At 39.0% G+C, this 51,009-nt stretch overlaps 2 protein-coding genes across 3 annotated transcripts; one reads left to right on the top strand and one right to left on the bottom strand.

Moving 5' to 3' along the window:
* Window positions 1-1,780: 1,780 nt before the first annotated feature.
* Window positions 1,781-49,946, top strand: LOC139949028 (F-box/LRR-repeat protein 4-like). 2 transcript variants are annotated; one of them, XM_071947427.1, is made up of 17 exons: window positions 1,781-1,870; window positions 12,569-12,913; window positions 14,028-14,121; window positions 15,244-15,379; window positions 16,883-16,972; window positions 19,012-19,112; window positions 21,963-22,084; window positions 22,304-22,444; window positions 25,080-25,189; window positions 27,721-27,830; window positions 38,796-38,925; window positions 40,908-40,997; window positions 44,074-44,181; window positions 45,343-45,435; window positions 46,958-47,062; window positions 48,093-48,267; window positions 49,012-49,946. In XM_071947427.1, the coding sequence occupies exons 2-16, from the start codon at window positions 12,713-12,715 to the stop codon at window positions 48,223-48,225; spliced, it is 1,764 nt and encodes a 587-aa protein (XP_071803528.1). In that variant the 5' UTR covers window positions 1,781-1,870; window positions 12,569-12,712; the 3' UTR covers window positions 48,226-48,267; window positions 49,012-49,946. The 2 variants fall into 2 exon arrangements, with proteins under 2 accessions (XP_071803528.1, XP_071803527.1); XM_071947426.1 differs by lacking the exon at window positions 1,781-1,870 and adding an exon at window positions 9,903-10,173.
* Window positions 29,348-37,185, bottom strand: LOC139949027 (uncharacterized). Its single transcript, XM_071947425.1, has 5 exons — window positions 37,055-37,185; window positions 34,715-35,062; window positions 32,707-33,574; window positions 31,895-32,262; window positions 29,348-30,964 (listed from the first exon to the last, which is right to left on the bottom strand). Exons 2-5 carry the CDS (start codon window positions 35,045-35,047, stop codon window positions 30,671-30,673), a joined length of 1,863 nt encoding a protein of 620 aa, XP_071803526.1. The 5' UTR covers window positions 35,048-35,062; window positions 37,055-37,185; the 3' UTR covers window positions 29,348-30,670.
* Window positions 49,947-51,009: the final 1,063 nt, after the last annotated feature.

Genomic DNA, 51,009 nt, shown 5'->3' on the forward strand with positions numbered 1-51,009 from the left:
CAGAGTAACAAAACAAACCTGGGCAAAATCTAGCAAATAAACTTACCCCAACGTTATATCTTGATTAACCAAGCATGTGGCAGGAGCGAAGTAGGTCGAGATGGGTGCTCGATCTCAGCGCGGCGGTCCGGGCGTGAACCCCAAGGAAATTACAATTCCACTCAGTTTAGCCGACCAGAAATCCTTCAACCACTTGTTTCAAGTTCTCTTTATTTGCGGATAAAAAAACTGATGAAAACCGGCTTTTCTATCTAGTTGTTGTTGTATGTGGTGAACTGCCAATTGCTAGCGCAAACAGCTGAACGTTGATGACAAAAAAAAACCTTCAAATTGTTTCGAGTTCTAATTATATTTTGCGGATAAGAGGACTCATAAAAAAAGGAATTTCTCTCTCGGTGTGTGCATCGAGAAAGTTCTCTATTATGTGCTCAAACAGCTGAACGTTGATGACAACAAATCCTTCAAATTGTTTCAACTCCTCATTTGCTGATAAGGACCGTGAGATGTGAATTACGTTTTGTGTTGTGAGACTGGAATTACTTGTTGTAATGGCTCAAACAGCTGAACGATGCTGACCAAAAATCCTTCAAATTGCTTCAAGTTCTCATTTGCGGATGTAGGTTTGATAAAATCAGGCTTCGCTTTCTTGCTGTGTGTTGGGAATTACCAGCGGTGGTTCTAAAAGCTGAACATTGAATCACAACAACTTCTCAAATAAAAAGACGGCAGTTTTCATAAGCCACTCAGCCGCGTCCTCCAACCCCGTTTCGCTGAAGACGAGCTGCCAACTCCAATACTCCTATCCTCTATTTAGCTCATCCTCTCCTGCTTTTGATATAAATTAAATAGGAACAAATAGAATTCCCGGCCGTGTATATATTATAATACACGGTATAGCCTGATGTAATAATAACCTCATGGAGGCGTTTCGGTATATATTGCATTATGGTCTCCGATGTCGGTTTCTCCACTAATCAGTGCCCGTGGTCGGTGCACGACAGTCAACTTTCTATCATCCACTTCTGGGTCAATGTATTCGGCAACTCTTCCATGACCTTTGACCCAGTATGCACGCTGTATGTACTGTTCCATTTGACCGACTTTGGTTGTGAAGCCGATGCTTCATCACTCTGAAAAATTAAAAATTAAATCAGCCACAAAAATTGTTGGCCTATATATTGCGTTGTGGAAATGTAACGGTTTGAATGATTTCTGCGTGGCCTGATGCAGAGCAATAACCGCAATCTCAGACTTGAAATAAAGTCTAAAATAATACTTGTGATCGAGAATCCAGGGTGGGCAATTGCGATATTAGTTTTGGGAAGTTATAAAATAATGTGACAACACCCGTGATGTCAGTTTAAATATCCCAGTGTCTGGTGTTTCTTAATAACAACAAATTCTTATTATAGCGTATGCGCTTTACATTAGTGCCCTGGTCATTGGGTCAATAACACCCCTGTAATGTTTCTCAGCCCCTGGGCATGGTACAGTCCCGAGCTGCCTCAATCACAATATCAACCACTCTTACCCTCTCAGGTACCCATTTATACACCTGGGTGAAGAGAAGCAATTATAGTAAAGTATCTTGCTCACGGACACAAGTGTCACGACCGGAATTCGAACCCCAGAAAGACTGTATGGTCTTTATGTTTTGGAGTTAGTACAATTAGATTATACATTTACTGTAAACTTGAAGTCTGAATGGTCAACATCCAAAGTGCAGAGATTTCTGAAGTTATTGGCTGTTCATAAAAAAAATTATCCTTTTATTATTGCAGGAAATTCGATGTCTTCAAAAGTTGGTAGAAGCTGTTGGCAGAAACTGTGCTCATTTATTTTGATCAACATTGCAAGCAAGTCATTCCAGGTAAGCGTTTGTTTAAATTGTGATTTGTAAATAAGTGTTGGTTTATTGGATTGTTTAAAGACACTGGGTACGTTTGGTAAATGTCAAAGACCACTATTCTCACTTTGTGAATCCCAACATAATATATGCATAAAACAACAAACGTGTGAGCATTTTGGGCTCAATTGGTCATCAAATTTGCAAGACAATTAATGAAAGAAAAAATACCTTTGTTGTGTAGTACTTTGTGTGTTTTCAGATGCATATACAATGCTTCAGCTGAAGTCTTTTATTAAATTGAGTGAGAAATTACCCCTTTCTCAAAAATTGTTTTACTTCAGAGGGAGCCGTTTCTCACAATGTCTTACACTATCAACAGCTGCTCTCCATTGCTTGTTACCAAGTAATCTAACGCTAACAACTATTTGGAGTAAAATACCAATAGGGTCCAGGGCCTTAAAGCACTGGAAACGCTAGTTACTGTAAAAGACCAGTAGGCCTATATGCTCACTTGGTCTAGGCATATCCCAATACATAAAATAACAAGCCTGTGATCAAATTTTTGGGCTCAATAAAGGCCCGGTCACACAGGCCCCGATAACGAGAAAACGATAACGAGAAAACGATAACGAGAACGATAAAAATGCACGCCCTCGATTGGTTGAATGAGCGTGGGCGTATTCTGCGTGGAGCATTTCAACCAATCGAGGGCGTGCATTTTTATCGTTCTCGTTATCGTTCTCGTTATCGGGGCCTGTGTGACCGGGCCTTTATAGGTCATCGAGTTTGATGCACAAAAAACACTATTTTTTATTTCTTAAAGGATTTGGGTGCTTTTTCAAAAGGTCCATAGATTTACATTAAACTTACAGGGCTTATAGATGATGATCGTGGAAAGCTTCCCTTCAAATCTTACTTACTGAGGTGCTATGTAGTTTTTGAGAAATGAGTAAAACAATGTCATGAAAATACGTTTATTAATGATTAAAATAATTTTCGTCTCATGAGACGAAAATTATTTTCATGACATTGTTTTACTCATTTCCCAAAAACTACAGCACCTCAGCACGTAATATTTTCAGGGAAGCTTTCTGCTATATTATCTTCAAACTGTGTAAGTTTGGTGTAAATATGTGGACATTGTGTTTTTTGTCCTACAAACTTCTCAAAGAACTACGTTATTTCAATGTTTCGAACAGCTCTCCGTTGCTCTTGACTATAACTAAGCTTATGTTAAAGTCACCTGGAAATATAATTTTTTTTCTTTCAAACATAAGAGTATATGCTTACGAACAATAAAACAATTTTTTCAGTAATTGTTTGTCACGATTTATATGTTTAAAACGTGACGTCAATCGATGCAGACTTTGCCTGCAATGCGTATAGTAAACACACGTGCAAAGTGCATGTATGTCCAAGTCGTGCGTTGGTATGTACATTTCAAAAAGTGTTTTTCTGCATTCAGCAGCAGTACACCTGGTCGGCATTGCCAGAAAAAAAAAACAATTTTTTTTTTTTTGAAACGTACAAACTCACGATTTGGTCCGTATATGTACTTTGCAATTGTGTTTACTCTACGCATTACAGGCAAAGTCTGCCTCGATTGACGTCACGAACAGCGCCCTCTCGGGTCGGGGTCTACTCTTAAATTTGTAAATAACATAAGAACTGATTTTTTAAAACCTTAGTTAACTGTTTATTCACATTCCACTCATCAAAACACATATATTAGTGACAAAAGCTTTATTTTGAAAAAATACCACTTCCAGGTGACTTTAACAATTATTTGGAGTAATCCAATAGTGTCCAGATCCTAGTCCGTGTCCCCTGTATATAACTTCCTGATTACCCTGCAGACTTTGTGTCTTTCTGCAAAATGATTTACCACTTTTACTCATAACTATAGCACTAATGGTAGATAGTGGTGCTTTTTACGTTTTTGAAGCTGTTTCCATTTTAAAATCTCAACTGTCACATCAATCATCATCAAAAGATTCCAGATTTCAATTTTGATTGAAATTTGGGATCTGTCTTAATTTATATTGAAATGGCTCCGAAGCTGTAATTGAAAATATTTAAAAACATTGATATATTATTCGTGTGTTATTATTTTGTAACCAATATTTAAAAGCAGTGGACACTATTGGTGATTGTCAAAGACTAGCCTTCACAGTTGGTGTATCTCAACATATGCATAAAATAACTAACCTGTGAAAGTTGAGCTCAATCGGTCATCGAAGTTGCGAGATAACAATGAAAGAAAAAAACACCCCTGTCACACGAAGTTGTGTGCGTTTCGATGGTTGATTTCGAGATCTCAAGTTCTAAATCTGAGGTCTCGAAATCAAATTCGTAGAAAATTACTTCTTTCTCAAAAACTATGCAACTTCAGAGGGAGCCGTTTCTCACAATGTTTTATACCATCAACCTCTCCCCATTACTCGTCACCAAGAAAGGTTTTATGCTGATAATTATTTTGAGTAATTACCAATAGTGTCCACTGCCTTTAACGATGGCGTGATTTCAAGGCACTTGACACCTATAGGTAATAACTCGAAATAATTGTTAGAATACAAACTGCATTAGTAAAAAGCAATGGACAGCTTTTGATTGTGCGAAACGGCTCCCTCTGATGAGGTAACGTGGTTTTCGAAGCAATTTTCCACTAAAATATTTTTTATTTAAATTCGAGACCTCGTAATTATGTTTTGAGGTCTCGAAATCAAGCATCTGAAAGCACACAGCTTCGTGTGACAAGGGTGTTTTTTCTTTAATTATTATCTCGTAACTTCGACGACCAATTATAGGATTTGGGTACTTTTTCAAAATGTCCATAGATTTACATCAAACTTACAGGGTTTGAAGATAATGATAGTGGAAAGCTTCCCTTCAAATATTACTTACTATGGGGTGCTGTAGTTTTTGAGAAATTAGTAAAACAATGTCATGAAAATACGTTTGTAAATGATTAAAATAGTTTTGGTCTCATGAGACAACAATTAATTTCATGACATTGTTTTACTACTTATTTTCCAAAAAATACAGCACCTCAGCACGTAATATGTTCAGGGAAGCTTTCTACTATCATTATCTTCAAACTGTGTAAGTTTAGTGTAAATCTGTGGACATTGTGTTTTTGTCCTACAAAAAGTAAATATACACCCTTTAAGTTCAAATTTTCACAGTTATGTTATTTTGTATATACATGTTGAGATATACTATTAGCGAGAAGACTGGGTCTTTGGCAACTGCCAACAGTGTTCAGTGTCTTTAAAAACAATACAAACTTATCGTGGTGCATTTTATTTCATAGTCGTCATTGCCCCTTGTTCCATTAATTGTTCAAGTAACTGAATATTGTGTATGAAGTAAAGTAATACAAAATAAGTATATTACATTGTTAATATGGGTGAACATTCGATTATGAGCGATCCCCTCGGTATTGGAAGATGGCGAACTATATTATCATCGTCTTCGTCTCGGGAACTGGATTGTCAACTTCCAATACCTCGGGGGGCTAACATCGACTATAGTCACCTTCCAGTCTTGTTATATTAATTTGTATTTATGCCCCTTTTCAATTTGAAGTTTATGGGAAGGCCTACGTTCGGTAACGACTCATACAATAATGAATGGAAAGTAACACATAATTTTAATGGTTATGTAGGCCAACATCATCTTTCGATAAAAGCATTGTTAGAATAGGTTCATTCGAAGTATAGACCTTATGAGGTTATCGAAAAAATGTAGCTTTTATGTACAACTTCTCCGTATTTTCGGCTATATCTCAAAAACGTGACCACACTTCAAATGACAGGTTATTAGTTTATTGTATAATGGTTAAAGGGTCTATGTACTTTTTGTATGACAAAAAACACAATGCCCACAGAATTACATTAAACTTACACCGTTTGAAGATAATGATAGTAGAAAGCTTCCCTGAAAGTGTTACTTGCTGAGGTGCTGCAGTTTTTGAGAAATGAGTAAAACAATGTCATGAAAATCATTTTCGTCTTGGTGATCATCAGACAAAAACTATTTTAGCATGTAGAAACGTTTTTTTCATGCCATTGTTTTACTCATTTCTCAAAAACCACATCAGCACCTCAGCAACTTATATTTTAAGGTATGTTTTCTACTACCATTATCTTCAAACGGTGTAAGTTTAATGTAAATCTGTTGACATTGTGTTTTGTGTAACAAAAAGTACCAAAAACACACGCTTCCATAAACCGAAGGCAAATGGCCTACTTTCCCTAAAAGAGTTTTGTTTTTTATATAGACCGTCAATTTATATCCAAACTCTTAGCAAACAGTGGGCGTTAGCTGATGAAAGATGACATATCACTTTTCAAGATGTAGCCCAATCTTCTAAGTCATATCATCAGGATGACGTCATCTTACGTTTATGACGTCATCATCCTGCAATAAACTATCTCAGGATCCCTAAAAGTAACGTTAGTTTTTAAGAAAGAATTAATTCCTCACTAAAATAATATTTAAATTGAATTCGAAACATCAACTGCGGTCTCGAATTCAAGCATCTGATGAAAACACAGTTTGTGCAACATGGGTGTTTTTCTCAATATTATTATTCTCTCGCAACTTCGCAAGCAATATTGTGCTCAAATTTGCACGTTTTTGTAAATTATGCATTATGTTGAGATACACCAAGTGAGAAGACTGGTCTTTGACGATACCAAAAGGTGTCGGTGCCGTTAAGCTAAACTAATGCTAAAAGCACAGCAAATAATAATGCTCAGCAGAATGATGTTATCAGCCAAACTATACCACGTCACTAGATTTGTGTCATCTGTACTCGTGCCCTTGTCCGCTTAGCAGATTGATAAGCAATGTGTTCTGCTTAAGTATAGCTCTATGAAATTAGGAGTCAGTGGCCATGGCCCAGAGTCGGTGAATCATGAGGCCCATACACTCTAAGAAAAAAATACCCAATGTTGCGTAAAATTTTACTCTTTGTGGTGTTCAAAAGAGAACATGGTCGTTTGGAGGGTAAAACGGTACGCAACAGGGGTTGCGTCGTAATTTACTCAATTTCTGTGTAAAACGGCTACCCAACTATGCGTCAAATTTCTTACCCAACTTTGTTGTGTCAAAATGTACCCAACAACCGACTACCCATTTACTCAGTAGTTATTTTCACAGGTTAGTTATTTTATGCATAATGTTGTGATACACCAACTGTGAAGACTAGTCTTTGAAAATTACCAATAGTGTCCAGTGTCTTTAAAATGTCTTTAATTTGCGTTATTGTGATTTGTGCCAACTCAATTTATGCTAAGCAAAAGACATTTTCAGCCATTGTTCTGCTTTTACTAAGCAGCTGTAAGTGAAATTGTGCCCAGGGCCCAATTTCATATAGCTGCTAAGCACAATCATTTTCTGAGTATGCAATTTCTTCCTTGATAAAAACAGGATTACCAATCACGTTTCCATTTTGTTGCAAAATCAGCTGGTGTTTGCATATTTCAAAGTGGCAATTTGGTTGATAATTCTGTTTTTATATATCGAGGCAAAACTTGGGCCCAATTTCATAGAGCTGCTAAGCACAAAAATTTGCTTAGGGTCCAATTTCATAGAGCTGCTAAGCACAAAAATTAGCTTAGCATAAAAACAGAATTACCAACCAAATTTCAATTTGTTGCCTTTTGCTTGTTACTAGTATTCAGCTGTTGTTTGCTTATCCTGAAAATCACGTTGAAATTTGGTTTGTAATTCTGCTTTTATCAAGTAAGAAAGTTCATGCTTAGCAAATTTTTGTGCTTAGCAGCTCTATGAAATTGGGCCCCTGGTCGCGTTCCTACCTCACTTAATTCTGAGGTCTAGACCCATTTGATCAGTGTTAAGAACTCAATCATCAAGTTCATCGTTTTATCCGTGTTCTGTTTAACTTCGGCGTCCCCATTATGGATGAGAAAGCCACTGGTTTATTTTGAAAAGCAGTAAACAATGTTCTGGGTATAAACAAACACACACGGGGAATAATCCGTTTCTAGGTTTCCTATAGTTTGGTTGAGATGATCAGGTCTATAGAGATGTTAAAGGCAGTGGACACTATTTGTAATTACTCAAAATAATTATTATCATAAAACCTCACTTGGTAACGAGTAATGGGGAGAGGTTGGTAGTACAAAACATTGTGAGAAACGGCTCCCTCTGAAGTAATGTAGTTTTCGAGAAAGAAGTAATTTTCCACGAATTTGATTTCGAGACCTCAGGTTTAGAATTTTTAGGTCTCGAAATCAAGCATCTAAAAGCACACAACTTCGTGTGACAAGGGTTTTTTTTCTTTCATTATTATCTCGCAACTTCGACGACCAATTGTGCTCAAATTTGCACAGGTTTGTTATTTTGTGCATAATATGTTGAGCTACACCAAGTGAGAAGACTGTCTTTGACAATTATTACCAATAGTGTCCATTGTCTTTAAAGGCACTGGCTTTCACAGTGTATATTGGTTGATATTTTTTTGCAAAGATGTTGAGATACACCAAGTGAGAATACAGACCCTAATAGGCCCAATTTCATAAAGCTGCTTCAGCAGAAAATAATTGCTTGAAATATCTGTCTGCTAAGCAGAAATTAGCAGGGTATCAATTGTACGTGTGACATAGAATAATAATGGTTGTTTGTGATGGTTGGTAACTTTATTTTAGTAAGCAATAATAAAATTGTGCTTTGCAGTGTTGTGCTCTGATGAAATAGGGAACTAGTCGAGTCTTAACATCATATGCCTACCGAACGTTTACAGTTCCTTTAAGTCAATTTGTCACCATTCCATCCTCACGATACACGCAAGCAGTGAGTAAAACGGTTTAATCAATAAAGATAATACACAACCTGTTGGAAGATGAAAACAGTGCACAGTGTTTGAGTCGAGACTAGTTATTTTTATCTGAACAAAGTAAAAATAATTGTGGAAAAGGTCTGAAAGTTGTGAAGTTGGTGCCAATTTCAATCATCAGAAACTTTCAAGTGAAAACTGTTGTGTGCGTCACTTGAATCAATGTTGATTAAACTTCCAGTGGATGTTTTTAAAAGGCAGCATTCACTTTCGAAGAAATGTGTGTCACTTGTTGAATCAATGTTGATTAAACTTCCGGATCGGTGTTTTGAAAAGGCGCTAAACATTCACAAACACTCAATATAAACATTATTGTTAGTCGTCTTTTTTCTTGTTTTTCGCCGATTTGTTGGCTCTGTTTTTTATTTAGAAAATGTTTAAAGGCAGTGGACACTATTAGTAATAACTCAAAAATAATTATTACATAAAACTTTACTTGGTAATGAGTAATGGGGAGAGGTTGATGGTATAAAACATTGTGAGAAACGGCTCCCTCTGAAGTGACATAGTTTTCGAGAAAGAAGTATTTTTCCACGAATTTGATTTCGAGACCTCAAGTTTAGAATTTGAGGTCTCGAAATCAACCATCTAAAAGCACACAACTTCATGTGACAAGGGTGTGTTTTCTTTCTTATTTCGCAACTTCGACCACCGCTTGAGCTCAAATTTCACAGGTTTCGTGCTATTTTATGTATATGTTGAGATACACCAAGTGAGAAGACTGGTCTTTGACATTTACCAATAGTGTCCAGTGTCATTAACTGCGAAGTTGGGGCTTGTTTTCGGAATCGGTTCATTTAAAAAGGTGCCACGCTTTTGGTATTGCTGAAAATCTGGAGCAATTTTGCATAGGCCCTAAACTTAAAACTTAATTATCTGCAACTACTAATTATCCAAAACAAATTCCGCCATAGGGCCTATCCCCCGGACACATGTTTTTGTAAGAGGTGTAGGCCTAATTCCATCATAGTCGATAAATGAACATCAAAAACAAATTGTTGACTTATTAGCAACATAATGAAAACCCTTTTTTCTCAAGACTTTCGAACATGTGTGCTTGTCTTTCTTCATTACACACACACAGGTACAGCGTGAGATAAATTGTCCGTTAGAGAAATAAACAGCGCCCTCTTTTGTTTGACCTTGCTCTTTGGTTTGGCGTTCCGGGATTTGACCTAACATGAAAACAACACATGGACTCGACGACTTCCCGTCAAAACACAAAATCATCAAATTGCGTTCTCTGACCAAATTTGGTTATTTGGAGATCCACTTTGTGTGCGTCTTTGGTAATGAATGGACATGGAAAGTATGACCGATAAACGTCACATTTCAGGCATGAACGAGTGACAGAATTTGTGACTTTCAGACTAGGTTGAAGAGTAAGATTTTGTTGTTTGCTGCAGTTCAACTTTGTTTGCAAGTCAAGTGTCAAGTGAAGTTTCGATTTGTACACACAGTAAGTAGACTGTAGAGTAGTCAGTACCGCTGATCACAATTGCCATGTTGCCGGTTATCTTTAAAAATAAAAGTGTCTTTTTATTAAATGGTGGGATAGATAATTTGTATTGATCCATTAGTTTCAATGATTAACAGGGCTCTATTTCATAATTTAAAGCCATTGGACCCTTTCGGTAAACAGTGTTGCCCAAGGCCCACACTTTGTGTACCACAACTTCTATATCAAATAACAAACCTGTGAAAATTTAGGTTCAATCGGAAAACAACGGAAAAACCCACCCTTGTTTTTGCGCGTTTCGCCGTGTCATGACATGTGTTTAAAATAAATCCGTAATTCTCGTTAACGAGAATTTATATTCTTTTGCTGTTTTCTCAAAAAGTAAAGCATTTCATGGAATAATATTTCAATCAAGAGAAGTCTTTCACCATTGCCTTCTGTAAACCCTGTAAGTTATTTGTAAATCTGTGAACTTTTTTTTTTTTCTTAACCGAAAGGGTCCAATGGCTTTAAGCAGGCAATTTAGGCTGAGCAAATTTCTTTGCAAAGTAAGACGTCGTCAACAAAAAGCAGGACTTCTGCTCTACATACACAGTTGACTTTGCTACTTCCATTGCGTTCAGTACTTTTATTTACAGTAAGTTTTTGTGTGAATATTGATGTGTTTATAAGGCTTTATTATGCAGAGCCTGAATCTACGTGTACAGATTCAGGTATGGTATTTTTTGCAAGACAAAACTGTTTGTGCTTGCCAAGTTTTTGTGCTTGCTATTTATTAATAAGTATAATTATTTATATATAAGCTTTATGAAATGTGGCCCTGATCATACTTCAACAAGTCCTAGAAATAGAATGGGGTGAAAGGTTGCTTCCGCAATCGTGTGGATAACTTTCCGGGCGCCACCACTTGTTCACTCTTTTCTTACAAAAAGGGATATCTCATTGAGGTAAATTAGATACTATATTATTTCATATCGAATGAAAAAGTGTGTGGCGCCATACAGACACTATTCCAATTGTTTTATGAAGGAACAAGAACAAACCTTAGTTCTAGCTTTAAAATAGGCCTACTAGAACTGAGGTTTGTTCTGATAAAAACTCAGTTAGGCCACATAAAAAAAATGTGTTGATCGTCCTCGCCCGACCGTTCAAAACCCCATGTCTCCCCATGTCTGGATATCTCTTTAAACTTTTACTGCACAGATTTTTCAGCAGATATTTTTTTCAAAAGGTACAGGTTTGGAAAGATGTTTAAAGAAGGTTTTTATTCATGTTGGCAAAGCAAGAATCCCCAATTCTTCAAATATTTACTTGGGCTACACTGTGCTTACAGTCATGACAGTACTTGTTTGAATAAGTTTACAGAAAATGTCATCTAGGAGTTAAATTTGTTTGACAAAACTATTGCAAACATCAAAAACACACAAACCCTCTGTTTTATAGTGATTGTGATGATTTCTCTGTTCTTGATTTCATATTTGGCATATGTCTACAAAACTTTCAAAAAAAAAAAATAATAATAATAATAATAATAATAATACCCTCCCTCCCTCCCCCATCCGCAAAAAAAAAGGACGATCAACAATTTCTTTTTTTATGTGGCCTTAAATGCTGATCTTGGACAACAAGAACAGTTGTGGCAAAGCTGTTAAGAGCACCGAATTCAAACTCTGGTGTTTCTGATCAGCAGAGTGTGTGGGTTCGAATCCCCAGTCGTTACACTTAGTGTCCTCTTGAAGCAAGGCACTAAAGCATTGCTTCGCCCTTCGTCGGATGGGACCAAAAGCTGTTGGTCACATGTGTTGTGTAACGCATGTAAAAGAACCCAGTGCACTTATCGAAAAGAGAAGGGGTTTGCCCCGGTGTTCCTGGCTGTGGCTGCTGAATGCGTCATAGCACCTTGTAAACCCTTATTTAAAGGTGCCAACAGGTTTGGATCTCAGAATTAATCACTACAAAAAGTGGTGGCGCCATACAGAGACTTTTCCGTTCTAGCTTAATAGGCCGTATTGAATATGACGTCAACGTTCAAATATCTGACCTACAACACCGTGTCTGTGTGCGTTTGCGTGCGTGTGTGCGTGCATGAGCTATGGAAATCAAACCGGGAATGTTGCGTGCTGCGTGCAACACGCATATGGTTTGCCCTACAAGATGGCGACTTTCATAGCAAAATGGTCTATCCTATCTTTCTGAAAGTTTGTATATTAATAATAACTCAGCGCCTTGATATGAGTGCCTTGGTAGATACATGTGCTATACATGGGGGTAAGACTTCAATATTGTTTTTTATTTTAAAACGTTCAGCATGCCTATTGAAGTTTGTTTCTATTTTCTTTTTTATTGGTCAGGATATCATAGTAAACCAGAGTGTCTCATATTTTTATACACACAGGAAGTCTGAACAGTCTCCGATTGCTTCATATCCTCATTCGAAGGTTTACCAATCGCCATACAAGCTCAACATCCTAATGCGAAAGTATAATCGTCGTACCAGCGTTATACCAGTTGCTCTCATTCCACTCAGTGATTTTGATGCATGGGCTGCTGTTCTTCATTATCAAACTGCAGTCTGCATAGCGTAGCAATGACCAAAACAGTCAGTCAGTTTGCTGAAGAGGTAGTTCATTTCAGCTCTCAATATGGGACAGACGGGAATGTCTCGTACGTCGTGCCTAACCTGGCTGGACCATCTACCATCTACCCAAATTATGAAGATGTGACGGCTGCTTGTGTTTTTGTGAGTAACATTCTATAAATTAAGCCATATAATAAACAAAAATACCAGGTGATCGTACGGATTTTTCAAAGAAGAGGAGGATGAGGGCCTTACTATTTACTATATACTAATTTTATTTCAAGATGGCCACTAAGTATTTCAAATAAAACAGGCAACCAATTCTTCAGTTTGAACCCATTGCAACCATGTTAACAGGGTCAGATTGCAAAAAGATTTGCTGGTATGTTTTTTGAAACAGACAGTTACACATGTTCGAGAGCATCACGTTAGATTCAGAAAAAAAAGCTCCTAGGCCAGTCCTTTTGAAAAGATGGAGTAAAAAGATAAATAAAGATTTTTTTTTCCACAAAAGTCGAAAAAATAACAAATAGTAAAAAAAAAGGATGCGGTCCCAAAAAAGGATGCGGGCGGTGACGATCAACTTGTTTTTTTTTATTTGGCCTTACATGTATCAAAACCACCCCCAAGGGAAACTGACTTGGTAAATTGTTAATGATTTGGGGTTGCAGTGGTAGCAAATTCCACAGACGTGGAGCAGCTATAGCAAGAGAGCCCTGGCCCCCCCCCCCCCCCCCCCCGAAATGAACAAGGCAAGAAATGTAGCCTAAGACATGTAAGAGGGGTTAAGCCATTGAGGGCATGATAAGTTAAGGGACGGATTTTGTTACATAATGTATGTATTCGCCTCCAAACAGGAAGCTAGGTGAAGAAATAATAACAACAATAATATTGAGTTTTTATATAAATAATAGCACTTTTTCACTCCCGAACGGGTGTCTCAAAGCGCTTCAAATTATTACCCCCGGTCACTGGGCACTAATTCACTCCTAAAACCATCCAGCTCCCTGGGGAGTATACAGCCTCGTGCAACAAATGCGCTACTCGGCTAAATCAATCACAAGAACCATCTCTGCCCTCATAGGTACCCATTTTACCCCTGGGTGGAGAGAAGCAATAATAGTTAAGTGTCTTGCTCAGGGACACAAGTGTCACAACCAGAAGTTAGCTTGGCAGGATTTTAACCAACAGCCTTGTGAAAGCAAGTCTTGCAGTCAAACCACCTGACCACAGTGACAAATTATTTCCGGTGTTGTAATTATTTTTTTGCTTCCAGAGGACCTATGGATCATGGTGGCAGCAGGCTCCTTCCGCACCGTGCCCGATCGGTCGTTTCCACAAGAAGACATTTCTCGGTCAAGATTTTGTAGGTAAATCGCCATCTTTGTCTTGTTCCTTGTTAGTGCATTTGCAATTGTGATACTGATAACCATCATGGAATAAGACGCCAGACTATTTTTTCCTTCTAGCCTAAAGCCATGTCTAAATCAGCAGTGACTTTGGCCTTTTTAAAAATTTGAATGATGAGGTTTTTTTTACAAGAGATCCCCAACCACCACAAGGCCGGACTGCCACTGCAAGGCGAGGGCTACACTTTTAAGACACCGGACACTATTGGTAATTGTCAAAGACTAGTCTTCACAGTTTGCACTATTACTTTGCATATATTATATTAAATTATTCTTAAACACCTACCTGAGCGGAATGTTTCAACAAAAATGGTATTTTTACTTGTTTATAATGCACTTGTTCACCATTTTAAAGTAATTTTGATATGTGTACACTTCTGAACTTTTCGTAATTATCGAGTAAAAAATCAGGCCCCTACCTAAAGGTTTTTTTGAAAAACTAAAAACACTTCTGCCGTTGAGAGCGGGCGTCAAAGGACAATGCCGCTGACGTCATTTGTGTGAGTTTGCTTTGTTATACATCCACGCTGCAACAAAGCAGCTTTATCTACTTAAGACGTTTTGAGGGCGATTTCGTAACGGGGCTTTTCGCAAATCTCGCAGAAAAGCTCTGGACAAGGGCATACAAAATGATTGTTTTTTTACACAATTGAAACCTATTTATAATCATATGACTCCATTTCCTTATTCATCGAAAACATTTTAAGTGGAATTCAGCAAAGTTCACGACTTGACATTTTCGTTCAAGCAGTCTTTAAATTGTTGACAAAAAAATTACCCTTGAACTTTGTCATTACATGTACCTGACATTTGTACACCGCTGAACACAAATGTACAGTAGTCAAGCATTCTCTTAAATACATGTAGGCCTGGTCGAATAATTCGAATATCCGGTTAGTGGCGAATTTTCTCGTCACCAAGGTGGCCGATCAATCTCAAACTTCTACAGTTTTGTCAGTTTATGTTTTTGGGTAGATTACATAAAGTGTTTACACTGCCAGCGACTTTTCTTGTTAGCAAAAACCAATTTTGTAATGTTCCTTTATATTTATTTTATCAAATGCTTACTTTGTCGTAACTCAGATCTCTTGTATGCTGAGAAGGTCTACCCTACAGAAGTACGCATTTATGAGACGTACCATCCCGGAGCAGTTGTTCAAATCTTTGCATGTGAGCTTTATATGAACCAGAACGGTCAAATGGTCAACCATGATGTCAGGTAGGGTCAATCGCTTCCTGAATCCTGTTGTGACCAAATGGTTTAAAGGGAGGGTACACGTTTGGTAATTGTCAAAGACCAGTCTTCTCACTTGATGTATCCCATCATAACCATAAAATAACAAGCCTGTAGAAAATTTGGGCCCAATTGGTCATCGAAGTTGCGAGAAAATGATTAAAGAAAAAACACCCTTGTTGGACGAATTTGTGTGCTTTCAGATAATAATAAAAGACTTCTAGCTAGAAGTCTTTTATTATTTTAGTGAGAAACACCTCTTTCTCAAAAACTACGTTACTCCAGAGGGAGTCGTTTCCCACATGTTTTATATTATCAACAGCTCTCCAATGCTCGTTACCAAGTCAGTTTTTAAGTTAGTATTTGTTTTGAGTAATTACCAAACGTGTACCTTCCCTTTAAAGGGTTATGTTACCTTGGATCAGTCGAGTTGGTCCATGAAAAGCATTTGAAACCGTTTGTTATGAAATTGATATGGTTAGCGAGATGTTATAAAAGTAGAATATTTAAACGATCCACACAAACATGCCTCAAAATTGCATGGTTTACCTTTTACTTTTGCGAACTAACACGGTCGGCCGTTTTATGGAGTCTGCTTGGCTAAGACTCGACTCCACAAAATGGCGTGCCATTTTACTTCACGATGCATAAGAAAAACCGTGCAATTTTGAGACATGTTTTTTGTGGATTGTTGTATTGTTGTGTCCCTTTAAATATTTGCAGTACTCCCTGCTGACGCCAAGGATTCAAACAGTCTCTTACAGGGTAACTCAGTGGCCTACTGCTAAGACATTTGCTCTAGCAATGCAATGGTTGTGGGTTCGAATCCCACCTGAGTGATTTTCCTGTGATTTTGTTCACTTAACTCGGGAGGGTACTGAGTCTACAGTGATTAATATACATTGGTGTCAAGGTAAAAGAATTTATAATCTTTGCGATGCAAACTAAGATCTATTTAATCAGTGCAATACTGGCTTACTAATATTCGAACCACCTCTTGCCACTAGGATAGTTCGGTGGTCTGGTGGTAAGACATCTGCTCTAGCAATGCAAGGGTCGTAGTAACTTGTCCTAAATGAGGATGGGTTCAATGCCTCCTATTTTTTTTCTTCTTTTTTTTGCAAGGCTCCTTCAAGGTGTGGGCTACAATTATTTTTTCCAGAGGCCATTGCCACCTACTCCTAGGGCTGAAACAGGGTTACCCCTTTCACAGTCCATACGAATGTAGGCTTGGGTATCTTCAATTCGAAGCCTAGCCGGTAGAGCAGAAAGCACTACCTCCCCAATTTTATGTAGCAAGTGTCACGATCGGGATCTGACCCCACACCCTGCTGATCAAACACCAGTGCTTGAATCCGGTGCTCTTAACTGCTCGGCTATGACACTGCCACAAATAAATAATCTTGGCTAATAATATTTCTTTAATCTGTCTTTGTCCCTGATGCAAAAATAGTACATTTACCAGGCTTGAACTTTGACATTGTACAGGTGGCAGTTGCTATGGTCCGGGGAACCTCAACTCTCTTCAGATGCTAGGATCTTCTCTCCTCCTCTCAAGAAAGTCAAGTTTGCGGCCAAGTAAGTTTGCAGTTAATTTCCTTACCTACAACGTATACACCCTTTACCATTGGTTGACTGTTGCCCTTTTGAAGGTAAAGTAATTTAAGTCTCAACCCAAAAACATCAAATGTTTTATGGGGAAAACTAGCACCTGTTTCAGACAGGCGTGCCATAGTCGCGCCAATTCAAAGATAAGGAGCAACTCATGGTCGACCCAAATAAATATGGTTTCATACAGGGGAACTTAACATTAAGCTTGGACGATACCACGTTATTATCGAATATCGCGATATTAATTTGGAAACAATTTCGATATCGGATCCATTTGGTTTAATCGAAATATCGATATATCGCGATACATCACGATATATCGCAATATATCGCAATATATTGGGATATCAATTAATTATCGCAATATCGCGATGTATTTCCTAGCTGAGACATCTTGCACCCCATAGGTAGTAAAACCAGAAGAATAGGTCATTAGAACACCTCTCTTATGCTATGACTGCCTCTTCTACAACTTACACTGGGAGTTTGAAGACTGATGATGTCAAATTTAATTAATCACGACTATCTGACTATATCGAACATCGCGATATATTGTCGGCGAGATATCAAGAATAAAATAAATCGATATCGCCCAGCTTACTTAACATATCATTTTAAGTTGGCTCTGCTCATTAAACTCCTGAAACCAAGGCGCTTTAGAGTTGTTCCAAACGACTGCAGTAGTCGATCTTTCGACTTCTAGTGCGTCCAGTTTCTCCTAACTGTTTCAGACATTGTACTTTTCATGTGCTTAATTCAGAATCTGGTTCGGCATGACTCTTTAGCGCCTGTCTGCTCCAAAAATATCATGAACAAGTTAGTTTTGTGTTTAGCAAGTGCAATACAATGTTAACATACGTACAACATTGGAACATTGCATATATTATAGACATGACCTTTGCTTTGACCTCCTTATGTTTATGAAAGTAGGTCAAATCTTGTGGCCATTTGCGGCCGCAATGGTCACTGTGGGACAAGCTGCTTGTGGCCGCAATGGTCTCTGAAGGTTTAAACTGGCCAGTAAATTACCATTTCCAGCACTGATGTCCAGTATGCTGCACAACCATAATCCATCATTCGGCATAGACTTGCGTCCGTGGCCGCCTAGTCCTCAGATTGTAATGGGGGCGCACTCCTGGAGTCGCCGCCATCACCTGGTGTCTTTCAATCGCTGCTCGTCTCATTTCTTCTACGCTTCTTCCACTCCACTTTGTGACATTGTCTATCCAGCGCAGCATATAGGGCGGCTTCTGTCTCGAATTGCACCTGTAGGCAGACCATCTATAGCTGCGCTGGGTAGGCCTCCCTGTCTCATCACATGAGCGCACCATTTTGCCCTCCAACACCTCGTCACTCGTGAGACTCCACCGTCCACCGATCAGTTCAGCCCACCATAACCACTTGATAAATGGAAGTTAACTCTGATATATCAGAGTTCACTTCCATTTGTATAATATGCACTGGTGATGTTCACACTTCGCAGTCCATATAGATCAGTCATAAGGGGCCTGCCGTCGATTTCACCAAACTCTTCCTAACTTAGGATTAATCTTAGGACTTAGGACGTGTTGAGTCCTGCATCCAAATACGTAGGAAGCATTGAACCCTTTTAAGTTAGGATGGGTTACTCGTCCTGACTCGAGTTATGATTAATCCTAGAGTTTCGTGAAATCGGCTGCTAGCTGGAAAGCAGAATGCACATTGGCCACCTCCTCAACTCTTTTTGAAACAACTATGGTTGAAAGTGCCTTGCCCAAGGGCACAACGTTGTGACTGGGATTCTAACCCACACTGCTGATGAGAACACCGGAGCTTGGGTTTGATAAACTAGACCACTCGTACGATATGCACTGGTGATGTTCACACTCATGTTGTTGTAAGTTTGGACGCAAACAATTATTTTGAGTAAGTACCAAAAGTGTAAAGTGCCTTTGACCATTTAGGAAAATAATGGTTAGTGAACAACTCTAGCATAATTTTGATTTTATGTTTCCTCTCATTTGTAGCTTGATCCGCTTAGTCTTCCATCATCTACATTTGAATTACTACACAGAACTTGACGCAGTGGAATTGGTTGGTACCGTCTCTGAACACGATGATGGAACTGGTAAGCCATGACTCCAGAGACGAGATTAAAAGAAGAATATATTTCACTTTGTTTTAGCCTGCCTCATTCACTAATAAATTACTTTTCCCCCTCTTCCAACTCTGATTTAGACCATGTTAACCTTGTTTACAATAAGTGTGACCTTGTACATTCTTTGAGTATTCTGGCAGGCAAGATACTGCACTGGTCCTATGGGAAAGTTTACATGTTGTGTCATAATTTCCACATAAAACCAAGAGTTATGAAAGTAAAAGCTGGACAAGTTTTGAGATGTGCCTCCTTTTATCATATCAGAAGTTGATATAAATTAGACAGTGCAATCTCCATAAAATATAAGATTTTATGTTTTCTTCCATTGAGCTGTGTACAAATCATGCCTGCAGGAAGTCCAGGCTCTGTGGCTCTTTTGTAAACATGTGATGTCACAGGTCACATCGTCTATTGTCCTTTGTGTTTCCATCCTCCTGTGGTTAAACATGTTAAAGGCACTGGACAATATTGTTTATTACTCAAAATAATTGTTAGCTTAAAAACTTACTTAGTAACGAGCATTGGAGAGCTTTTGATAGTGTAAAACATTGTAAGAAACGGCTCCCTCTGAAGTAACGTTGTTAGAAGTTTTTTCAACTAAAATATTTGAATTTGTTTTGAGACCTCAGAATTAGAATTTTGAGGTCCTGGAATCAAGCATCTGAAAGCACACAAATTGTAACAAGGGTGTTTTTTTTCTTCCATTGATATCTGGCAACTTTGATGACCAGTTGAGCTCAAATTTTCACAGGTTTGTTATTTTATGCATGTGTTGATATACACCAAGTGAGCAGACTGGTCTTTGACAATTACCAATAGTGTCAAGTGTCTTTAAAGTAAAGGTTTGCTGTCACACCATTGGGACGGTTGGTTTCAACCATAGAGCTATATATATTGACTACAGCGCTAACACCCCGTTACACACGCACTAAGGTTTTGAAGCCCTGTGGGCGCATCCATGATGTTTATGTACAAACCAATACAAAAGCTTGAAATTTTGTACGGCAATTCTACTGCTATTTGCATGATAGTGCATTTGTTCTTTTCTATGTGTCATCGTACCAAAAAATGCAGCAAATGTGAACGCACAATCTGCTGATGAGCGTACAAATCTGCGAGCGACATGTGGGCCATGTTTAAAAGGCGCGTATACTTTTGTTATTAATCAATCAAGTCGAACTTACGGTTTTCGTAGCACCGGCGTGAGCGAATTGGCAGTCGCGTACGAAAGCGCACATGCCGAATTAACAAAAAATCGCGGCAATGTGTGTTCTCTTAAAATTAAAATCGTTCCGTAGTCACGCAACACATCAAACATGTCTGCGCTCAGGGTGGCTTCAAAACGCGGAGCAAGTTAGCGCTCTAGTCTATATATATATATATAGCTCTATGGTTTTAACTCTGTGTGTAAGCGGCAATGTGTGTTCTCTTAAAAATTAAAATCGTTCCGAACTCACGCAACATATCAATTCTGTGCTCAGGGTGGCTTCAAAACGCGGAGCAAGTTAGCACTCTAGTCAATATATATATATAGCTCTATGGTTTTAACTCTGTGTGTAAGCGGCAATATGTGTTCTCCTAAAATTAAAATCGTTCCGAACTCACGCAACATATCAAACATGTCTGCTCTCAGGGTGGCTTCAAAACGCGGAGCAAGTTAGCGCTCTAGTCAATATTTATATATAGCTCTATGGTTTTAACTCTGTGTGTAAGCCTTGGAGTGTTGAATACAGTGGTTCCGTCGGTTGACTAGGCTTCCAAATGAGTCGTTCCAGTGAGTGCGTCACTGTTGTGAGTGTTGCTGGTCACTAGTCGACTAAATGTGCGCTCTCGAACTTGCTCAAAGTTGAAAGGCATGGAAAGAAGCCACTTAGGCTGATTCAGAGGTGGCGGCTACAACTTTTGCTAATAATGGCATCTTATACTCTAACGCACGATGACACAGAAATCTAGCTGTAGCCCTACAGGTAGCTTCCAAATCGGACATGGCCTAAGTATTTTTATTCTAAAGATGATCTTCCCATCAAGGCAACTTGGCTAACTCACAAGATGGCAGCAGCTAATTTCTGTCATACACACATTGGTTTAAAGCCATTCTACACTTTCGTAAAAAAAAAGGAAACAAATTTTCACAGATTTACAAATATTTTACAGGGTTTACAAAAGGTAATGGTGAAAGGCTTCCCATGAAATATTGTTCCATGAGATGCATTACTTTTTGAGAAAACATTAAAACAATTTTCAATTCTCGATAGCGAGAATTACAGATTTTTTTAAAACACATGTCATGACACGGCGAATCGTGTGGAAACAAGGGTGGGTTTTTCCCATTATATTCTCCCAACTCCGATGACTGATTTAGCATACATTTTCACATGTTTGTTATTTTACATACATGTACATGTATAAGTTGTGATACACGAAGTATGGGCCTTTGGACAATACTGTTTACCGAACGTGTCCAATGGCTTTAACATCCATGATTATGAATTGCACAAATTATCTTCCCATCAAGGCAACTTGGCTAACTGCCAAGATGGCAACAGCTGATTTCTCTCATACAATCATTGATTTAACGTCTGTGATTATGAATTGCACAAATCAAAAAGTTGTGATTTAGTAACTAGACGACAATACTTCATTGTAGTCATTGCAAAATCAGCAGCTAGCTAGTTCAGGGGATTCAAACTCACAATCTTGTTAATTGCAAATCCAGCAGTTTAACCACTGGACTACGATGACATGACCACACATAGCACAACTTGTTTTGTGTCTCTTATTAAAAAAAAGGCTTGTCTTGATTTTTCCTTCTCTTTGCAGATCTTGACGCCGTTTACGCCTCCCACCTTCAAGCATTATCAATTAGCCCACAAGACGGTACTGATGTAGAAGTCTTATCAGCAGGTATTACGACAGATAACGGCTACTTCGACTTGCTACCGGTAAGTGTCTCCCAACACTTGAGGGGAAATGACATCTTTGGTAGGCTGTATTTTCTTTTTTAAGTTGTGGATTTGTGGAGTGGGATTTAATCAGGGAATCAATGTGTAGTGAAGAGGTTTTCAACTCATGGTTTAATCCCAATGAGGCTTGGTTCTTGATAATTTTTGTTCAAGCAGATCGTTAATCTACTGTTTCTTTGATCCCATTCCTAATCCAAGGGTGAGCTGATCCAGCTAATCTTTGGGGATCTAGAGCTTCCTGATCTATGCAGAGTGGCAGCCACTTGTAAATTATTCAAGAAGCACTGCTATGACCAGTTACTGTTCCTGGAGTTGGATTTGCAGCCCCGTTGGCACATGGTAAGAATACAGTCGACTCCCGTTATTACGATTATTATCGCATGTTACAAGGTTCCGGTTGATACAAGGTTTTTTGCCGGTCCCGAACGGCCCCATGCATGTTTCAATGCATTTAAATACTGATTATACAGTACGATCACGGTAGTAGCGAGAACACGGTTATAACGAGGTAATTTGGGAGACCCATTACGAGCAAAACATTGTTTAAAACCCTTCTATAACGAGAACAATTCCACTAGCATCACTAATCCAAAATCGGGAGTCACGAGTCAGCAAGCAAGGTTGTTACTTCCAAACTCCGGACAATGGTGGGATTAGGAGGTTTGCATGGTTCAAACATTGGAGAAATCTTAAGAAAAGATACTGATCCACTGAGTTTATAAACGCATTATAAATTTTCAGAAAAAAAACACCCGCAACTTACAAGCAAAACTAGTTGTGTGATCAGTATTATTGAATTCAAAGCAAGATTTCACCTGGTATCCCACATTGGCAATGGACCATCTAACATGACACAGGTGTTTACCAATGAAAATCAAGATTCTATTTTTTGTTGCTGCGACGAGTGTATTGCACATGCACACACATGCACAGAACAGCACGATCTTCCCTGGTATCTCGCGTTAGCAATGAACCTTCTATCATTACACTAGTGGTTACCAATGAAAATCCAGCTTTTGTTTTATTGACTAAAAATTTTAACAGCGTGTGCAATATGCGTTGCAGCAGTAAGATTTCCCTGGTATCTCGCAGCAGCAATGGACCATCCAGCATTAAACAGGTGGTTACCACTGAAAACCAAGACTCTATTTATTGCATTGGCAATAAACTGCCGGCGACCAAAGTTTTGCAAGAGAAACTTCCCAAAACATGAACGCAAGTTAAAATCTTACACTTTTTTTCAATCTTGTAAGATGTAAATTGATTTTAAAATTGAATTTAAAACTAAACCAACTTAGTTAAAACAGTCTTATAAGCCCCACGTTGTGCTTGTTTGTGCAGTACATCGCACATACTACTCTATGCACACAGTGTTATAGTCAATTGCAGCTCTGCCATGCATCTGTGTACACACATGCGGCCATTATGTCATGTACATGATTATGCAAGTGTACACGTGTTGTGTGCATGCACAATGAGCACAATGATGACCTATGTATCTATATTTAGTGCGCTGCGTTTAAGACGAGATTCGGATGAACCGAGGAAAATGGGCCAGTCCGGCGGACCTCGTTATAACGGGAGTCGACTGTATAAGTCTGGTACCTAGACTTACTTTGGGTTGCTTGTGGTTTCTGTCCATAGAGTTGTATATAAGAACTAGAGCGCGCACTGGCCTATATACGCGCCCCGGTATGCGAGCAGGCGGCCATTCTCTAAGTTGACAAAACAGCTATATCACAGCGTGTGTTTGTGCGGCCATTTATAAGTTGAACAAACAGCATCGCGTGAGGGTTCAATAAAAAAATCCTGAAACATGTATTTCATATTCGACGCGCGTGCAGAATGACGCGCTTGTCATCTTGCGGTCCCGTGGCATTTGTGCACGAAGCATCACTCGTGCACCCTCTAATAATTTTCTGTCCCTGTCTGTGGACTCTGATTAAAATCGTTGCTGAAACAGCCTAAAAAATAGTCTCCTGAACATGCTGAAGATGACTAGAGCAAGCTAGTCGAAATGTTGAGACCATTTAAAAACGCACTCCGCGGTAGTGAAGTTTGTAACGTTCCTCTATTAGCTAAGGTAGTAGTCCTAGCCAGAACTAGAGAAGTCTCCCGGAAAAACCTTCCAAGTATCGTTTTGATTTTTGGGATTGAACAAAGAATTGACTAGAGTGGGATTCGAACCAACGACCTCCAGATTAACGTGCCGGAGGTCTTCGATTCGAATCCCACTCTAGTCAACTCTTTGTTCAACCCCAAAAATCATTTCAAAGTTTACCCAGTCAGTTTCCCTTATGGTTTATACAAATATATTTTTGTAACACAACATATAATGTCCACAGATTTACATTAAACTTATTACAACATTTGAAGATAAAGATAGTAGAAAGCTTGCTGAGGTGCAGTAGTTTTTGAGAAATGAGTAAAACAATGTAATGAAAAATATGTTTTACATGCTAAAAATAAATTCAACTCACTGAGACGAAAACTATTGTTGTGACTGGTTTTACTCATTTCTCAAAAACTACATCACCTTAATGTAAGTAATATTTTAAGGGAAGCTTTCAAACTGTGGGAGTTTAATGTAAATCTGTGAAGTACCCAGGCCCTTTAAGCATGTTTTCTTCCTCAGTTCTGATTGTATACGTCCATGATAAGAATTTCACCTTTTACACTTTAGTCATTTAGTTTTTGGAGTACATTTCTAACTAATCTGTGACCTTACCTTTAAGTGGTTTTTCTTCTTTGCTGAGAAAGAGCTGTATTGGTCGTCTGACCTCAGTTCTGATTTTATTCGCCCATGATAAGAATTTCACCTTTTACACTTATTTTTTGTAGTCAAGTATAACGGATCTATGACCTTACCTTTAAGTGTTTTTTTTCTTCTCTTTTTGACAAAGAGCTGTTTCGATTGTTCCAACGTCAGTTTTGATTTGTATTCACCCATTTTGAATATTCTACCTTTCACTAGGTCAATGTGCGTACATTGGAAGGTCTTAAAGGAAGATGTGAACATCTGCAGAAGCTGAGCCTGTCTTGGTGCGGTGACTGGGAGGCAATTACTCCTGAACCGTTCTCAAGGTACAATAACTTAGCTCTCAGCAGCTAAGACGCTGTGTGGCTACGAACCTGCAACTCTCCCTATCTTCTAGGGACTGTCTCTATTTTGGAGAACCCCAAAGTCAAAAATTGAGAAAGTCCCTAATTCAGAAAATCTTGTAATATTAAATGCACTGGGTGACGGACATGTTGGCTTTTTAAGAAGCCACAATTATTTTTTTTATTATTACTATTATTATTGATTAAAAATTTGATATGAATTTGTTAACAGGGTCCTTCATAATAACTTATGGCCATGAGCTTAAATTTAAATTTCCAAAAAATGAAAACTGGATGATGCTTCGAACAAAATGAGTGAAAACGTTTTTCTTCTCTTCTCACACAATGTGCAATCCTCAAAATAGCCTTGAGCCAACCATGGAGGAAAGAAGAGAAGGAGCTCGAACGACCCGCAAATCCGCAGAGTAACAAAAGAATACTCTGACAATGCCCCTGTCTGACCGGTAGAAAAAGATAGGAGACCTCCAGCTGGACGGTCGATTAATGAGCAGGATTAGATCTCTTTGTACAGAACGTGCGGTACCGCCAGTCTGCGCCGTTGCCTCCGTGTTAAAGTTGATTCATTGGAGACAAGAATTGTGAATATACATGTTTTCATTTACCGTTTGTGGTGTTTCGCGGAAATATCATGGCATATTTTTACATTTTTTAAAACTTTTCTGTCACTAGGGGTGGTTCAAAATATGGGTATTAGCACTTGAGGGTGGTTGGTATTCAGTTGTGTTTTCCGATGCGTTGGGCGAAAGTGTACACAATTTTTATCAGGTCTCAAAAAAGTTTGTTTTTCTGTATTATATCCATACAACATACTACACCATAGTTGAGTGAAGAACCAAGTGCGCACGCGCAAACTCACACACGCAAACTCACACACGCAAACTCACACACGCCAGGTCACCCATTGTTTGTGTAAGGTACATGTATGTGGGTGATTACGAGGTGTCGTTCATTGACCGCAGTACCACGGGTTCAACTTTTGAAGTCCCTTCGTTCGAGCTCCTTCTCTTCCTTCCTCCATGAGCCAACCAACCACAGGTCTCCTTTCAAGAGAACCTATCAGAGTGTTGATTGACTCAACACTGAAACCTCTGAACCCCAATAAATACGCCCCCATTATATCTCTTCAGTCTCCTGGCGAACACTAGAGCAATCAAGTCGAAATGTTGAGACAAGTTTAAGAACTCACTCCGCAGTTAATAACGATCCCAGGGAAGCCTATAGCTCTAAGGTACATGTAGCAGTCCCAGCCATTTTTGTTATACCTTCTGCCCTGGTAGTAGTAAAAAAGCGGGACAGTTCTTTTCAGAACTGAGAAGTCTCCCGAACAATCCGATAAATCTACTTCGCAGTAGTAGTATAAAGACAGTTCTCCAAAGAACAAACTATACCTGGCAAGTAACTACACAAACAGCAAACCAAATATGTGACGTGAAACAGCTACGTGAAAATGAGTCAGATGTTGACAATTTCAAGGATTGAGTTTAATGTATGGCTCGAAAGAACACATCAACAGCAGTAATTTGGTATATGTCTAAGCTTTGGGGTGTATCGCGATGCTGAGTTACTTCCGTTTGAAATTAGCCAATACATAATTTTTTCTGAAAAACGAATTACAAGTAAAGTGATGTTATAAACTACCATTTCACCCAAAAGGATACAAATTAGACATAAGTACAATGTATGATCACAAAATTGTTGTATTCATAGCTTTATTTTTTTCCACATTAAACTGTGCATTACTTAATAATGCATTCGGCGACATCTGTAGCCTTGCTCAAGGCAGTCGCATTATTCGCTCCAAAAAGACGCCGCCGTAAACCCACCCGTATACCCTGTTCGTGGTGCGTGCGATCACACCGCATGACCCACCCGTATACACACTGTCAGATCGTACGAATACTGTTCACACAAGTCATCGCACTCGTACCACTAACCGCATGCGGAGGCCGTCAGGCCGACAGCCTTGTCGGGTCTGTATCTTCCGGGTTTAATGTGTTGTATTGAAAAAATTCCACTAGTGGAAAAAATTGGGGGGGCTCTCGGATATGCTAGTATGCAGCTCATGAATAAGTATATCGTTCGTCAGACCTATCAGACAACACAGGATGTGAGGCAAATGAATTGTTCATTTTGACGTCCAATCACACACGCCTATCATGCTCGCTGAGCGTCCGTGGTGGTGGTGTGTGATGGTAATGAGCTGACCGTGGGAACTCTTCGCTTGTTATAGTAATGAGGTCAGTGGCTTCAACACAGACCCTACAAGGCTGTCGGCCTGACGGCCTCCGCATGCGGATAGTGTATGGGGGCACCGTGTCGTGCGATGTTACGCAGAGTGAATACGGGTGGGTTTTATACAACGGCGGTCTTTTTTCGGAGTGAATAATTCGACTTCCTTGAGCAAGGCTATGACATCTGATACATTTTCACGTAGCGGGTCACATACCTCACCATGCATTGTCTTAAGTCATAGTTTGTTTCTCTTTGATCAGGTTTATTTCAGATTGTGGGGCGAACCTCCTATGCCTGAGACTAGCTGCGTGTGTGTTTTTAACAGCCAAGAATATCAACGTCATTGCATCAACATGTCAACAGTTACAAGGTAAGCCACAATGATCTCTCCCCTTGGTACAGCTATGGTGTATCTTGTGTTGGAGAGTGCTGTAACAGGCATTGTCTTAAAGGGAAGGTACACTATTGGTAATTGTCAAAGACCAGTGTTCTCACTTGATGTATCTCAAAATATGCATACATTAACAAACCTGTGAAAATTTGAGCTCAATTGGTCGTCAGAGTTGGGAGAAAATTATGAAAGAAAAAACACCCTTGTTGGACGAATGTGTGTGCTTTCAGATAGGAATAAAAGACTTCGCTAGCTAGAAGTCTTTTATTATTTTAGTGAGAAATTACCTCTATTCAAAATCTATACTTCAGAGGGAGCCATTTCTGACAATGTTTTATACAATCAACAGCTCTCCAATGCTCGTTACCAAGTCAGTTTTGAAGTAAATTTTTTGTTTTGAGTAATAACCAGACGTGTACCTCCCCTTTAAAGAGAGTGGACACTAGTGGTTATTACTCAAAACAAAAAATTGTTAGCATATAAACTTAGCTGGTAACAAGCAATAAAGAGCTGTTGATAGTAGAAAACATTGTGAGACACGGCTCCCTGTGAAGTACTGTAGTTTTTGAGAAAGGTAATTTCGAACTGAAATATTTAGTTGAATTTGAGAGCCCAGCTGAGATCTTGAAATCAAGCATTTGATAGCACAAAACTTGTGCGACAAGAGTGTTTTTCCTCCATCATTCTCTTGCAACTACATGTATGACGACCAATTAAGTTCAAATTTTCACAGGTTTGTTATTTTATGCATATGTTGAGATACACCAAGTGAGAAGACTGGTCTTTGACAATTACCAATAGTGTCCAGTGTCTTAAAGCATCTGAAGTCACACAGGTCTGCTCCCATAATGATTGCTTGGTTGTTAATGGATTTAGATTGCAATTTTGTGTCATCATTGCAATGTTTCTTTTGCTGTATATCATCACAAACCACTGAGATCTTGATGAAATGGCCGTATATAAAACTTGTTTGTATTGTATTTTTGAATTTAGTATTATTACTATTATTTTTATATTTTTTGTGAGGGGCGGGCTGATCAACATATGGGACATGTTGGAAGGTATAGAAAATTGACTGGGACTACTACTTTAGCTTATAGGATCGTTACTAACTGCACTACCGCGGAGTGAGTTCTTAATTTGGTTTCAACGTTTCGACTAGCTTGCTCTAGTCATCGTCAGTATTTTAGTTGATAGTAGGAGCGGTAGACTTTGCGTAATGTTCTGCGCATCGTACACGTATCGTTCCTTGCCTTCCACCTCAAGGGCCCCCCTTTCAAGTCTTGCCGGGGCACTATATGGATTTGGTTGTCAGTCTGTATTGGATTCCGTGGCTAGCTTTTCCCTTGAATAAACCAGTGGGGTTTCATTAAATTTAATCACTGTGCTAGCCAAGAAGAAAAGGAAGGAAAATTTGAGTTTTAGATGTTCAACTGAAATTTTCCTTCCTTATCTTCTTGGCTAGCACAGTGATTAAATTTAATTTTCTGAGAGTCCATCAAAAAATAAATGAAATGAAATGAAAGACATGATGCAAAATAAGAAGGCTAGATTTCACCAAAGTACTGTTTATTTTTAAACAGAGGCTCCACGGTCAAATTCAGTTTTTGACCCACTCATTCTCCAATACATTTAGAGTCCGTATAAATGCAATCAGAAAACAGCAAAAGATTATGGTTGTGCACAGTGACCCTTTACCGCAATGATTTTACCAGTAGAAGTAAGACATTTTCAAAATTTGTAACTTTCCCCAACCAGCCCACTTTCATGAGGTATCTAGCTGTTGGAATATGAGTGCATCACAAAACTCTATTTGACCATGAAACCTCTCATTAAAAGATGTTTATTTTACATGAATTAAATTATTTATAAAGAAATTTAGTTTTGCTTTTATGGTAATACTGTAGTACAAATTTAATATACAATAAACAAAGCTGCTGTCTGTTTGGTTACTGGAAGTATTGTCTGATTGAAGGAATGGGGTACTTTTTGTAAATTAACACAAAAACACAATGTCCACAGATGTACATTAAACTTACACAGTTTGAAGATAATGACAGTCGAAGGCTTACATGTACATGTACTGTTCAAATATTACTTGCTGAAGTGCTGTAGTAGGAGTAAACAACAATGTCACGAAAATACGTTTAACATGCTTAAATAAATTTTTTCATATTATGCTGTTATGACAAAACTACTAAAATTGCTTCTCTTCTCCTGCATTTAGGGGTATGAGAGGGGCACTTGGAGGTTAATGTTGTGTATAAAAAAGCCTTCGAAGCACTACAGTTGCCCAGGTTGTATAATGCACAGGGAGCTGAGAATAGTTAAAGGAATGTTATTGGCCCAATGATCAGGGCACTAATGTAAAGCGTATTGAGACGGTTATTGTGAAATAAGCTATATTACGTAGTTATTATTAAGTTATTATAAACTCTGTACAAGTGAGAGTTTTTTATTTTGCCAATGCCACAGTACAATTACGAATTTACAAACACTGTGTTCCCATTTGGAGGGTACGTAAAGCAGTTGTGTTGTGTATTGCACGTAAAACAACACAATTTATTGAAAAGGGAAGGGGTTTGCCCCGGTGTTCCTTGTTTGATTGGCAGCATATTGTGCCACAGCACCTTGGTGCTTTGTAAAGGAGTATACATGTAGATCTCATAAATCAAGCGTAGTCCCACATAACTTGCAGGAAAATGTACAGTGCATGTATGTTAAAGCACCTTTTAAACATCACTGAGTGACGGATGTGCCCGCTTTAAGAATCAACTATTATCATTGATTATTTTTATTATTCTATGGTCAATTGGAGTTCAGTATATTTGGACCTTGTCATTTCTTCTGTCACAGACAACCACTTCTCTAGCCTTTGTGATGGCGATTCCTAGCGGCCAGTTTAAATAGTTCGGTCCCTCTTTGGCTTCACCTAGTGTCATGAAAGGTTTTCCCCCTGGTGTGAATAGTTGCACCCGGTGGTTCAGCGGTTCCGAGACGGCCATGAACCCTTCGCAGTCGGTGGCGATTCCTGACGGGCCTCTGAGCTGTCCAAGCTCTGAGCCAGATGTCGCAATCATCCTCTTGAAGACCAATGTTTCTCCATCAAATATCTGAAAAGATTCGGGAAGTTGGCATATTTATTTTAAAGTGCACCATGCAAGGAGTTCCGAAGAGATACATCACTGCAGGTATAAACAAAACTGTTTGAACAGCTCTTTGTTCTAAATCTCAGCAAAGCAAGAGGCTCCAAAAACTTCAGAATTGGTCAGCTCGTCTGGTAGTACATGTACATGTGCCAAGAAATGTGATCATGTGACACCAATCCTGAAGAGTCTTCAGTGGCCACCAGTTGAGTCAAGATCTCAATTTAAGATCTTCCTATATGTTTCGCTGCCTCATTGCCTCAGCCCCTTTGTATCTCACCGACTAATTGTCAATCAAAGATCCTGTCAGAAATCTGCGTTCCTGTGTCCAAACTTCAAATTTTTCACATTCAAAGAACTAACTACTGTCTTTTATCGCAGCACCAAGGATGTGGAATCATCTTCCTCGGAACATCAGACAATCTACTTCATAAGCAAATTTCAAAACTTGAATCTCACCTTTTTTTTTTTGCTATGAGCAAGGAGTGTTGGAATAGCGACTTATAAATTTAATGATTGATTGATTGATTATTGATTGATTGATAGATTATTGATTGATCGATTGATCGATTGATAGGAGAAAACAGGTCAGACACACTGATGGTAATTTTACCTTGAAAATATCTCTAGAAAACACCGCATTGGCTACAGTCCTACAGGCCTGATACTTCACGGAGGCAATGGGGGCGATTGCCTCCATCCCCCTGGTCATTGCCTTGGTGCCCTTGAAATGCTCCTGTAGAAATATACAGTTTCCTCATAGGGTGCCCTTTGCTTAAGAGAACATGCCTTTGTGCCCTTGCCCTTTCAAAAATGAAGCATACAGGCCTGGTCCCTGGTCTAACACGTACAGTGGGAAACAGGTTGCCTAAACAACGCACCAAATGAATGTTGTACCTGTATTCTGTCGTTCTTGAAATCTGCTACTGCAATTTCACCATCTGGCATCAGCGCGACGTCACTCGGGTTGTCAAAGTTCCCTGGTTCCTTCCCACGATGTCCTATCCGTGCGATTTTTTTACAACCCCAATAGCCATTTAGCTGGTACCATTGTAATACATGCACCGAATGATTCTTTCTATCACAGACGTACAGACGCCCTGATGGGCTGCACACCATACCAGCAGGATCAAATTCCTCTTTTTTTGGTGGTCTAAAAACACTTAATAGGTTACGACCAAGCAGGTCCCAGTTCTGAAGCTCATTCTGATCTGGGTTACTGATTATTAGTGTTTCTCCAAAGCCTGTCATGCTTGTACACATCCCTGTTAAAGAATAAAAATAAGTTTTAGAAATGGTGATATAGAAAGATGTTTTTAAAATTGAAATTCACAATAATTTATTCAAAACTTGTAGGGGAATTGGCGGAAGCTTTCGATCCAAACCGGACCTTGTTCAGAGGCATAAACAAATACAAACAAAACACATCCATTTATAGCGCAAACAGGAGCGAAGGATTAAGGGAACATATCCAGACAAAGGTGCCAAAATAAGATTCTTGAACATACAAAACAAGTAGAGCTATGCGCTGATGTGTACATGTACAACGTCTTTGCACATAATCAGATAATATTTTGTGCACAAGATGCAACTTTTTTTTCAGAATTGAGGTAGAAATTTGTCATGCTACAAATTCTGATGCTGCCAAATAAACCTGAGCTGTATATATCACATACATGTATTTCAACGTAGGCCCTACATAAATGTACCTGTAATTCCTTGATTGAACGTCACTGCCTGTGAAACTTTCAGTTGAATACTCGTATTGTACTGCGGTGACGAAAACGAACAGATACTGATCTTATAAGAGTTCGCATTTGCTACAGCGAATTCTTCAGTGCTTAGTTGTGTGATACAGCATGGTGATGAGATGGCATTATAGGTTCCCACTGCCCCTGACTTCAAGCAGTAATGATTCAAACTGTCGGAGTGTTGGTCAGTTGTTGCTGGGCTAGCCTCCTGTACCGGACATGTCGATTGGACGGTTAGAACAGCGGAGTTTTGGCTCACTTGACCCCATGACCTAATGTTCTCAACAATACCCTTGAAGCTGTCATCGTTGAAACATAACTTCTTCGAAGTGATTTGAAACTCATGGTTCAAGTCCTTAGATCTTGATTGAGCGCTTTGACACAACCTGGTCAATACCTCACAAGAAGGTTTGGCGTCCTGCTGTTGTCTTGTAATATCCCTCATTAGCTCTCCATAGAATTTACTGTGGTCCTCTTTTTTCCTACTATACTCGTCTTCATTAGCAGTTAACAATGTCAAGTTTTGCTCGCAGCGTTTAGTCACTTCTTGAAGAAGATATTCCTTCTGCTTTTGGGCTGTTTTGACTATCTCATCATACTCCCTGAGGATGGTTTTAAGTGTGTCTTCCCGCTTTACAGTAACATCGTGGCGTTCTCCTCGAATGGCATCAATTATGTCATTGAATACTTGCCCTGACTTATGGACACCTAGAGCGAGGGCTTTAACTGTCGACAGAAGATGCTGGATTTCATGCTGAGAGGAATCTGCAGCTCCAGCGATGTCTCTTTGCTGAACATTCTCAACTTCCTTGGCACTAGTTGATTCCTAATTGATTGTAAGAAGCAAAGAGTTATTACTATTATTATTCTTTGTTCGTAAGCAAGTCACCAGACACACAAGGCCTGAAGGCCACTTGAAGGGCACTTTAAGGTGTGGGCTACAAATCAACTGTTTTCTCCCGGGGAGAGGTTGCCATCTACTCCTGTAGCTGAAACAGGGTTACCCCCTTTACAGTCCATACGGATGTGGGCTTGGGTATCACCCATCAGCAGCCTGGCTGGTAGAGCAGAAAGTACTATCTCCCCCAAATTTATGAACCAATTATGGTTAAGTGTCTAGCTTTAGGACACAGAATTCACAACCGGGACTCGAACCCACTCTACGCTGATCAGAAATACCAGAGCTTGAATCCGGTGCTCTTAATGAACCACTTTTATATATATAAGAACTAACAGTACTCTGTCCTTTTAAAGACACGTTTAAAAATGTGATTCTGTCTAACCATGGAGGAAGGAAGAGAAGGAGTACGAACGACGAGACTAACCGCAGAGTAACACAAGAAAACCATGACAATGCCCCTGCCTGACCAGTGGGAAAAGATAGGAGACCTCCAGCAGGGTGGCCGATTAAATTAACGAGCGGGATTAGATCTCTTTGTACAGAAGGAGTGGTATTGTACCACCACTCTGTACCATGTTGCCTGCTGTAAAGATGAATCATTGGAGACAAGAATTGGGAAAATACACAGTTTTCCCATGCGCAGTGTGTTTTCTTTGTCTTTCATGGATGCGCACATGGTAGAAACGATTGCGTTTTTTGTTTCCGGTTCTTTTGTTTTTTTCACACAAAAAACGGAGTTGTAGAAGGTTGTGATTGCTTTCTTCATTTACCATTTGTGGTGTTTTCATAGCATATTTTTTACATTTTTTTCGAATTTCCTGTCACTAGCGGTGCATCAAAATTTGGGTATTTATAAGCACACGAGGTTGGTTTGTATTCAATTGTGTTTTTCCTTTTGGTGGGCGACAAACTCACAGATGCCAGGTCGCCCATTGTTAGTATAAGGTACATGTATGTGGGTTATTACCAGGTGTCGGTAAACGACCGCGGTACCACGGGTTCGGCTTTTCAAAGTCCCTTTGTTCGAACTCCTTCCTTCCTTCCTTCCTCCATGGTCCAACTTACCTTGGTGTTGGATCGAACAGCTTGCTTGTTTTTATAAGTTTCAAAATCCTCCATCATGTGCCTCAGTTCAAAGTTTGTTGTCAGCTTGTCCACTCCGTCTTTCGGAGGCACAGTTTTGCCTCTACAGGTTGGACATATTATCAATTTATCTTCCACATTTTTTGCCAGAGCTTTCTTGTTTACAATAAGCAAATCTATAAGGCAAGACAAGCAAAATGTGTGACCGCAAGCTAGGAGCTTCGGAAGGCGATCTGTGTCGTTATACTTTTCAAAGCAAATTTTGCAACAAAACATGTCCAATGAGTCCAGACGAGAATCACAACCCTCTGCCATGTTTGATGTTTCTACCTGAAATATTCAACATATTTTAAGCCAAAATCAACACTAGAAATTTACTTCTTACATTATAAAAACAAAGTCCTAAATGCTTAATGCCATCAAATTATGTTTAAAACCTAACTCTGTCGGTGCAATTTGCAGTGTTGTGATTTATTTTATGTAACAAAAATAGTAGTAATCAATTTGTTAAAGCGCTTTTATTACAGCCAGAAGGGCAGATCAAATATGTCAAAGCGCTTCTGCAAGGCGTGCAAGGCTATCATTGGCTAAGAGCTGTGTGTACATGTAGGTACTGTAGATGTATGCACCATTTTCAAATATGGCGGTCGATGACGCTTTATAGTGCAATCCATCTACATGTATACACAATTTATATTTATTGACCAAACCAACACGGACGAGCCACCAACTACAGAAAAAGAATAATACAAAAAATTAAAAATATTCATATAGACTATAAAAAATAATATGTATGTACAAATTTAACAATTAAAAAAGAAAACATCTTCGGAAAGAAAATTTAAGCAGAAAATTGAGAAATAAATAAGTTAATGGGAAGGTACACCTTTGGTAATTGTCAAAGACCAGTGTTCTCACTTGGTGTATCTCAACATATGCATATAATGACAAATCTGTGCAAAGTTGAGCTCGATCAGTCGTCAAAGTTACGAGATAATAATGAAAGAAAAAACACCCTTGTTACACGAAGTTGTATGCTTTCAGATGCTTGATTTAGAGTTATCAAAATCTAGTTCTTAGGTCTCAGAATCAAATTCGTGGAAAATTACTTCTTTCTCGAAGACTACGTTACTTCAGACATGTCAGGGGGACCGTTACCCACAATGTTTTATAATATATATGTTTTATAATAAAGCTCTCCCCTACTCGTTACCAAGTAAGTAATTAGCAAAAGTGTCCACTGCCTTTAAGATCTCAGTTACATTAATGTTAGTTTCAATGCTACATGTACATGTACATGCTCTCGTGAAATATTACCACTCGCCACTTACAGCTCATGTACTATCATGACTGTACATACAGTACATAATTTGACTTTTATAAACAGTCAATATTACTTAAAGGCAGTGGACACTATTGGTAATTACTAAAAATAATTAATGGCATAAAACCTTTCTTGGTACTGAGAAATGGGGAGAGGTTGATAGTATAAAACATTGTGAGAAACGGCTCCCTCTGAAGTAATGTAGTTTTCGAGAAAGAAGTAATTTTCCATGCACTATTAAAACTGGATTTAAAGCTTTTACTTTGGATAAATACATCTCCATCACCAATGATTCCACTGTTAATTTTCATACAAAATGGGACTCTTTCAAACTATTGGTTCAAGGTTAACATCGTATTTTGTAGTTTGTTTATTTCTTTGGTGTTAATGTTACGTATTTTCAGCGTGTTTGTATATGAGGAGTGGTCTTAAGTGTGAATAAAAAAATTCCTGCGTGAAAAAAAGAAAGAATTCCATGAATTTGATTTTGAGACCTCAGTTTTAGAATTTGAGGTCTTGAAATCAAGCATCTGAAAGCACACAACTTCGTGTGACAAGGGTGTATTTTCTTTCATTATTATCTCGCAACTTGAAGGACTGATTGAGCTCAAATTTTCACAGGTTTGTTATTTTATGCTCATGTTGAGATATACCAAATGTGAAGACTAGTCTTTGACAATAGTGTCCAGTGTCTTTAAAAACTACAACCCCCAAATATATTTAGAGCGAGTGTAAGTTGAGCTTTCGTTTGCTGTGACATTCAATAGGAGGTGCTATTGAAATATTTTTAGAAAAACACAGTTGAACATGTTCTTTTTTTGGTTTTGTTTTTAAATTAATCTGTGCACCAGGTTTAAAAGTTTGTATTGATGACATTGTCGTACAAGTTCATGTTAACATACGTACGTTACTATCAATGATCCTAACATGATACTATTCATATTACATAAAGTGCAGATTTTAGGCATACTGAAAGGCAGAATCCATCACGAACTTACCCAACAACTCAGTGCAAATTACGATTACTGAAGGCTGGACCATTGGCCAACAAGGTCATTATCACAAAAACAGGAAACGATCATGACATATGCACAGTCATGTCTTAAATTTACTACATGTGTGTGCTGTGGTGTGTGAGTACGTTCTCGTTGTAAGATGGAAAATCACACAGACTGGGTAACCCTGACCTCTGTACATTCAGGCATTGTCATGATTGTGCTCGCAGACTGCACACAGTTCAAAAGCATAATCAGTGGTATTCCGCCTACGTACATAGAGCAAAGGGTAAAGTCTCATACATATTATAATGTATTCAGTGATGTGATCATGTGATTGATGAGTTCAGTTACCTCATGGTAAAAAGGATTTCTGTATCAATACCTGTTCTGTTTTTACCTGGAATAGCCAGGGCCCAATTTCATGGAGCTGTTTAAGCACAACAATTTGCTTAGCATGAAATTTGTGCCTCGATAAGAAACAGGATTTACTAACCAAATTTCAATGTGATTTTCAGGATAAGCAAACAACAACTGAACACCAGTATCAAGCAATATGCAACAAATGAAAATTTGGTTGGTAAACCTGTTTTTATCAAGGCAGGAATTTCCTGCTGAGCAAATTGTTGTGCTTAGCAGCTTTAAATTGTGCCCTGTTCCTTTGTGTTTAGCTTTTGCTCATTCCTTTTAAAATAAACTATTCAATTAACTCCTTTAATTTAAAGGCAGTGGACACTATTGGTATAATTACACAAAATAGTTGTTTGCATAAAAACTTAATCGGTAACAAGCAATGGGGAGAGGTTGATAGTTGTGAAAAACAGCTCCCTCGGAAGTCACGTAGTTTGTGAGAATTTTTTTTTCCACAAACTTGATTTTGAGACCTCAGAATTAGATTTTGAGGTCCAAAAATTAAGCATCTGAAAGCACACACCTTTGTGTGACAAGATTTTTTTTTCCCTTCCATTTTATATTGAACCTCGATGACCAATTGAGCTCAAATTTTCACAGGTTTGGTATGTTGAGATACACCAAGTGAGGAGACTGGACTGTGACAGTTACTAAAGGTGTCCAGTGTCTTTAACACTGTTTATAAGTTGGTTGTTAGCATTTATCACTAGTCATGCTGGTTGTTAGCAGTGAATGTTGCTTACACAACTAGCGCAGAAACTGTGCGCTTGCCCTGCTAGCTGAGAATGCTGACCGTAAGCGCATTATTCGGCGATAAGCAAAGCCATGAAATAGGGCCCTAATCTTTTGGGCCAACTGTCCTGATCCCTTCTACTTCTTCCAGCCCCAGGGTGTACACCCAACAGTGCCCAAAGTTTGTTCCAACATGGAGTCCTTGTTTGAATAGTAACAATATTTGGTTTTTATATACGTGTAGCGCTTTATACATTACATCATGTCTCAAAACGCTTTCAACATTATTATCCTGATCTCTGAGCAATTTTATTCCTTAAACCATCTCAGCTCCTGGGGAGTATACAGCCTATGTCGCCAAGTATTTAGCGCACTAAGCTATATCAATCACAAGAACCATCTCTGCCCTTGCAGGTACCCATTTACCCCTGGGTGGAGAGAATTATAGTAAAGTGTCTTGCTCAGGGACACAAGTGTCACGACCGGGATTCGAATCCACACTCTGCTGAACAGAAGCACCAGAGCTTGAGTTCGGTGCTCTTATTATCCGCTCGGCCATGACACCCCTATATTATTCTTATTTTTTACTTGTCCCAAACAGAGCTTGATTTATCATCGGTGCGGATCTTGGATAGTGACGCCTTTGACCCTCTGGCCACTCTGACCAACCTGACTAGACTGAATCTATACAGAACAAGGATATCCGAACAAGTGACCATCAAAATTATAAGGTTTGATACATTTCTAATAGATGTTAAATTTGCATCGGGGAAAAGAATATTATTAATATTTGGTTTTTACCCATATACACCAATGTGTGTAGCACTGTATACTCAATACTTTCCCGAGTCCTGTGAAAAAAAATAAAACAAAAATAAAAAATCACAGGCATTTTACTCGGGTTGGATTCCAACCCACGACCTTTGCAATTCTAGAGCAGTGTCATACCAACTAGACCACCAAGATTGCCCGGTAGCTAGAGGCAGTTGGTATGTAGCCCCCCCCCCCAAAAAAAAAAACACTGTGTCTGGGGTCTTGATTTCACTTATTTCTTAAAACACAATACAAACGGCCATATTATAAAGCGCCTTTTCGACAAGCAAGTTTGTCTATAAAGTTAGCAAACCAATTGAACAATCCTACAACATATTACAATTTGATTAAGAAAAGTTTGAAGAGGTTTCTTGAACACTGGCAATGGGTTACAATTTGCAGTTTAGTGCAATATACATGTAGATGAAAGTCCATGGTGACAAGATGAGAGTGTTGCGATGGTTGAGTGATCAGTTAGGTGTGTGTGGTGTCGAAAGCTGATCGCAAGCTTGAGCGAGGCGGTTGGTAGAGAGCAAGGCAAGATTATTAGTAGCCCGTTAATATTCCTAGAAGGCATTGACCACAGTTACTAAAACTGTGAAAGTTACTCTCTCCCTGACCGGAAGCCAATGTAACCGATGAAAGCAGCCAGGGTGTCCCTTACAACCAGCTTATCACAGCCAACTCAACTACAAATAATTCCCAGTACCCCAAATCTTTGAGTTTTACAGGTTTTTCTTTGACCTTACTGAGAGTTGCAATATTAGGGGTCAACATTAAGTGGATTTTCATGACAGTAGCAGGGCTAGTAATCCATAATTTTTAGTAGCCCAGATGAGAGTTCGGTAGCCCTAAAAATCACACTAGGTCTGAGGTCACTGCATAAATTGGTCACCGAAAGTATTTAATTTTACAGTTCCATAAGCACAGTTTTTTGCATTTTTTTTCCACTAGTCCGCCGGCTAACAAACTGTAAAAAATGAGTTGCCCTGTTGTTAACCTGGTAGTCCTGCGCTAGCAGGCTAGTGGCAGTTTCGACCCCGGGATCATTCACTATTTTACACCCTGGAACCACTGGAACCAACCCAAGGCCAGTGATCCTGACCAACACGCCTACTTCTGGGTCTGATTTCACAAAGCAATCAAATTAATCGCAAGACTTATTTTTAGTATCACCATAGTGATTTATGTTGTGACATCACACTTTACTTAGTAAAACTCTGCTTGATTTGCAGTTAAACGAACACGTTGCCTTGGATCGGTCGAGTTGGTCTTTGAAAAGTGTTTGTAACCGTTTGTTATGCATGCATTAATGGTTGGAAAGATGTTTTAAAAGAAGAATTTGCATGTTTTTCCTTTTACCTCGTCGGCTAACACGGTCGGCCATTTATGGGAGTCAAATATTTGACTCCCATAAATGGCCGACCGTGTTAGTTCGCATAGTAAAAAGAAAACCATGCAATTTCGAGGCAAATTTGTGTGGATCATTGTATTCTACTTTTAAAACATCTTTCCAACCACATGCATTTTATTTAAAAAAAACGGTTTCAAACGCTGTTTATAGACTAACTCGTCCGAACCAAGGCAACGTGTTCCTTTAAGATCAATCTTAGGTCTTTGCGAAATTAGCCTCTGGTGTTAAATAGCTGAAATGCTAAAGAGCAGAGAGAAAGTCCTAATTGTTGTTTGCCTTTCTTAAGATATACTTGTTAGATTTTTGTATGCTAGTAACACTGTTTCCTAATATAAAATTTTATGAACAAGAACCTGTGAAATTGTGCATGTGTTGTAAGTAAACTTACAGGCAGTTACATCCTAAACCACATAATAACATTTCCATGACCAATTGATCAGATTAAGAAAGACCTGTTGAATCTAAACAAATGTTGTTTGTTTGTAGAAATTCACCAAAGCTGGAATATATCAATTTAGATGCTGTACAAACCATACAGAATTACGACAATGTGGCTGCAGAGCTCGCAAAATGCAGGTAAGTGCATGTAGGTGACAGGGCTTGAATTTTTGGGAAATCCGCAACAATAATGATAATAACAATAAGGGATTTTTCAATAGTGCTTTATCACAGCCTGAAGGGTGTATCAAAGCACTTCCGACATTAGAAAAACATAGGTCTATGGCTAACCATTCACATCCAATATTATGTCAATACCTTGTAGAATTGACAGATACTATCAGATATATCGAGCGTATTTTTTGAATAACAATTATATCAGTACAAACCACAAGGGAAACTGACTGGGTAAATTTTGAAATGATTTTTGGGGTTGAACAAAGAATTGACCAGAGTGGGATTCGAACCAACGACCTCCGGATTAACGTGCCGGCGCTCTACCAACTGAGCTATCTAGCCCTTTATTGGCGGTGTCCCTATTTTGTCAATAATATTTTGAATAATAATTATAGTACAAGTATGTATTTTGTAAGGCGCCAAAATCTACCAAAAGGTGCTCAAGTCGCACAAGAGTGAATCCACACACAGTAAAGAAAGAGGTAAATCAGACGAAGAACAATTACAGCCAAGCCATATTAAACAACCTAGTTTTCAAACTAACTAAGTATAAACGCTAGGAATATTACGAATTTGAAGTGGTATTATGTCAATCCAGAGAGTCAGTCCAGCATAAGAAAATGACATCGTTCAAAGGTTAGCAGGGGTTTCTTGTTCATGAGTAGTCCACATCCTAGCCTTGCTCAAGGCAGTCGCATTATTCGCTCCGAAAAGACGCAGCTGTAAACCCACCCGCCGTATACCCTGTGCATGGTGTGTGCGATCACACCGAATTACCCACCCGTATACACACTGTCACATCGCACGAATACTGTTCACACAAGTCATCGCACTCGTACACCACTAACCGCATGCGGAGGCCGTCAGGCCGACAGCCTTGTCGGGTCTGTATCTTCCCGTTTTAATGTGTTGTATTGAAAAAATTCCAATAGTGGACGAAATTGGGGGGGCTTTAGGATATGCTAGTATGCAGCTCATGAATATGTATATCGTTCGTCAGACCTATCAGACAACACAGGATGTGAGACAAATGAATTATTCATTTTGACGTCCAATCACGCACTTCCCTTATCACGACCTTTGGACCCTATCATGTGTCCGTGGTGGTGGTGTGTGAGGTAAACATGTCTCGTCTTTCGCGGGCATTATGGTAATGAGCTGACCGTGGGAACTCTTCGCTTATTATAGTAATGAGGTCAGTGGCTTCAACACAGATCCTACAAGGCTGTCGGCCTGACGGCCTCCGCATGGGATGCGGATAGTGTACGAGGGCATCGTGTCGTGTGATGTTACGCACAGTGAATACGGGTGGGTTTTACGCACAGTGAATACGGGTGGGTTTTTATACAGTGGCGGTCTATTTTCGGAGTGAATAATTCGACTGCCTTGAGCAAGGCTATCCACATCCCTGGCAATTCTTTGCTTTTAAAGGCAGTGGACACTATTGGTAATTACTCAAAATATTTATTAGCATAAAACCCTTTACTTGGTAACGCGTAATTGGGAGAGGTAGATCGTATAAATCATTGTGAGAAACGGCTCCCTCTGAAGTGACATAGTTTTCAAGAAAGAAGTAATTTTCCACGAGATTGATTTCTAGACCTCAGATTTAGAATTTGAGGTCTCGAAATCAACCATCTAAAAGCACACAACTTCGTGTGACAAAGGGTGTTTTTCTTTTATTATTATCTCGCAACTTCGACGACCAATTGAGCTCAAATTTTCACAGGTTTGTTATGTTATGCTTTAAATTGAGATACACCAAGTGAGAAGCCTGGTCTTTGACAATTACCAACAGTGTCCAGTGTCTTTAAGATATTATACAAAAATTTCAAGGCCAGATGCTTCCAGAGGCACCATTTATAAATGAGGGGTACATTGAGTGGTGCTGTTTAGACCACTCTGTTGGTGTTCAGACACTTTGAACTTTGTACAAACACTGCTTTTTCTCTTTTTCTTCTTCATTTTTTCACCAGTCTTCTCACTATGACTAGAGCAAGCTAGTCAAATTGTTGAGACCAAATAAGAACTCATTCTGCGGTAGTGAAGTTAAAGCCATTGGACACTTTCAGAAAAGAAACAAAAATAAATGTTCACAGATTTACAACTAACTTCAAGGGTATACAGAAGATAGTGGTGAAAGACTTCTCTTGAAATATTATTCAATGAAATGCTTTACTTTTTGAGAAAACACTTAAACAATTATCAATTTTCGATGTTGAGAATTACGGATTTATTTTAAACACATGTCATGACACAGCGAAACGTGCGGAAACACGGGTGGGTTTTCCCGTTATTTTATCCCGACTCCAATGACCGATTGAGCCTAAACTTTCACAGGTTTGTTGTTTTATATATAACTTGTAATACACAAAGTGTTGGCCTTGGATAATACTGTTTACCGAAAGTTTCCAGTGGCTTTAAAGGCAGTGGACACTATTGGTCATTACTCAAAATAATTATTAGCATAAAACCTTACTTGGTAACGAGTAATAGGGAGAGGTTGATTGTATAAAACATTGTAAGAAACAGCTCCCTCTGAAGCGATGTAGTTTTCGAGAAAGAAGTTATTTTCCACGAATTTGATTTCGAGACCTCAGAGTAGAACTTGAGGTCTCTAAAAACAAGCATCTGAAAGCACACACGGTCGTGTGACAAGGGTGTTTTTTTTCTTCCATTATTATCTCGCAACTTCGACGACCGATTGAGCTCAAATTTCCACAGCTTTGTTATTTTATGCATATGTTGAGACACACCAAGTGAGAAGACTGGTCTTTGACAATTACCAATAGTGTCCAGTGTCTTAAATAACGATCCAGTAAAAAGCTTCCGCCAGGTAGTAGTTAAAAAGCAGGACAGTTCTTTTCAGAACAGAGAAGTCCCCGCGAACTCAAAAAATCTACTCCGCGGTAGTAGAATATCAAGCAAGACGGTTCTCAAAAAAAAAAATCTACCTGGCAAGTACGTAGACACACACATAGTATTACTGCAAACCAAATAATATACTTTTCATCCTGTTTTTTTTTGTTTCATATAGGAATTTACTAAGTGTGAATCTATGGCGAGCAAGGACTTTGACATTAACTGGTCTGAGCATTTTGGCAAAGGGATGCAAAGATATGTTGGAGATTGACCTAGGATGGTGGTAAGAAAATACTTTTGCTGAAAACAATTTGTTACTTTTTCCTTTAACATGCTTTTGTTTTTTTCCTATCACATATTCGTGACTTTGACTTTATTTTAAAGGATTTGGGTACTTTTTAAAAATGTCCATAGATTTACATTAAACTTACAGGGTTTGATAATGACAGTGGAAAGCTTCCCTTCAAATAATACTTACTGAGGTGCTGTACTTTTTGAGAAATGAGTAAAACATAAATGAAAATCTATTTTGTAAATGCTCAAAATAATTTGGGTCTAATGAGTCACTATAGTCTAGTGATCGCGTGCGCGTGTTTTGCGGGAACTAGTACCCGAGCGGGCACTACTCTCTGAAAATAGTGCCTGGTTTCAACGCCCTCTCTTGACTTGAACAGTGAACAACAACTACAAAACTTCCTTTCTTTTACAGATTTCTGTTCTTATTTGACATTTAAGACCGAGCTGTGTTATAAAACACATATTGACTGGCATAATTCGGTAACTAGTGTACGTCTATTCCCCCTCGGGCCTGTGAGTGACCAGAAGAGCTACCCTTTTCCTTTGGCCTCGGGAAACAGGTCGCTCTTCTGGTCACTCAAAGTCCCTCGGGGGAATAGACGTACACTAGTTACCGAATTATGCCAGTCAATATGTGTATAATAAGGTCCACTGCCTAAAACGTCCTTTTTGTCTGATCTCACACCTGTTATCTCCTTTTTCTAAAACAGTGGATTGAATCTAACCAATCACAAACCATTTGACTGCCCCACGACACACCACACTGTTTTAAAATGTTATCTTTGGGTGGCATGGTTTGCTTGTGCGTAAAGTGCTCGCCTCTCAACAAGGTGACCCTGGTTCGATTCCTGGCCGGGGCCATATGTGAGTTCAGTTGTGCGTTGGTTCTCTGCTGTGCCACGAGGGTTTTCCAAACCATACGGTTTTCCTCCCTCGGGAAAAAAAATCAAACACTTTCGATCTTTGGCTGTGCTCCATGGTCATAATGGGTTGATGTGGCTGGCTGCCAAAGGGGCCCTTGCATGCCAGCTTCTCGAACACGTTGTAGCCGCGTCCTTCGCAATTCAGGTCTTAGCTGCGAGTAAGGATGATTAGCCCCCCAAATTATTAATATTAACCTTCTAAAAATTATATCTTTGGTTTACAGCGTTTGGTTGAGATCTGATGGCAGCAACTACCACATTGAAAACTTTGTACAGTCCTGCAAGAAACTACGCAAACTCTACCTAACTGCACTCAGGTATAATATGATTGATAAAAGATCAGGATTTATGTTATGTATTCTATTTGTATTGAGGCTCTATTTTTGCTTATATAACTGACATACAGATCCTTGTCATTTGATTGGTGGAACTTACTTCACGTGACATTCACTATTTATCCCATCCGCACCGGCGATCAAAAAGACCTATTCGCCCATGGGGAATAGCATTTCCCATTCAACAGTTAGGATCATCCTTGTTCCCAATGTTTTTGAGCAGTACAGCGCCGCAAAGGAGCACCTGTGCAAAAGGTTGTAGATCCGATTTGTGCATTGCGGCCGGGGCTATATGATTTGTGTGATTTTTCATAATAAAATACTTTATCAAATGACAAGGATTTATTTGTCTGTTATATAAAACAAATATTGTATACTATTCTGAGCATTTTCACTGGAACTCTCCCCCTGTCTTCCTAAGTATTTCTCCAGCCATGCCTCGTTTTTGTCTTATTCATTGTTTTCCCGATGCGTCCAAATGTAAACCAAATATATCTTGAGAAATCGAATAAGAAAACGATAGAGCTTTCTCTTTGATATTCAGCATTTAGATTATTTGACACCAATAGTAGGCCTGTAGGTCAGGATCACTGGCCATGGGAAAGTAAAACTGACCAAGTTTATCTTGAGAAATCCAATAAGAAACAGTTAGAGCTTTCTCTCTGCTCTTCAGAGTTTTTGGTGATTTGAAACCAGCAAGTAGGCCTGCATGTAAGGATCACTGACCTTGGGGAAGTGGGTTCCGGAGTAAATATTTATAATCACATTTACTTTACTAAACATGCTAAACAGCAAATAAAAGACACAGTAAAATCTGTTTCCTTGTTTATCATCTTTTCTGTAGGGCCTGAGGTAAACTTTTTTATAGAAAGTGCGCTTTATAAAGTTGTATTATTGATATTATTGGTATAATTCAGATATTTTATCTAATGGGAAATTCAAGTAACGTTGTGTATCCACTGCTTCTAATCCACTCTTCTACCTGCCTGTACAGTATATGGGGTTGTAATCTTGTCATTTAGCATTGGGAGAAAGACTCTGCCTGACTCAAAACCTCAGGCCATCAACTATTTTGTGCACTTACACGATCAGCAGCCGATTTCACGAAACTTTACGCAACTGCGTTAGTCCACTTACACAACGTTTATGATGTAACTGTAAGTTGCGCCATAAACGTTGCGCAAATGTACTTACACAGTTGTGGATAGTTTCATGAAATCAGCCACAAGCCTATTTGCTTCATTTTTGCATGGACACCAACGCATTTTCTCCTTATTAGAGGGAACCGGATGAGCAAATTGTAAATTTCGACTGGAGCATTTCAAGGGCACCACGGTAATGACCAGGGGGGACTGAGGCAAACAGCTTTGTTGCCTCTGTGAAGTATCAGGCCTAGCTGTACCATTGTGTGTAGGTGTTTTGGTTGATAGCAGATAGTTCTATTATCTCAGGGTACATTATGGTTTTGAGAGTTAAACCTTTTTTATTGGTATCTGTGTTTCAGGAGTGTGTCAGACAGTGACTTGTACGCTATAGCTGCCAATCTACCAGATCTTGAACAGTTAGACATCCTAGGTACATTAGCCGTCGGTCCGATGAGTGTGCAGAGGTAGGATTTCTTAAACAGTCTTCATAACAAGAAAGTTGCATAATAGAATTTCCTTGTTTAGTACATTGAATTACTGGGGTCATTAACTTTCTGCCGGCCTGATACTTCACAGAGGCAATGAAGGCGATTGCCTCCCTGCCCCCTGGTCATTGTCTTGGTGCCCTTGGTGAAACACTCCATAATTTCAACATACATGTAGGGTGCTCTTTACCAAGGAAAATATACCTTGGTGCCCCTGCCCTTTCAAGAGCGAAGCACAGTATTACTAGCTGAGCAGATTGAATCTGCCTGGGGCACTCGGAATGCCCTACTGGTTTTTGCATGATCTAATTAATTGAGTCCAATTTAATGTTTTGGGGGAAAAGAACTACATGGAGATAACAGGTGTGAGTTGTCAAAACAAAATGATGTTTTATTCTAGCCTCTTCTTTGTTAGTTCTTTGGAATAACAAGTCTCTAACCTCACGTTAAATTGGTGTTAAATGTCATTTTATTTGATACTTTTTCAGACTTGAAGACACTGGACATCATTGGTTATTGTCATAATAATAATAATAAAATAATAATAATAATAATAATAATAATAATAGACCGATTTTATATAGCGCTTTTTACACCCAAGGGGTGTCTCAATATGTCTTCTCGCTTTGTGTATCTCAACATACGTACACAATAAAAAACCTGTGAAAATTTAAACTCAATTGGTCATTGATGTTGCGAGATAATAATGGAACAAAAAAACCCTTGTTACGCAAAGTTGTGTGCTTTTTGATGTTTGTTTTTGAGACCTAAATATCTAATACTGATGTCTAAAAATCAAATTCAAGTATTTTAGTGAGAATTAACTTCTTTCTCGAAAACGACATTACTTCAGAGGGAGCCGTTTCTCACAATGTTTTATACTATCACCAGCTAAGATTTTATGCAATAACCAATAGCATCCAGTGCATTTAAGAGCTCTTTTTAAAGTTCAATCATTCTTCGCTCCGAGTGAAACTGATCCAGTTTTTTTTCCAATTTTTGTCCGCAGAGTTTTAGAAAGTTGTCCGAAGCTACGTCTGTTTGATCTGTCCTTCTGTAACGGGGTTCCAGAGGACGCTGTGAGAGTATGGAGAGAAACATACCCCAATGTGTCAATCAAAAGGAGCTTTGTTTCATCCTGATCAATGTACATGTAAGAAAGAGCAGAAGAAAGGTCATCAAAGGTAAATGTCAACTCATTATTGTATCTTCGCTGTGCAAACCCCCAAGCAATGACGTAGAATGAGTAAAAATGCAAAATATCCCCCCACCTCCCACCAGGCAAATAAAAAACTTACCCATAAAAACTGGTTTAACTGCAGAGTTACCCCCTATTCCTTTATTTGGTGATGCCTTGGTTTATGCACTAGGCTTTGTTTTAGAACAGTCAACTCACTTGTAGAGCTATAGCATGTTGTGGCCGAGTTCAAGTTGTACTGGTGATGTGGGTTCGAATCTCGGTACTTTTTGTACAACTCAAAACACAAACGTCGACAGGTTTATTAATCGTACACGGTTGAAAGATTATGATGGTAGGAAGCTTCTCTAAAAATATTACTTGCCGAGGTGCTGTAGTATTTTGAGAAATGAGTAAAACATTTTTCTGATAATTGTTTAAAGACACTGGGCACTATTGGTAATTGTGAACAGGTGAAAGACCAGTCTTCTCACTTGGTGTACATCTCAACATATGCAGAAAATAACAAACCTGTGTAAATTTGAGCCCAATCGGTCGTCGAAGTTGTGTGTTTTCACTCTAAATCTGTAACTTCAGAGGGAGCCGTTTTTCACAATGTTTTATACTATCAACAGCTCTCCCTTACTCGTTACCAAGTAAGTTTTTATGCTAAAAACTATTTTTGAGTAATTACCAATAGTGTCCACTGCCTAAAATTAAAAACCTCAAACTTGTCTACTTGTTTTCTCAGTGCACTGAAATCATTTGTGAGATTGGCCTTCACATGCAAGCCTATGAATTCAGCAAGCACCCAAACCAACCAGCGGAAGCCGAGAACAGATGATCCTAACCAGCGTGCCAACCCATACAAACCTACAAAGCGCTGGGGAGCAGTCACCAATGCCTGAGATGACATCCGCTAATGTGACCCGATCTCCCAGTGATCTCTCAGATTGGAATGGAGGTATACAGTCCCATCGGAGATCATCAACTGGCGAAGCTTCTGTAGCCTAATCTGGGCCCAATTTCATGGCTCTGCATACCTTAAGCAAAGAAACGGCGCTTATCGAAAACGCGGAATTTGTCACTTACCTCAAGTGTATTTCACAGGTTAGCAGGGAATTTTGGCTTGTGTGCGTGCGTACTCCATGTTACTAGGCATTCTGTATCGACAAATACACAACTAGCACAGAGATTCGGCGCTTGCTTATAAGCGGAAATGGTGATCGTAAGCGCAGAATTCAGCGGTAAGCAGAGCCATGAAATTGGGCCCTGATGACACCACAAGTACAACAAGAAGCCATCTCCGGACTGCAGAAGGTCTCGTCTTCAATCCAAACAAAAATCTCAAAGAGAGATGGACATAATCGGACCCCCATCATGGGACTAGTCATCAGGAGGGGCTTACAATCCTCTGGCCCCCCCTCCCCCTCCTCCTCCACCACCCTTCGGTAACATTCTTCATGTGGGTCAACCATGCTCTGCATTAGACAAGACAGTCAGCATTCAAGCAAGCTCAAGTTAACCTTGAGAAGTTAATGTTGGGTTAGTGCTTATAATAGCACAAATCGGTTTTCTAATAGGGCTTTAACACACCTGCAGGGTGTCTATTACTTAGGGTCCATGGGCCTTTTCATTCATTCATTAAAGGAACACGTTGCCTTGGATCGGTCGAGTTGGTCTTTGAAAAGCATTTTGTAACCGTTTGTTATAAAATGCATATGGTTAGAAAGATGTTGTAAAAGTAAAATACAATAATCTACACAAATATGCCTCGAAATTGCCTCGAAATTGCGTCGTCCAATAACACGGTCGGCCATTTATGGGAGTCAAAATTTTTACTCCCATAAATGGCCAACAGTGATAGTTCGTGACGTAAAAAGAAAACCATGCAATTTTGAGTGATACTTGTGTGGATCATAATATTCTACTTTTAAAACATCTTTCTACCATATGCATTTCGTAACAAACGGTTTCAAACGCTTTTTATAGACCAACTCGTCCGATCCAAGGCAACGTGTTCCTTTAAAGGATTTGGGTACTTCTTGTAACACAAAACACAATGTCTACAAATTTACATTAAACTTACACCGTTTGAAGATAATGATAGTAGAAAACATACCTTAAAATATAAGTTGCTGAGGTGCTGTAGTTTTTGAGAAATGAGTAAAACAATGTCATGAAAATAAGTTTTTACATGCTAAAACAATTACAGTTAAGTGTCTTGCTCAGGGACACAAGTGAACTGAATTCGAGACCTCTCAGCTGAGGTTTTGAATTTAAGGCATTTGAAAGCACATAAGGGTGTTTTTTCTTCCATTATTTTCTCTTAACTTCAATGACTTTTTATTTTGAGTCAAATTTTCACAGATTTGTTATTTTATGCGTATGTTGGGGTACACCAAGTGGGAAGGTGTCCAGTAACCGATTTCACAAAACGCAGGATAAATACTATCTCCAGTTAGGACAAGTAACCCATCATAACTTAGGATGGGTTCAATGCGTCTAACGTCTTCATATTTGCAACCGAACTTGTCCTAAGTCCTAAGATTAATCTTAAGTTAGGAAGGGAGTTTGAGTAAATCGACGGCAGTGCTTTTAAAGGAAAGGTACACGTTTGATAATAATTTAAAACAAATATTAACTTAACAACTGACTTGGTGATAATGAGCATTGGAGAGCTGTTGATAGTATAACACATTGTGGGAAACGACTCCCTCCGAAGTAACGTAGTTTTTGAGAAAGAGGT

Source organism: Asterias amurensis, chromosome 16 (assembly GCF_032118995.1).
Source record: "Asterias amurensis chromosome 16, ASM3211899v1".
NCBI lineage: Eukaryota > Metazoa > Echinodermata > Asteroidea > Forcipulatida > Asteriidae > Asterias > Asterias amurensis.

Coding starts and splice junctions, on each gene's coding strand:
- LOC139949028 (XM_071947427.1), top strand. CDS start 12,713: ATGGGCTGCTGTTCTTCATTATCAAACTGCAGTCTGCATAGCGTAGCA. Junction 25,190..27,720: donor ACTCCTGAACCGTTCTCAAG/GTACAATAACTT, acceptor CTCTTTGATCAG/GTTTATTTCAGATTGTGGGG. Junction 27,831..38,795: donor AACATGTCAACAGTTACAAG/GTAAGCCACAAT, acceptor TGTCCCAAACAG/AGCTTGATTTATCATCGGTG.
- LOC139949027 (XM_071947425.1), bottom strand. CDS start 35,047: ATGGCAGAGGGTTGTGATTCTCGTCTGGACTCATTGGACATGTTTTGT. Junction 33,575..34,714: donor CTGTTCGATCCAACACCAAG/GTAAGTTGGACC, acceptor ACAATCAATTAG/GAATCAACTAGTGCCAAGGA. Junction 30,965..31,894: donor TCAAGAACGACAGAATACAG/GTACAACATTCA, acceptor GAATCTTTTCAG/ATATTTGATGGAGAAACATT.